This window comes from Pituophis catenifer, unplaced genomic scaffold, assembly GCF_029215685.1.
Source record: "Pituophis catenifer annectens isolate HBS135680 unplaced genomic scaffold, rPitCat1.0.hap2 SCAF_2, whole genome shotgun sequence".
Lineage (NCBI taxonomy): Eukaryota > Metazoa > Chordata > Lepidosauria > Squamata > Colubridae > Pituophis > Pituophis catenifer.
Genome location: NW_027256882.1, coordinates 119,417,171 through 119,489,259, shown reverse-complemented (window position 1 = coordinate 119,489,259; position 72,089 = coordinate 119,417,171). Strand labels below are relative to the sequence as shown.

The following is a 72,089-nucleotide window of genomic DNA, read 5'->3' as shown; positions in this document are numbered from 1 at the left end:
AGAAGTTGTGTACTGGAAGTTTTTAAGAAGAGATTAGATAACCATCTGTCTGAAGTGGTGTAGGGTTTCCTGCCTAAGCAGCGGGTTGGACTAGAAGACCTCCAAGGTCCCTTCCAACTCTGTTATTCTATTCTATTCTATTCTATTCTATTCTATTCTATTCTATTCTATTCTATTCTATTCTATTCTATTCTATTCTATTCTATTCTAATTAATAATGCTCATAATACAGTTGTCTTTGATGCAGAAAATAGCCTTAGCTATCAGGCCCAAGAAACATGAATGACACATGGAGTTACTTCTGAAAGTTCTTTATTGTTGTTTGCCTATTTTAACAGAAATCATGCCAAACTAAAGCAACTATCTGCATAACTATTAGACATATTATGTGAATTGTTCACATTAGCCCTCTTCCTGTCTGTCAAAGATTCCAAACCCTGCTGTCTCCTTGCTCTCTGGGTAAGACCCACTTGCCCCTGACCCTGAATGATGTTCCACCACACCAGCATTGTTTTTAATTAATGCTAGCAGACATTCATTATATTTGAGGCAAAAAGTAAACTTCTTTGGAAATATGAAGTCAGAAAAGCCTACCTGTGGCTAAATTACATCTTGAAGAGAGCCAGAGCAACAGAAAGTTCTCTTTATCTGTTAAACAGAAAAAATCATTTGACTAAAAGGCTAAATGACAGATAAACAGAGAAAGTATGAAGATTGTTCTCTTTATCTAGAAATAGAAAGTGGTCCAAACAACTCACAGATGGAAAAAGATAATGAACTTGCCAACAGCAGCAAACATTGCAAACCGATGGCATGCAACAGACCCTTTATTACCCACTACATTTTTATCAGCATTTGCATCCCTTTTTTTCTATTTCTTTTTCAATTTCTATATAAATTAATCTATGTTGCAATTATTCTTTATGCAGGTAACTATAAGTGCATTAAACAATCAAGATAACTTCATACGCTGTCATAATTTTAAACTGTTTTAATAGGGCTGCTGATTTTAATTTTATTTCATTGTGATTTGTATTGGAATTTGTCATTTTGTAAGCCGCCTTGAGTCCCCAGGGAGAAAGGCGGCATATAAATCGCAATAATAAATAAATAAATAAATAAATATCTCCTTGCTTAGTCCCTGCTGATTGCTGACCTATTAACTAGTTTCCATTCACTCTCATGATGATTTTATTTCCATTGTATAATTGCTTATAAATTTCAGCAACAAAGCTGCAACTCCACATTTTGTATAAAACATCCTGTAATTCAAGCCTATTCCCCTTATTATATGTCTTCTCTCTTTCTTTCTGCTAAGTCTTCTCTTTTTTCTCATCATCCCCACCCCCCCCAGGTTTTTCCTTGCTTGGAGGCAACAAATTATTTAAGCAGAGGTATGAACTGATTATTTCTACATGATCATAAATTGCCCACTATTGACTCAGTTGTTTAATCTAACATTGATTGATTAAACATCACTGGAATCTGCATTATAAATCTTCTTTTCTTCAGAGATATCCCTGATAAATTTAACTTCCATTTGATTCCCTATAGGAATACGTGATATGCCACACATCATTGTGTACCATTCTACATCACTACACTACATGGGTAGTGATTTCTCAGCCATGGAAGCAAAATTGCAACATTGCATAGTGTTATTTTCTGTCTTTATTGTGGTGGTAGTGGTGCTGCTCTCTAATTTTGCATTTGAATGGGAGGAAGTTGTAAAGTACGTCTATTGAGCTTTAACAAATATTGTTTAAGACTGCCCTAGCCCGAATCCATATTATTTTATCAGACAAGGGTTTTGTTTCAGTGCCAACATATTGTTTATGTTTCACTGTAAAATATGGTTTCCTCTTGTCCAATTTCCAGTGCACGTGACAGAATTATTGCAGAATTATTTTCTTTTCAGGCACCCTTATAACTTTTAATGATATTTGGGAAATTTCATCTTGAGAAAAAATTTCATTTTCTCTTCCTCTAAAGTCCATATTAAGTTCTTTCTCCTCTTCCTCCTCCTCCTCCTCCTCTACAAATCAACATGTAAAATTAACAACTCCCTTTCCAAAACTATCCCAGGTTTCCCCTCTTTTGTTTGCTTTGCTTTGCATGGTGTGCTGAATGCTTACTTCCTCAGAAGTCAGCACTATTTAATCATAGCCTTGATATTAAAAGCAGTTTCCCCTGTCAGAGCAGAAAGTGGGATGATAGAGATCTTCCACTATTATCATCTTTTACCCTTCCTTCGCTATCTTGTGAGAAACTATAAATCTTTCCAGACTTCCCATTGTCATAAAGTAAGACAATGTCATTCCCAGATGATATTCATTTCAGACATATCAATGTTGTGCATAATTGATTATAGATAGGAATTATTTTCAGGAACTATCCATTTTGATATGATAGGAACAAATTAATAATTTTCAGATTAAGGTTTACTCAATGGACTAGACCATAAAGGTTTACGTTAAAATGATTAACACCAAATCCTTTAATAATAGTTCTTTTTTCCTTGCTCTTTTCCTTTGTCTTCAGAAAAGGAAGCCTGAGAGCAAATATCTTGTCAACATCTGCCAGAGATTAGGGGGGAAGTGCCTCAGCTTCACAAGTTTGGATATTATCATTTCATATATGAATACATTTTATCTGCATAGATAAAATTGGAGCGCCAAACTAGAGTTGCAATTTGTATTGGTCTCATCTTGCAGATAGTTTTCAGTATGCCTCTGATTTGACTTGCAAAAATACCCAATTTATTGTATTTCAGAAATCATCTCATTTGGATCATGTCATTGCTTTTAACTACCATATGTAGTATCAGTCATGCAACCATACAATCATTGGAACTGGCCATTCAGAGCAAAAAAATTAGAGAACTTTTCTTTTTATAATGTGGTTAAGCATTTGGTTCTCTAGAATTGTTGGGAAAAAAATGTTTTATGTTCTTTTGTCCTGTGCTGTTTTTGGAGACATGCTGACTTTGGAAGATTTAATTTGTACTTGATTTTACTATTTGAGAAAATAACAAATTTCATTGAATCAGAGCGCTCTGTTTTAATTCATACTAAATCATAGTAGTGATACTTCTACTTTGCTGAATAGTACAAAACCCCCAAAATTATTTACTAATGAAATAAAAATAAAACAACAACTTTGTAGTTGATTTAAGATGAAACTTTCAATGAGAGTAGATTCAGAATTATTCAGTAGATTCAGTAGAGAATAGATTCAGGATTGAAATGGACCTTGGAGAACTTTTAGTCCAACTACCTTCTCAAGGAGGTCTTAGACCATTCCAAATAAATGGAATCTCTTCTTCAAAAGCTCCAGTAATGGTGCACCCACAACTTCTGGAGGCAAGCCATTCCACTGATTAATTGTTCTCACTGACAGGAATTTTTCCTTAGTTCTAGGTTGGATCTCTCCTTGATAAGTTTCCATCTGTTACTTCTTGTCTTAGCCTCAAGTGCTTTGGAAAATAGGTCGACCCCCATTCTTGTGAAATTTGAGATGTGTCCAATGTCAGAGAAATAACTGTCATGAAGACTTCCTCACAAGTCCCTGTCACGCTAGTCTTAATGCTCGGGTCTTCTTCCGAGTTAAGTAATTTCTGAGCTTTTAAGCCATTCATAATTTTAAAGGTTAAAACCAACCCTTTTAACTGAGCTCATAAAACAATTGACAAGTAGCACAGGGTTTTTAAACCAGTCATGATAAATTCCTGATGTCTAGCTGCCATATTCCAGAGTGTCTGAAGTTTTGGGCAAGTTCAGGGTTAGCACACATGAAGCACATGACACAGCAGACTATTGGAGTTATAATTAAGGTATTCCTTTCTATCCTTTCTACTGACAGTTGAGAAGTGCTTGAAGAGAGTTACCATCAAACCGTTGTTGCAGTTAGGATGCCTAACATAATGAATAGAAAAGGGCTTTTAAAGTAGCATATAAATGCAAAATGTCATCACTGTCATTCAGATCAGTTAACCATGCAAGGTAATTATTGACTTTTTGAAGCATTTTATGGATACAGCTTAATAAATAAATAAATAAATAAATAAATAAATAAATAAATAAATAAATAAATAAATAAATAAATAAATATATCCAGCTATCCTGTGAGCGAGTTTGTATTTGCCCCAGAATTCCTCCAGGACCATTTCATCAGAAAGGTGACTTTGAAAGGAAAAATGAAATCTCATCCACAATATAACATAAATATTATCTGGATGCTATGATTAGGAACATTTAACACAGCAGTCACACCAACAACTGTGACAGCCATGCTATGACAGAGTAGGCAGAATTACTCGGGGATTTATGTCATCATTTGGGCACTTGATCTACAATTAACTGCTTTGGCATTCATAAAGCACACATTGTATTATACTGGTGGGCATATCTATCCAGATGAAAAGCACACAGATTTCATATTAAAGAATAGTATTAATATTTTACCAAAGGATTGTAGGCCCTTTCTTTGCATTTTTATGCATTGACTAAATAATGAAGGTATGAGATAACAGGTCATATCCAATTTTTCTTGATGTTAAACTGCTTTGTGCTGGAATCAGTTATTATGCCAATCTGACAAGTTTACAAATGGTACTGTTATTAATGCATATTTCTTTACCTATTTATGCACTGCTTATGTTTTAAGTCAGGAACAAGTAACCAAGAAGCTCTCAGACTACATGCAATCCCTCAGCTGCATTTGTGTGGCCTTGCTTGCTTGCAGAAGAATTGCAATGCATTTCCATCATTAGTTGAAATGAGGAAAACTAGGATGCATGTTAGTTTTCAACTAACAAATAAGAAAAATGCAACCTCTGCCAAATATTTTGCTTCATTTATTCCACCCTTGCACCTGAGTTACCATTTGACATAATAACAAAGATATTTATTTATTTATTTATTTATTAGATTTATATTGCCGCCTATTCACCCATGGTGACTCAAGGCGGCTTACAGAATATAAAAAAAACCACATTTAAAAAACTAAAACTCATAAAAAATCAAATAAATTAATGTAATAAAATCATCCCTGACCCACACCTCCCACCCCAGCAACAGCCAATCAAACGAGCCATTTAATGGGCTCCATCCCACTCTGGGTTCCCTAGGCCCGCTGGCAGAACCAGGTCTTCAGTGCCTTCCAGAAGAGAATTAGGGTGGGGGCTGTTCTAATCTCTCAGGTAATGATGTTTCAGAGAGAGGGAGCCACCATGGAGAAGGCCTTTCTTCTGGGTCCCACCAGGTGTATCACCCTCGGGGATGGGACCTGCAGAATTCCCTGCCTCCCCACTCTAATGGGTCAGGTAAATGTGACCGGCAGGAGACGGTTCCTCAGATAACCTGGTCCCAAGCCATGAAGGGCTTTAAAGGTGACAACCAGCACCTTGAATTGCACCCAGAAGCAAATTGGCAGCCAATGCAACTCCCGCAGGAGAGATGATATATGTGCACACCGGGGTCTGCACAAAACCATGTGGGCCGCTGCATATTGCACCAACTGGAGCTTCCGGATGCTCTTCAAGGGCAGCCCCATGTAGAGCGCGTTGCAATAGTCAAGATGGGAAGTGACTAAGGCATGAATTTTTATTTATTTATTTTTTATTTATTTTATTGAATTTCTATACTGCCCTACTCCCGAAGGACTCAGGGCGGTGAACAGCCATGAAATAAAACACATACATATACAAAATTTAAAATAGAATAAAATGAATTAAATAAATTTGGCTGAATTGATACCCATAATTTAAAATACCCATATTTTAAAATACAGTAAAAATTTAAAATTTACACTTAAAAGGGAGAAGATTTAGGCGAGGCCGGCTTGATGAAATAAAAGAGTCTTCAGCTCGCGGCGGAAGGTGCGCAGATCCGGAATCCTCCGTATCTCTGGGGGGAGCTCATTCCAGATCGTCGGTGCCCCCACAGAGAAGGCTCTCCCCCTAGGTGCCAACAGCCGACATTGTTTGGCTGACGGCACCTGGAGGAGCCCCTCTCTGTGGGAGCGTACTGGTCAGTGGGAGGCTATTGATGGTAGTAGGCGGTCCCGTAAGTAACCAGGTCCTAAGCCATGGAACGCTTTAAAGGTGGCAACCAAAACCTTGAAGCGCACCCGGAAGACCACCGGGAGCCAGTGCAGCTCGCTCAGGAGAGGTGTTACATGGGAGCTCCACGCTGCTCCCATAACCACCCGTGCGGCCGCATTCTGTGGCAGTTGGAGCCTCCAGGTGCACCTCAAGGGGAGCCCCATGTAGAGAGCATTACAATAGTCCAGACGAGAGGTGACGAGGGCATGAGTGACTGTGCGTAACGAGTCCCAATCTAGAAAGGGACACAACTGGCGAATTAGGCGAACCTGATGAAAAATCCTCCCGGTCACGGCCGTCAAGTGCTCTTCTAAAGACAGCCGTGAATCCAGGAGGACGCCCAAGTTATGAGCCCTTTCCGTGGGGGCCAATGATTCACCCCCAATAGCCAGCGATGGCGCCAGCTGACTATATCGGGACGTCGGAAACCACAGCCACTTGATCTTGGATGGGTTGAGCCTGAGCCCGTTTCTCCCCATCCAGATCCGTACGGCCTCCAGGCACTGGGACATCACTTCAAGGGCATCGTTGGGGTGTTCCGGGTTGGAGATGTACAGCTGGTGTCATCAGCATACAGATGGTACTTCACCCCGAAACCACGGATGATCTCGCCCAGCAGCTTTACATAAATGTTGAACAAAAGGGGCGAGAGAATCGATCCCTGCAGCACCCCATATATAAGGGGCCTCGGGGTCGATCTCTGCCCCCCTGTCAACACAGACTGCGACAGGTCAGAGAGAAAGGAGGAGAACCACCGTAAAACGGTGCCTCCCACCCCCAACCCTTCCAGCTGGTGCAGCATGATACCATGGTTGATGGTATCAAAAGCCGCTGAGAGGTCTAACAGGACCAGGACAGAGAAACAACCCCTGTCCCGAGCCCTCCAGAGATCATCAACCAACGCGACCAATGCCGTTTCCGTGCTGTACCCAGGCCTGAAGCCCGACTGGAATGGATCTAGATACGACGCTTCATCCAGGTACTGGGGAAGCTGTCGCGCAACCACACTCTCAACAACCTTCGCAACGAAGCAAAGGTTGGAGACTAGATGATAATTAGCCAATACTGCCGGGTCCAGGGAAGGCTTCTTGAGGAGGGGCCTTACCACCGCCTCTTTCAGGGCAGCGGGGAAGACACCCTCACCCAGCGAAGCATTTATAATCCCCTGGAGCCAGCCTCACGTCACCTCCCGGGAAGCCAGCACTAACCAGGAGGGGCACGGGTCCAACGAACATGTGGTCGCGTTCAATCTACCCAGAATCCTGTCTACGTCATCTGGGGTCACAGGATCAAACTCATCCCAGATAACAGTCTCAAGACCTGCCTCCGTCACCCTCGCTGGATTTATCCAGTCAGAGTCCAGACCTGCCCGAATCTGAGTGATTTTGTCATGCAGATACTGAACAAAATCCTCGGCTCTTCCCTCCAAGGGGTCCTCCTGCGCTTCCTGGTGGAGCAGGGAGCGGGTCACCCTAAACAGGGTGGCCGGGCGATTATCTGATGACGCAATAAGAGCAGTAAAATGGGTACTTGCTGCTTTTATCACCACTAGGTAACTCCTAATATGAGATGAATGACTGGGAGTAGGGATTGCCGATCCAAGAAAGGGTGTAACTGGTGCACAACTCGCAGTTGCACAAAGGCCCTCCTAGCCACGACTGTCACCTGCTCTTTGAGCAGCAGTCATGAGTCCAGGAGAATCCCCAGATTATGCACAGGGTCTGTTTGGGGTAGTGCCACCACATCCAAGACTATAGATGGCAATTCTCCCTAAGCCAACGATCCCCAAACCCAGAGCCACTCAGTCTTGCCAGGGTTTAGTTTCAACCCATTGCTCCCCATCCAACGCCTAACAGCCTCCAGGCTTGACTCTCTTTGCTTCCATCTAGTGGTAAGCTGGAATTTTGAAAACCAGATATGGTATCCCTCAGGGGTGGGTTCTACTTACCTTTACTACCGGTTCGCAACGGGATCACATGCATGCTTCCTTCGCTTGCACACATGCCTTACTTCTGCGCATGCGCAGATTGCTGATGATGACATCCGGGGTGGTGGGCAGAGCCTCCCACTGGTTTTACTACCAGTTCTTGGTAGTAAACCGGTCCGAACCAGGGGCAACCCACACTGGTATCCCTACCTCACTTAAAAACATTTGTTGAAAGTAGGCAGCAAAGGAGCTGAAACTCCATTTCTATGAGCTTTGAGGTGGCTATCTCCCCTACATTTACTAGTTTTATGTCACTGATCTGAATACGTATCTGCTTTCTGGACAGTCTCTCTGTTGGAAGATGGGACTATTCCTTTGTATCATTGTAAATGACAATTTGCATTATTGCATGAACTGGTGCAGTGGTTCATTTGCCATCTATCCAAGGACTATCCCTATCCCCTCTTTTGTGGTTGGAGCATTGAGGTACCACCTGATTTCTTATGGCAAGCATATGTCAAAATCACAACTCAGCATCATGCTCTTACAAAGAATTATTGGAAGCCATCAAATGATGGGGTTATGTTATCATAAGAATTGACTAAAGGAGTGCTAAAATCACCATTTTCAGGATGATTTGGGAGTATTTGGAGGAGATGAGGAATTTTAATGGTAGGAATAATAGCAACGTGGAAGACTTTCTACTTTAAGGAAATCTTATCTAAGATTTCTCCAAAACAGAAATATTAAGTTATTGGGGCAATAAAAAGGGTTAAATCTTCCACTTCTATTTCCATTCTAACTTTGGGGGGAAAGACACATTTTTCTACAATTTGATCATTTTGATGCTTTATTATCATAATGTATTATGGAGAGAGGCTGCCAATTCCACCTAATAGGGACTCCATTTTCCCACAGAATATAACTCAACTGGTTCTTTGACTATATGAGACATTCTCTATGTAACAAATCTCAACCAAGGAAAATTGTGACAATTTGAGTTTATAGAACTCAATAAGAATTGTATTAACAAATTTTCTTGGAAACAAAAGGAAGAGAAACTAACTCCAGAAAAGAAATAGTGAGAAAAGTCTTATAGAGGTTTCACTCTATAGACCAGATTGGTTTCACTCTATAGACCAGATTGGTTTCACTCTATAGACTAGATTGATTTTCAATTTCACCCACTCCTGGCTTGGGCACTGGAGAAAAAGTGTTGTTTTGCAACTAAATATGTTAAGTTATAATTTTTGGTACGTACAAGAGTATTTATTCCTCAGTTGCAGAACTCCTGGTCGCTTTTCAATTAGACAAGGTCTCCCAAACAAATTACTTATAGCTAGGAATAAACATATTATAGTAGTAATCCTCTAATTCACATTCCTCCTACTGATTTTAGCTTCTAAAATAAACGGTTTCAAATTTGAAAGGTCTATTTGCTCTGCCCTCAGTGAAGTCCTTTGATACTGAATTTATTGCATGCTTGAAGATTCACAATTACCACAATATAGTTTCCTCCTCATTTCAATTATTTTCTGCAAATTTTTCATTTTTTTCCCCCTGCAAAGATCTCAGACTCTGCAGGGAGAAGGCCCACAAAGGAATACTTAATTTTCAGATGACACAGCTGGGAAGTTGTTCTACATCTTGGTGAGAAAAATTAAAGGCACAAGTATAGGATGGGGAAGGCTTGATTTGTCAGCAGTACTGCAGAAAGTAGTCTAGTTTGAGAGCTATAAGTTAATAGGAGATAGCTATGTACCTGTTAAAAACAAATGTGATTTTGGGAGGACAAGTCACTGCAGCCAACTCACGGTAACCAATTCACCCCAGGATGATTTGCCTTGGGACAATTCAATGCTGTGTTAATAATTTCATTCAGTTACTTTTATTATTGATGTCCATGTTTTCATCAAAAATTTATTGTAACTCTTGTATTTCTGGGTTGACTTTCTTGTTTTATTATTATTGGCCATGGTCTCTTGAGATTAATTTAATTTTTGTATTTGTTGGATTGTCCCACAATGAGTTGTCCTATGGCAAGTTGACCTGTAGCCAGTTGGCTGTGGTCAGTTGGCCGTGGCAAGTTGTCCCATTCCCTATTTTTGGATTCATTAATAGCTGACAGGAAACTGTTCTGCTATGTCTGAAACAAACTTCATTTACAACAGAGTACCTAGTAGTGGGTACCAGTTATAAATAGGGAATAATAAACCGTAACAAGTTTGTAGGAGATGTGCTAAGGCAGTGAAGGTCTTGAAATCAAGCACTTTGAGGAATGGTTAAAATATCTTTAGATTACAGATGAGATGACTGAAGAATGATACAATGGCTGTTTTAAAATTTTGTAAGGTTGTGTCACACACCCCAAAAAGAGTGGACTTAATTTCTATTGAATCAGGGGCATGACTAAAAACAATCAATTAAATTTACAAGAAAGTAGTTTTTGAGCTAGTTGTCATGAAGAACTTCCTGATTGCTTGCTCTATCAGTCAGTAGAATAGGAATTCTCCTTTGCTAATCTTCAAACAGAAGCTGCATGGTCATCTGTTAAGGATGATCTAGCGGATCCTGCCCTGGATAGGCCAATTACTTTTTTCTATATTCTCTCATGTCATTCTTGCCCATCCATTCATGCTACCTAGCAGATATTTTTTTCCCCATTGGATCTCATTCATTCACAATATTGAATACTATTTCTTCAAAACTCAACTGTGGTTCTTCCAATACCATAATGTAACTGCACTATCTATGACTCTTACTTTCATGTGGACTCACAATAATCTAGATAGCACCATATTTTATTCATTCTATTGAGAGAAACTACCTTGTAATATGTTTTAATAGAGGACTCATATTTTCTCTTTTTGCATACTCTGTATCTAATTGGCTTCATTTCCAACTGGTTTAAGTTGCCTTTTCTTCAGTATATTGACATTATCAAATAATAGTTTGTCCCACATTCAAAAACTCTTATTACTTTTGTATTATCCATTAATTCTAACAAGTCAGACTGTGTTGTTTCTTCTCAGGAATTTAACGGTAACAAAGTTGGAAGGGACCTAGGAGGTCATCTAGTCCAACCCTCTGCTCATGCAGGAGATCTGTACTAGGGATTCGAACCGCCGAACTGCCGACCTTTCTGATCGACAGGCTTAGCCACTGAGCCACCTAGTCAGGCACTGAGTCAGCTACTGAGCCACCTAGTCTCTTTCATCACAATCCGTGAAATCAATCATGCTTTTTTGATTCATTCCTTTTGACATATGTACACACATGACTAGATCCATGCTTAAACTACATATATAAAACAACCTTTTATTAAGAAGCTATTCACTGGTCACCATATGCCTTATTATTGTACTTCTGAATGGCCAATCACTTTCTCTTTTACTCTCTCATTTTATTGTCACACATACAGTATGTATACTCCCACCGACCCATAAATCCATGTCACTGTTTTCTAGACCCCACCCTTCCATGATTACCTTTATTTTCAATGGAGCTCAATTTTTCCTAAAAGCATCCATGGATTTTTCTTTATTACCATTCATTGGGAAATGGCATGAGTTATTTCCAAGCTACAGATTCATAATTTCATATATGTTCATATCAACCTATGCTGATTATGATGATTGGAATTACGATGCTAATTCATATTTTCTGACATAAATTTTAGCCATTTTGTTCATAGTTTAACTCACATCTGCCTAGATTTTTCAACTCACCCTGTTGCACAGTACTCGGGTCTCAAACCTGGGCTGTCGGCTTTCCAGCTGACCAGCCCAGCATCTTAACCACTGAGCCACTCCACCATCCCTTGTTGACAGTTGTCAGTATAAATACTGAACTCCTATGCTCATCATGGTTTGGATCAACTGAGGCCTTCCAATTTTAGTAAGATGGAGGAGGGGCAGATTAGATTACCAGCCTTGGTCATTGTCATCCCACAGTGAAGATTTCCATGCTAATAGTAAAGTTGGTACTAATCAATTTGAGTACATTTCGACCATCCCACTTCCAACACAACCAACATCCAGTTTTACTTCAAATATGCTCATGCCATTCTGTGCAATCTAGAAAATGTCTAGCAAACCAACATTATATTGCTCACACCTCACCATTTAGAGAGTATGTGGAGTGTACTGACACATAGCCAGGATGCTTCTATCTTTTATATATTTCTTTTTCTCATGCCTACTGTATTTCAGGGAAGAAATGAAATTGAATCCTTCTCAGTGATTTGGAAAATAAGATGATGGAATCCATTCTAAAGTATTATTCAGTCAAAATCTCTTAAATGTATTTGAACTTAAGGTCAAGGTGACATATGAAACTACCTTTAAAACACCCCTCTCCCTCTCTCTCTCTCCCTCCCTCCCTCCCTCCCTCCCTCTCTCTCTCTCTCTAACTCCCTCCCTTCCTCTGTATGTGTGTGCATTTATGTGGGTTAAGTTAAATCTGGGATACAGTGCTTTTTAGAAAATTGCATTTTGGCTGGACAGAGAGGAAATGAGGTTACATGCTTGCTTGACAGAGGCCACTTATAATTTGCCATTCACTATGTATACTAGTCATATGCTATTCAAATCTATACCATAATTTCAGGAGTCTTTAATACATTAGGATTGCACTCTAAGATTTTCAAGGGCGTTCAATGGAGAAGATTGCATTTTTTTACATACTAAAAAAGAGTTAAAATAAGCTGCCTTCTTATGCTCATATATTTTACTAATGAGAAGTATTGTCTTCTTATGCTCATACATTTTACTAACGAGAAGTATTGTGTCATTAATTCTCATGTACAATATTGAATTGGATCTAATAATACCTAATAACAAAGTTTCCTTTTAAAGAACTAGAACCCTGTAATCATTTTTCTACAGTAGTCGTTTGTTTGTTTAATTCAAAAGGCTCACTGAATTTAGAAGAATTTTATCTCAAGCAACCACATATGTTTGCAGTCCATATGGCTATTTTCTACATAAAACAAGTAAACCAATAAATTCTTTAATTCAAACAGCACAGAGCTCTGTATGATGAAAAATATGTTGACTGGAAAACTAGCTCTATGGGTTTCTTTTAAAATCAATCTAGTATGTAAAATATCATAACAAAACATGAAAAAGATAAAGGGAGTATTTAAAAGATTCCTGGCTTATCTATTGCCCCTAAAGATCAAAGTAAAAACTCTACCCATATCACTGTGGGTAATATCAAAACATTTGGGAACAACTAGTGAAAAATCTTTCCTTCCCTTATTCAAAAGACCTTCATCAAAAATCTCCCAAATTTCCAACTCCATCAAACTGAATGATTACAAAAAGAACTGAATATACAACTATAAGACCTTTTAAAATGACTATATCCTGATTGCCTTTAAAATACTGAGCACTTTCCTGGTCATCTCACTTCAGAATGTTCACCTAGAAAAAATACAGAAGAAAGCAAATATGACAAATATGAGATTTTTAATTTATGTTACCTTATGGAGAAACAGATTTCTTACAAGGGTAAGAAAAGGCATAATATAAAAATCATGTAGTATGAAAAATGTGGACAAAGGTAAGTTTTTATCTCCCAATATTAGAATTTGAATCATTCATCAAAGCTAATTGAGAGAAGATTCAGAGATAATAAAATAAATTGCTTCTTTATATAACATAGTGTTTAACAGTGGAATTAGATTTGATGATGGCTATCAACAGAAATGGCTTCAAAAGGAAACTAAATAAATTAATGGAGGATAGAGCTATCAGTGGTTCTTAATCATGATGACTTGTATATTTCCACCAAAATTAAAGGCAAATGGTACTTGGTACTGGAAGAGACTTTTGCCTTTACGTCCTACTTGGATATACTTGGTCAGCATTGAATGACAGAAATGGTCTTATTTAACAAGCTGCTTCTTCAAACAGCAGGAATATAAGTTATTCACTCCCATGACTTTCAATACATAGAAAAAAACACAACTGGCAAATCTATACCCAGAAGATGTTTCTTTAATGTCACCTCTGTTCTCTTGGTTTACATCTTGCAAGCCACTAGACTAGTCATAATGACCACTATATTGGGAGCTTTGACTTGGGCATGAGATTACTCCATGAGTTTCCTGTATTAATATTGTTGGAAGTGCAGGATTCTTTCCCAAGACCTCTATTTTGTTTTCTGTGGCATAAATTCCACATGCCAGTAGAAGGAGATACAGGGATGAACTCAACTGCTATTCTTTTTGTCTTTTATCCAAGTAGGCAACTATCTGTGGAATATATCTTCTTTTATTAAGGCATCTTCTAGGAGTTTAGAATGCCAATATTCAAGCACTTTAAATAACAGAAAAAAAGCTTCTGTAGATTGAGTAGGCTTTCCTCTATAACAATTGCCTGACATGCAGAGGTTTATAACAACTGCAAGGGAAATGGCATAGGCAGAATGTTGGTTTGTTCTTCCTTTCCTTAGGTGTAATTAACTTATGTGCAATGTTAAAGATTGGTTTTGAGAAAGAACAATAAAGAAAAAACCTGCACAGTTCTATATTTTACCACTACCCTCATCTCATGCTTCAGAGAAGACACTATATTTCTGCTGCTGTCACCCTCCCAAGATTAGGTATATGCTGATAGTTTGGAAATTGCTAAGTTAAAACCTAACAAAAAAGTCCATCCAAGAGGTTAACATCTTCAACTTTTTCATATGGATATAAATACTTTGATAAATTATTGAACAACAAAAATCTCAGCATCAGAAAAGGCTCTGAATATTTGCAGAATACAGGAGGTTTATTTAAAAAATGATGCAATTTTCTTTCCAGAGCGGGAGGGAATGACATTGACACATAGTATAGTGAGGAAGAATGAAGTGGAATTACTCCCCCAAATCTTTCAGAGCCTTAGTAAAGCCCCCAGTTTAAGTCTCTCCTTCTCTTCTTGGTGTATTGCTTTCTTATTCACATGACTTATTGCCAATTATTTTTATTTTCAGCTCAGGACAATTCTACCATCTCTTTCCCAATGCCCACACATTCCATAACAGACCACTGTATCTAAATCCAGTAAAACACTTTTTCTTAGAAATTTCCAATTATTAGCTTTTTGGAAGATTTGCATCCTATGCAAAAAAGCATTCACAAGTGGGCAGGTTTTTTCCCTCATTCTGTTCAGTAGGGTTAGGTGCTGCACGAAAAAAGCACCTCCTTCCCTTTTGGCTTTCCAGTACCATGGAGAGCACCATTGTTAATCAGCTGTTTTTTCCTTTGAGAAATGCACCCATTCATAAAAGGAGCAGTTGAATTCCACAGATGAGTAGTAAGGAAAAGGAGAAGGAAGGCAATATAGCTATAGGAAGGTATATGTATACTTAGAGAAAGTCTAGTATTTAAGGCCTAATAGTTTGTTATTGTCCAATTGATTGTCTTATTGTGCTGGGTACTGTGGAGAGTGAGAGATGCTTCCTTGAAAAGAAACAGCATTAAAAGGATGCTTAGCTGATAAGGGACTTTCATTCAAAGTGATATTAAAGGATAGTATTTTTTTTAAAAAAATGCTGCCTTTATTACTTATTCTCCTGCACCATTTGGCAAAGTAAGTGAACTGTTCATTCAGAAACAGAAGTGGCACACACACACACATCCCTGTCAAAATATACCCCCTTCCCAATAGAGCTTGCCTTTCTCCACAATATTGTAAAGATCACTTTAGAAAAATGTTACCTCCCAATTAAGAGTAACCAAAGACGTAGAGTGGCTTAAGCATTTTATGCCTTGAACAGATCTTTCTTGAAGCCCCAATTAAGCACCCAGTGCCTCTCTGGCTGTACAAGACCTTTCCAATGAAATCACACGCAAAACATACCAAATGGGTGCATGTAACGAGAGAAAGAGAGGGGGGGAGGGAGAGAGAGAAGGAGAGAGAGAGAGAGAGGGAGATCTTTAATCTCTTCCAGGTACCCTGTATATTTATAAACTGGGAGAATATTTGTCGAAGATTGAATAAGAAGGGAGGCAGAGTGAGGCGGATGAGTGGTGAGGGTGGTGTTTAGCGACGGTTATCATTATTCCGCACCAGTTTTCGGTCGCAACTCTCTGAAGATTGTAAGTGTAGTTTCTCTCCTCCATCTGGTCTCCCAAATATTTCCCTTCCTTTCTGCCACAGCAAGCACCACAACAGCAACAGCCATCGTGATGCAGAGTGTAGAAAGGATCTGAGCATGCAGCCAGAGAGAAAGAGATTAGGGCGAGAGCGTTGAAGTTAAATTGTGCTGCATATTTGGACAAAAAAAAAAATGGGCGGATTGGTCTCTAGATGAGAGCTTGGTACCACCTTCCTTTCTAAAATAAAATCTCTCTGGCATGAAGTCACAGCCTATTTCACATCCGGTTTACCCCGGGACGTACTACTACTGTCTTGGTAAAGTGCAAAGCTTTTTGTTGTAGAGCTGCGAGCCGAATCTCACGGAAAGGGAATCTGGGTGTTAAAAAAATCGAAGCGAGCAAAGCGACGGCGGCGGCGGCGGCGGCGGCGGCGGCAGAGTCCATGATGGCTAAGAGCTCGTGAATGACTGAGAAGAGCCGCGGAGACTCAGTGCTGTAAAGCGCCCTTTTCCCTCCTCGCCGCCCTGGCTTCTTGGCGGAGCCTCTCGGGCAGACTTTCCCGCTGCATCGGCGACGCCGTGCCCAGAGGGTCTCGAGGTGAGTATCGCTCTAGCATCTTTTTTTCAGGCTCCCTCCCTTCCCCTTCCCCTTCCCCTTTGCCAGCCCGCTCCCTTTTTCACAGGCGGAGCATTTATGGACGGATGGGGGCTCCTTACTGCTGCCTTCTTGCTTAGCAGGTACCTCGTCGGAATGCTGGACCCAGCTTTCTCCCCCTTACCTCCCCCATCCCCCGACCCCCGGTGAAAATCCGCAGCGGTGGATGGGCAATTGATCAGGCTCGGGGAAGGAGGAGGTGGGTTGGAAGGCGGGGGGCGGGGGACTAAAACGGAGGCGATGGAGACCCTAGGATTAAGAGGGATTATTTCAGACGTTTCCAACCAGAGCTGGATGGATTGGGGGCAATGGATGACTTTCTCAGGGAGAGGAGAACAAAGTTGCTATGCTGGCTGCAAATCCATAAATACCCCCCCTCCCCTTTTGACCAAGTCTCCATCTCTGGCTCTGAAGCAGGCAGAAATCACTTAAGGCAGAAATGCCTCTTGAATGATGGCTCCAGGTTTGAACGGATGTGCCCATAGTGGGGAAGAGATGGACTGGGATTTCCCTTTTGCTCTTTTATTTCAACTATTCCAAGATTAGGGTGGTAGAATGGAACGGCAGGAAAGGATCAGGAGTGGATTGGTTTGTTTGGTCGATTTGTTTGTTTGTGTGGTTTGTTTTCGCACTTGGTGATTTCCCACTTTCCCCTCTCATCTAACAGGCAACTATAGCAATGTATTTCCCTGCCCCCATTCCCATTAATTTTTTTAAGGATGGTGGTATGGGAGTAGAGTAAGACGAAAGCATCTTGCCATCTGCCAGTATCTCTGAAATGACTTGCTAGAGGAGGTTCAGTGCAAAAGTTCAGGCTGAAAAGAAGTGGAGCTTTCCTCATCTCTCCTAGAGATGCAACACTCTTCTTCTTCTTCTTCCAGGAGAAGCAGCATTGTGAACCTCCATCTATTACACTCCACCTGGACACCTGTCATCATTTTGTTTACCTTGCCCTGCCTTTTGCTTTAGGTTTTGGACATTTTATACAAGGACCATCCTATTAGGTTTTCTTCTTCTCTGCCTTTTTTTTTTTTTTTTGGTGATGGTGGTTATGTTGTCTGGCATTCTGTTTCTCTCTTAAACTGTAGTCAGCTTCAGGGCTGTCAGGAGGTTTGGGAGGAGGAGGGAGGAGGAGGAAGGACATATCTGGTAGAAACAGTGCAACCGAAGTGGATTTCAGCAGTAAGTATGGAGCAAGGAGCAAGCAGCTAAGCCTGGGTATAAACACGAGAATTACAATGGTCAGGCTGCCTTGCAAATTACCAGTTAAGTTTGCAAGGGGTGGTGGTGGGAAATATAGGGCAGGTTTGCTTTTAGAAAACATCTTTTAACTGAAAGTGGACTGGACTCAGTCATTAAGTGAAAAGGTGCCATATGGAATATTTTGCAACAGGATATTCTAAAAAGGAAGAGAGGGAGGAAGGAAGGAAGGAAGGAAGGAAGGAAGGAAGGAAGGAAGGAAGGAAGGAAGGAAGGAAGGAAAGGTTTGAAGGCAATGTGAATGCAATAATCTTCATCATTATTTCATATTTATTTCATATGCTTTGGGGATTAATGAAAATAATACTAGTCAAGGAAAGCACTAAAATTCTGTATCTTATACTCCTGTTCAGCTTTTTAAATGCATGCTGTTGTTCAACTAGCTTGCTAAATGGGTATATTGTTGGGTCTCTCTCCAGAAGAAAGTTCTGTCTTTTTCAGGACCTTCTACAGCTTTCAAGGGCTTTAGGAGAAGACCTTTCCTCTTCCCCCCCCCCCCCCCGATATAATCAAGCGGTGGGATCTGACTCATTAAAGCTAAAATAGGTTCTAAATTCTGTGTTATTGTAAAATAGATATACAAATTGTGAACTTAACAGTAATCCTTTTTTAGGGATGAAATGTATACATACATACATACATACATACATACATACATACATACATACATATATAGACATTTGGATTCCAATGCTCTTGAAAAAGAAAATAAAATGATTTAACCTTTGTCTATGAAACTAACTCAGGGATGACCCCACTTTCAAGAAAATGAAACACAAAGGTATACCTGGAAGGGACCTTTCCCTTTGAAAGTCATACCATTGTGAGATTGCTCCTTGCTTTTAAGGAAAACCATCACAAGTTCTTTTAAACCTGTTGTATTTTCCAATCATTTGTCAAAGGAAAGAATGCTTACTTCTGGTTTTCTATTGTTTTCAGCTTCCATAATCTACTAGCAAAATGATGTATCTCCTTTATGACCGCTTTTGGGCCTGGGTTCTTCTTATGAGCACCTTACCTGGAAAAAGGTGGGAAAAGAGTTTTGCTTTAAAAAGAAATATTTTGGGTTGTTTTTTTTTATCATTGCTTAAAAGCAAGGGTGGAAAAAGGTTTGATTCATACATACTGTTTTTTGGAGTGGGGAGGTTGATTCTGCTTGAATCCCACCTGAGCCAAAACATGAGGAAATTAAAATAAAACTAAAGTGTGATTGCAAAACATCTTAGTGGAATTGTGGTTGAGAAAGAGTTTAGCCAGGACTATTGAATCCAAATGATGAAGAGATTAATGCCTTCAATGGGGAATAGTCCTCTTTGCAGATAAAGTTTGCCAGCAGTTATGCTGCATATAGCATTTTACATAGGAATGTTTCTGCTCCTATGATCTTGTGCTTTCACTGAAGGAATGAGACCAGGCTGCCAGACTTTAAGATTGGCTTTTCTTCATGAAAGTAGACGTCAGTAAAGATATTGGGTTGAATATAATAATAATAATAATAATAATAATAATAATAATAATAATAATAATAATAATCTGGTTATTATATGTATGAATTGAACATTTCATATCAGCAGACAGTTTGCAAGATTAGGATGCAATCTACAAGCAGTAACTTCATTGGGAAGACTGTCACTAACATTAGTTGAATGAAATCCACTTCACCTTCCTGAACCTTCCCTGAATGGTAAATGGAAAGCCTTCTTATGCTGAAATCTATCTATATAGACTGCATTTCTGTTAGCAATGGAACTACTGAATGGAAAATACATATTTTCCTTTAAATTGCAAATACCAATATTGGTGCACTGGTAATATCCGTTGTTCAGGAGAGTAATTTAAGTTAACCTTATTTCAAATAATATACATTTGGAAAAAGAATCTGAGTGTCAGTTTTACCATGTAATTCAATTTTACCATGTTTTCTAAAAGAATAGAACATAAAAGGATACAATCCTTTATATAGCAGTTCAGTGATGAAAGATGAAAAAGCTGATCTCCTGAAGAGAAGAGAGAACAGAAGGGCTTCTGTTTCTTTTCTCAGTTTTTCCATACCACGTGCTGGCTTGCATGTTTCACCAGAACTATGATTTGCACCAGAAAATCAAGAAGCATTTCTCTGATTTTGAAAAATTGTATGAGGTGTTACTATTATAATGACCTGTAGATGGAGTCAGTGTACAGTGTTTTATTATACTTTTTTTTTTACTGTGAAACACAAACATGTTAAATGACATTTTTCTTCAAGTTGCTTAAACTCTACATTAAAAAACAATCACTTTTTAGATAACACATTTGCCTGATCTTGACTTCTAACCACTAACAAATCAATAATACAAAGGGAAAAAATTACAAGGATTGAATGACCACCAGTTTTGTTCAATGTATCTAAGAGATCCTTCCTTCCTTCCTTCCTTCCTTCCTTCCTTCCTTCCTTCCTTCCTTCCTTCCTTCCTTCCTTCCTTCCTTCCTTCCTTCCTTCTACAAAGCTAAGTAAAAGTGAAAAACCTGAGCAGTATTTCATATTGTATTATTTTTTGGATCAGGCTATTAATGTTAAAGTACTAAATACTAGCAAAACATGTGAATGCCCACATGAACACAGAAATATCGGAACATGAGCACTTTTTATTGTAAAATAAATGGATATATGAATATACTTGCATTTTTTTTTTTAGAAACTAATAGTAGCAGCTTTATTTATCTGGAACTTGATATTTATGATACATTTAAAATCCCATTCCTAACTTAATCACATCTCTAGTTTATTACTGGTATATCAGATTCACACTTGTCTTTTCAACATGCATATTTATCTGTAAAAAAATAGGCTTGCCCATGGAATTCAATGTTGTTGAAGGCCTTCACTGTTCATTGGAAATTCCAATTGGTTTTATTGAAATATTCAAGCTTTAAAATGAAATGTGTGGCTTTTGGAGTGGTATCCATGGTTAAACCCATCTTAAAATTCAATTTGACCTCCAAAAATCAGGCTGATTTTCAACAAATTGTGTTGGTATTGAAAATAATGGTAGCCTCAGAAGACAATCCAACTTGCTTTTAGATAGTGCAAAAGTATACTAAAATTTGATGCATAGACAAATGATTCCACCTCATGCATTAAAAAAAAGAGTGGGATTTCATTACATTTCGGTGAGAGTTTGTCTTCACTTTATTTGAATGAATCTCTGAGTGAAAATACAAGGGGATATTTTGTTTTACCAAATGGTTGTACAGTTGATAATAATAATAATCTGATTTTAATACAGAGTTTGGAATTGCCAAAGAACCTCAAACTGGGATGACGCTCTAATATGCAAGTTTATATTAAGGCCATTTTGAACCTTTAAAACTAATTTTTAATGTCTGTAATTTTATCCTCTTTTTGTTTTGTCTTTTTTAAAATCGGTCTCTTGGAATTTTTTTCGCTTAGGAAAAGAAAAAATAAATAAATACAGGGAATTGCAAGCTTGGTACCTTCTGCCAGTCTTAGCTATTAATGACACACTCATAGTTAGTTTTCTGAAGTGAAAATAACTTTCAAATGCTACCCACCCACCCGCCCACTAAAAAGACATAGTTGATAGATGATGCAATATGGAAGTGGGATTCCATCTTGAATGTATGAAAGCACTCATTTTTTTTAACCAAATAGTATAAGATAACTCATTGTGGTTCTCAATTTAAATTTAAAATAAATATAAAAGGTTATCTACTATCAAAAGAAGAAATATCCACTGGATTACCAATTTACACTTTGAACAGAAATGTAAGACATGGTCCCCTAGAGATGAAGTATTATTAATAAACAATCAATTAAATGTTATTGCTAATGATAGATAGACACCATTAGGCTAAAGGCATGTAAATTATTATAAAAATATGAACCAAATTTGCTTTTCTAATCTGGGATTTCACATTGTTCAAATTTATAGCGTATACAGTACACCCATGCACTGTATGCATATATATTATAAAACAATTCTATTCTCTATTATGATTACTGGTTAGGAACAGCTCACAGACTTCACAGAGTGAAGTTTAATTTTTAAGGTTACACAATTCATTGCTTAAAAGACATATTTCCTAGATTAACATTCGTGAAGCTCCATAGTTTGGAAGATATTTTTTTTCGCTAAACTATGTTTGTTAATCACATCACATCGGATATCCAAGGAAGGCTGATTCAGTAATAATGTATGTGACAAAATGATGAAGAAGGAAGCAGCTGGAGGTTCAAGGGCTATGTCCTGCTGAGTTTACACTGGCAAACATCATATTTTACAAATGGGATCTTCCCTGGTTAAAGGGCAGAGGAAGGACTCCAGGATTTGGCTCTGAGATAACTATGATAGATAATTAGGAGAAAACAGTGTAATTTACTGTAGAAAAGAAAATACAGGACAGTCTTAATAACAAGAACAATACAGATCTGAAGATGAGACCAAAATTTGGCTCGTGGCTATTACAAATTCATGGAAATTATTTGCTACAGGTATTTAAATGTTTTGCTACATACAGGCATGGGCCTACATATAGACATATGCAGTATATACTTTCAGGAATGTTAACTGCCAAATAATAGCACTATGGGAAAAGGAACAAGGATACAGATCCCTGGGCTATTGTTATAAAATCTGGGAAGAATGAGGAAAATATCCATGTTACTCAAAAATGGAATTTCCAATTCACCAGGAAACAAATTCGCTTTGCTTTCCTAAATCAATTCAAATATCAAAAAAGTCCAAAATAGTTAGATTAAAAAGAAAATGCATTGGACTAAACATAATAAAATCATTGCATTTTTTTTCCACAATAGGGATTGTAGACTTTACCAGTATATAAAAAAGGCTGATTATATGGAGCTATCTGTGCTCATAACGTTCAATGTATTTTTCTTGTAGGCAAGGATACTAAATTATTTTAGAATTGGGTAGGTAATGGGAAGATATTTTGTTATACTTGCAAAGCAGTCATTTATAAATCAGAAATACATAAAAGAGGGGCTGAACAATAAAACCCCCAGTGTAATTTATGTAGGTTTGACGTAAGGTTTTTAAAGAATATGAATACTTGAAAAGTGAAAGGAGAAGGAATTGTATAATACTCCCATAATCCAGGTCGATGGAAGAGCTTCCGAATCTACTGATCAGTAGAAGAATGATCGAGTAAGTTTCAGAAATATCATTGGACAAGTTTGTTGGTGGATTAATGACTTAAATTAATAGCATTAGTATCTTTATTTTAGGCATTAATCAGTATATAACATGGTGGCTTTGTTTTCAGCTACGGACAAACTTCCTTACAAGATGAAATTAAAGACAACACAACTATATTCACCCGAATTCTGGATCGCTTACTTGATGGTTATGATAACCGTCTAAGACCAGGATTGGGAGGTATGTATTGTTGCAATTTTTGAAAAATCTGCAAGAACAATGTTGTTTAACATGCTTTTAATGCATTTTAAGCCATTTTGTTTTATAGACTTATAAAATGGTAAAATTATTAAATTACTAAATGATGAAGATGGTTAAAGACACTGAGTGTGTTATCTGGAATGCCCAGTTTGAGACCTGAGCGCATGTGACAAGATGAGCTCCCATTACCTGCCCCAGCTCCTGCCCATCTAGCAGTTTGAAAGCATGAAAATGAGAGTAGATAAATAGGTGTCACTTAGGTGGGAAGGTAATAGCATTCTGGGTGCCTTGGTGTATAGTCATGCTGGCCACATGACCACAGAAGTGTCTTCAAACAGCACTACCTCCCTCAGTTAAGAAACAGAGATGAGCACTGCCCCTTAGAGTCAGACACAAATGGACAGGGGAAACATTTTACCTTTACCTTGAAAACATACCCGATTCTTTGATGCAAAGCTGAAGAAAGGGGTTTTCTAGGACCCCTTCTAATTCTGAATTGAAACATATTGGTTTTTCATTATTATTGCATTGAATCTGAAAATAATGTTTCAATCAAAACAAAACAAAACCAAAAAAGAAAGAAAATTGGGAGATCCATTACTTACATTCCATGGCACCAATCAAGTATTTCCCATTAAACTTGATTAAAAAAAAGAAGACATTTTCATATTAAAGTGTCTGACTGGCTGCTAGTCCTCCGGACAGATTGGTTTAAGCAGTATCAGTTCAATTCAAATGAATCTGAGGTAAAAAGCTCAAAAAGAAATAAAATAAGAATTTATTCAGTTCTGATTCTTACTAACAGTTCTTCAGTTTGTATGTGAAGTAGAATGCACTTACTCTCAAATATGTACTTTTTGGTATTGCCCAATTTAGTCCACAATTTTTTAAGCATTCTTAAAAATATGTATATTATGGAAGGGTATGATGCTTCGAAAGTTCTGTATGTACACATTCCTGAACATAAAGAGAAAGTAAAACTGTAATTTAGATCATGCATAAAAAATTGTATAGACATGCAATTAATGACAGTTAATGTCCCATATGGTTCTAGACATTACTATTAACATTTAATTTACATTTTCTATTGGAATTCTCCAGTACCCTCTAATATTTAGGGGTAGATTTTATTTTATTTTCCTGTTTTTAGCATGTGTGTGTTTAGGGTCAAGGATGGGATGGAAGCATGAGATTTTTGGTGGGCATGGCTGGAATAGTCAAGATTGTTACACTAAATATAATATATAATATAATTATAGTGCTGTTTGCAGTTTTGATTGTTCATTTATACAGCAACCAGAAATATGAATTTCAGCTGAAACTAATATTTCATGATCTCATTGACTTTCAAGGGAACAAGAAATCTAAGACTAGGAAAGCCCTATATGTGAAAATGGAGGAAATGGAGTACATAACTGAGATGTCTATCTGCTTCAGGAATTATAATTCTTGGGAAAAAATAGATTGCATCCAAAGGTCCTATAAGCATTGTCTATCCTGAAAAGTTTCTTTAAAAAAAAAAAGAATAATTGAAAATTCAGGAACAAAGTAGGAGGTGAAGGGCAACATCATAGTGCGAGATTTGAGGGCAAGCTTTTTCCTCTTCTTCCAATAAGAACTTTTACTAGATGATGGCCACTTACATAAACTAAAGAAACTGTTCTGTTCATACAGGAATAGTCTGGATGCAAACTGTATCTGTTTAAGGTATTGTTCATTAGTTTCTGCAACTGCTGTGCCAAGAGCAAAAAAAGTAATTTGTTTGTTTGTATAGCCCTCACTTCAGAGGCGCAGTATGGTCTGCCTAAATCCTGAAGCATCCACTAAGAATAAAAATAGTAAACAATGCTTTCAACTCTCACCTATGCATCCTTCATAGAAATTTAAAGATTTGACCAACTGCCGCATTTAATTGTAACCAAAAATCATTAAAGAGTTCTGTAGTTAACTAAATATTCAGTGCCTTTTTCACTTTCTGCAATCTATTTAGAATAAGTTATTTGATCATATTGTGTTTGGTTTAGTTAAGCAGTGTTGATCATTCATTCCACTGATGGGTGCTCTAGAAGGTAATGAATCTCTTGTATTTTGAATATACTTTTGAAAGTAAAATGTAAGATTACCAACAATTATTTCATTGACTTAAAGTAACAATATTTCTTCTGCCAATTTTCTTCTGAAATAACAATATTTCTATGGGATTAGTTCAAAAATAAATATTTCTCAGTTCCTAATTAATACAATGGTAGCTGCTACATGAGTCATTGAGAAAGGGCTACCGTGTTTTCCCGAAAATAAGACCGTCATGTATTTTGAACTCCAAAATAAGTGCTTGGCCTTATTTTCGGGAAGGTGTTATTATTTTGAGGTGCGTGGAGCAAGATGGGGTTCCTCTTGCCGTTTTACCTGATTTCCAGCTCTGCATTTAAATATTTTTGGGGATGTCTTATTTTTGGGGAAACAGGGTAATAGTATCATTTAGCGCAGTATAGAAATAAATGCAAATGCATCTCATTTAATAAGAGTAAAGAAATTTATGTAAATGTTGGGTCTCAGATTTCAGGATGGACATTTGATGCCATATGATTAAAAAGTTTCAGGGCTATTAAAGCTAAGATTTGGATAGCTCTGATGTAGGACTGAAAATCAAAGGGCCCAGATAGATATTGGTTCATGACTATACCTTGTGGACAACTGAATAAGCCCAAGGGCATCCTATTATAGCTGAGATGGTTTGGAATTCTTTGTACATTCTGGCTTCCATGCCTAAGATTTATTTCCTGTACATGGCTGAGATCAGAGTATCTAATTATAGTACAAATATTTGGTTCCTTATTCAAGGTTATCAGACATTAATTAGCACCCATTTATAACCCTTGCATCAGTACCTCCACCAATGGTGGCCATTTGTAGAAGTTTTGCTCACCTGGCATTTATATAAAATCTCTTTTTGCTACAGAAAGTCTATAAAAGATAAAATAGATGAGGAATCAAAGCAGAACCGCATAGACTGAAAAGAATAGGTGGCATGTAGGACATTTTCAGTCTCTTTGAATACACCATTGGTGCTTTACTGATGCTGCAAATTTATAAGAGCCTTAGAGGTACATTGTACATGTGTGATGATATGCTAAAGCAGTTTGATTTAGGCAGGAACCCCCTGTAGTTTTATTTTATTGTGTTTTCAAAATAATTCCTTATTATCCTTAGGATTTGAAAAAAAAAGTAATAATTTCAAATGAGAATACAGTAAGATAAGGGCACTTTCAATGTATATTTCTTTAATTATACCATCACTGCAGGTTACTTTTTTAATTTGATTTATATGCCACCCTTCTCCGAAGACTCAGGGCGGCTTACAATGTGCTCAGCAAACTTCTAATCAAACATGTAGCAACCTGAGAATAATCCATAGGAGGGGTGATATTTTCAGTTTTCCAGATGATCCTGACCACCAAAGCATAAACAAACAAAATATATACCTTTTAATTATGATCGCTGTATAACTAGGAATAAATGGCTCCTAGCAAGCCCACCTCCCTAACATAATAAAGAATAAGAGAATATATGTGTTTAGATCAAGTGTAGATTAGACCTTGATGGTAAACACTGATTGATCACATATACAGTACAGAAAGCCAAACAATTTCACAGACCTCAATTTAGAATTGTTTCAGAGAAAGCAGATATTTGAAAGAGCTGAGATTGGATCAAGTCATAGCTGAATAGCTATGTCTATGAGGGCAAGATTTGGCCTTTCCAAATCTGGCAAAAGATTCTGGCCAAGTTTCTGATGTCTTTAGCAGCTTTCTTAAATCAGTCACTGCATTGCAACTTTTTCTAAGAAGTTCTAAGAGATAAACAATTCCATCTCTTTTGGATCGATTGAGCTGTTTGAAATTGTGACATAAACGGCATCACTTCACAACTTTTGAAAAAGAGGCTTCACAAAGCATCTTAGCATGGGTGAAGCAGCCTCAAAACACTATCTTCTTTAAAGCACCCCTCCTCAGTGCTTTTAAAGCTGTTTCTGGCTGTCTGTACCTATGTGTGCATGTACCCTATGTAGAGTTTTTGGTTTCAATGATTATCTAAATGGAAGTGTTACCTTCCTGGATAGCATGAGAAACATAGCATGATATGTTGACTCTGTAAACCACTTACAGGGGGCTCTAAAGCACTATGAAGCAGTGTATGAGTCCAAGTGCTATGGCTATTGCTATGATCCATTTACTTTGTGGAATTGTCTACTTCTGTGTGTGCATATCAGGATAGATGATCAGAGCAGATTTGGCTGGCAGGTGTCTGTATATGAGAGAGATAGCCAGTGGAATTCTTTTGACCCTTAATCAAATTTAAATTCCTTTTTTTCATTTTCATCTTAAACTGCTTCAAAATTACATTGAAGATCAGTCTGGTAGTTAGAATCATGAATGAACAAATAGGTTGAAGGTTACTCTCTGGTACCTAGGAAACTGACGGTTTTGTAATGACTGTAGGGTTTTATTTTGGTTTTAGTTATACTAAAATATGCAGAATGCTGGAATAGATTAAAATGAAATCCTTTTATGTCTAATTTACATCTCATTAAACAAATATCCCAGATTAGAAAACTTAAATCAGTTTATAGACAATTGAAATAATATAAGTTGAATGATTGTATGGCTATTACTGAACAGAGTACAGTGACATTTACTGAAATTCAGTGTTACTGCTTATGATTAAAATGATTATTTCTCCTAAAATTCTATTCTTAAATTAAACACTTCAGTGCCATTCCTATTACTTGGTTTATATGTGACAAATGATTATTTCATCATTTACGCATAATTATTTTAAAAAAATCAAACTAGAATTAGGTAAAACACACAATAAAGAAAGAAACAAACAAAAAGATGGCTATTTAGACATCCAAAATTTGAAGTGCTACTTTGAGTGTTCTCAAATAAAATTATTAACTCAGATTAGTTAAAATCTTAACAAGTAGTTTTATTAGCAGGTTATCGGTATGTTAGGGCAATACCATTCTTCCCTTGATAAGGAAATTAATATTTTCCCAAATTCTAAACACAAAGTGGAAACAATTTCTGGTTCTTGATTCTTCCAGTGCCTCATTCCTCGCTCACCCAAAATGTAAACATGTGAATAAATATGATCAGATTAAGAACAGAGTAACAGGAATTGATAGAATAAGAGTCTTGATTATTGATATGAATTCTATGTCTTAATATATTTTTGTCAATCAATTTTATGAAAAAATACAATAAATTATTTTTAAAGGTAAGATTATTATTAAACTCACGATGCTCATATTATCAAAAGCATTAACAATATTTGAGAAAAATGTATACCACATTTATAATCCACCTTTTAAATATTCTACAGAAATTCGACAGAAATCCTCTTTCTGAAATTTTGAATAAAAGTATCAGCAGACTTGGGATTTCCATTTTAATCTGTTTTAACAAGCCATCTCTCATTAGAAATGTATCATACTGATTTATGTTTAACTGCATCCATTTATTTACACTTTTTGCTTAAAAAGTCAAGGAATTGGGAAAAATATATATTGGGCTTTGATAAATAATTCTGATGAAAACTTTCCTGAAAATTATAAAGTGGGGCAACATAAGAAATTAATTCAATGTATATTATAACCATTCAGATTTACTGTAGCAAAATATTAAAAAACTGAAAGGCATTTTGCTTAGACTGATGATATTTTGAAATGTCTGAAATAACATTGCCTATTTTTTAAAAAAAGAATTTTGAACAATACTTTAGGTAAGGAATCTATAAATGGTCTCCATTTTTTTAGTTAACAAAATACCTAAAAGATTATATCAATTTTATGAATGTTAATTTTTTATCCCTCTTTAGTAGTACAAATATGGTATATTTATTCTTAAATATTGTACTTAAAAACATGTAGTTTTCATTTTTTTATATAGCCCTATTGTCCATTTACCAACATACATTTTTTTAAAAAATGAATAAATTGGGTCAATAACTAATATTGAATCAAACATTATGTAACTTAAAATAATTGTTAAGATGATAAGGATATATTCTAAGGGATATATTTTATAAAGTGAAAGTCTATAATAGACAGAATGCAAAAGACTATTGGTTCAAGTAGTTTTGTCCCTGTTTACTATCAATATACGAACAAATTCAGATTCTTCAATTACCGCAGGAAGATTCATAGATATCACCAAAAGTTCCCCATATAATCAATTTGTAATATGAGTTCCTGATGTAGTATTTTGCAATATCTTAATTCAGGGACTGGTAATAAGGCACCTTCCAAGATAATGTTATTTTTACTATATTGTAGACAAATACGGAAGCCAAAGAACCTTCTTCTGCATTAGTCTAAAGAGTAAAATTCTATGTCTTATAATATGCTGTTTTAGTAATAGTCCAGTTACCCAAAAGATATGTCTGTATAATCCAATAAAAACATTAAGCATTCTAAAGTTCATTTATATGGCAGCTTTCCTATCTGGGTTGTATGCAACACTATGCTAATCAGCCCTCTGCTAATGAAATTCAATTTGTTCTTTCTTTTCCCTGTTCTATATTCCAACCCACTCTGGAGTGTCCCTCAAATTTCTGGAATATATTTGGGGTGTTTCTCAATTGGGAGATAAAAATGATGTAGATTGTTTCTATTTCTTCCATGGCAAGACATTTAGACTTAAATTCCGGGTGCGCTTCAAGGTGTTGGTGATCACCTTTAAAGCGCTCCATGGCTTAGGGCCAGGGTACTTACGGGACCGCCTTCTGCCACCAATAGCCTCCCACCGGCCGGTTCGCTCCCACAGAGAGGGCCTCCTCAGGGTGCCGTCGGCCAGACAATGCCGGCTGACGACCCCCAGGAGGAGAGCCTTCTCTGTGGTGGCACCTACCCTATGGAACAATCTATCCCCAGAGATACGAGTGATCTCCGACCTTCGGATTTTTCGTCGGGCCCTAAAAACTCATTTTTTCCAGTTAGCCGGTCTGTCTTGATTTTAGGGTTAGTTTTTAAAATTTTAATATTGATTTTAATTGACAAGTTTTAAATTATGGGCCAAATTATAAATTATTTTAACTTTATTTTTAAACTGTGATGTTTTGTATAGATGTTTTTATCTTGGCTGTTCACCGCCCTGAGTCCGAAAGGAGAAGGGCGGTATAGAAATTTGAATAAATAAATAAATAAATAAATAAATAAACTTTTCATGTGTAATATTCTATTCTATTGAAGGAGAGTAATATGTATTCAATCACAATAATGCGGGCAGACCTATTTCTACCTGAGCATTTTTTAAAATCATTTTTGCTTTTCAATTTATGCTTAGTGAAATGTTTTATGTAAACAACAACATTTTATAGATTGCTGATTCATGATGGGAACTTTGTTTGTGATATGGAAGAGGAGAGGAGTAGATGGCTGTGCAAAATAGATGAAAAGGAATTATTTAAAACAAACAAGCAGACATAGCAATACATGCCAATTGTTTTCTACAAGTTGTAAGGCTAACAGCTACATTGAAACATTGCAGCGATACAGATCGCTTGTGAGAAAAAAAACCCTTACATTTTTTGATTAAGCTGTGCTCCTATATACTTTTAATAAGAATTCTAGACTTTGATGCTCCCATCTTCGTTATCTCAGTCTTACACAAACTAGACATCATCCAAGCTTATAAATTTCAGTTCCTCAATTCTCAACTATGATTATGGTGGGTAGGGAATACTGGGAGCTATTGAGATCCATGTATTTGAAGAGAGCATAGCTTGGGCTAAATTGTGCTATCAATTAGACATGCTGCTTTAAATATTTTACATTTATTGATGACAGAAATCAATTTTTGTACCACATTTATTTAGCCAGCCCTGAAAGAAATTGTACATACTTATTTTATTCAAATGCAGGAGATCCACGATATATTAATACTTCATTTGGCTGCAACTCAAGGAGCTGCAGTCCCCCCCTGCCCTTCCCCCCCCACCCAGTTCTACTCCTGTCCTTTTTAAATCAGTGCCACTTTTTCAATTTTTATTACACTTATTATTACATTTTATGGTTATACCTGTGAAAACCTGGCTTTTTAAGAAAACCCTGGGAAAAGTTCTAGAAAACTGTGGCCTGAGTTTGAGGGTTGGATGTTTGGTCCTCGGTAGCCTTTTTTTCTTTTCTTCTTTCTCATTTTCTGTTGCTATCCTTTTGCATTCTTGTCTCATTTTATTATATTGCTGCAATTAACCTGTGTACTGTTTACAAAACATTGTAAATCCTGTTATGTTAAAACAGCATGTTAATATGATTACTGATGCCCAATCCAAGGGTCTTCTCAGCTCCTGCTTGAGGAACAACTGGCAGCTGTAGTCAAGAAAGCATTTGCACAACTTCAGCTATTGTGTGCTGGTTGTGACTGTTCTTGATCAGGAGGCTCTCCTTATGCCATTGCTGCTTTTGTCGCCTGATGGGTGGGTGATTGCAATGTGCTACCATTGGGCTACACTTGAAGATCATGTGGAAGCTATGGTTGATGCAGAATATGGCAAATAGATGTTTTTCAAGTTCAAGTTCTCAGTCTAAAGCTGGGCTAAAGTGATTGGCCTATTAAGGGAGAGCTAGAACCTGAGTCCCCAATTGCTAATCCAGCCTTAACCACTACTCCACATAAAAGCAGTCCAGATGTTCCAATGAATGGATCTTACAAATAGCTGTACAGTATGGCTGCTTATGTGCTTTGATGGTGATGTGTCCCCCATTACTAAGTTTTTCTCCTAAAGAATGTGTATGTACATGGCTAGGGGGAGTTCCATTTTTTTTAAAGACTTTCCCCCCTGAATTGAAATAATTGCAATTCAGAAGCAGCAGCTGTAGTTATTTAGGGTGAAATTAATTTTACCACAAGCTGTATTTAACCTTTAGATAGTTTTGTTTGGCAAAGCCAAAGATATATTCTACAGATGAAATGGAAGCTATATGAAGAAATTATCTGACATTTATGAGTGCTCTACATTACAAAGTTATATGTTTTAACATAAGTTATAATAGTTATGAAAATGAGCTACAATAGGCAGATAAACAGATTCATGTTGTCAACCTATTAAAAGCTGTTGCAAGTCCAAATTTCAAGTGGATGGTTCTATTGCATTGGCATTACTATAGAGAAAGATGCCCCAACATAATCTTTATTTAGTCAACTCTTGAGGTCGGATGTATTTCCTCCAAAAACTATAATATTTATAAAATTTGGAAACATTTATAAAATTTGGAACTGATTTTGCTATGGAGAGAGACTATTTTTGTTTACTTTAACTCCTAAGGTAACATCATAAATATATAATGATGGGAATCACAATACACTAGGCTATATTTTATGGACTTGAACTTACACATTAGGTTAAAGGTTTCTGGACCTCCCATATTTGTCCATCCCATTGCAATGTGAAGATGATGCAGAAGATGTACCATCAGAATATATGACCAAGCCAAGGAACAGATTTAGTTTGCTTAATCTATTTATGTGGGGAACCTTTGGAACTAAAGAAACTTATAGTAGAAAACTGATGTAGAAAAAAAAAAGTATTTCCAAAATGTCAAAGAGGAAAAGATCCAAGTGGCTTTCAGAACAACTTATCATGATAATCAGAGATACATGGAGAATGGAAGCCTTGGGCAAGAAGAAAGACATATAACAAATCAGTGCAGACTTTCCACATCAAGCAAGAAAAAACAAGAAAAGATAACACGATCAAGAATGTCACTAAACAGAGCACTCTAACAAGAAAGAAAGAAAAAACATGACTAATATTTTTAAGAAGTTCAGAAAAATCACCAAAAAAACTCTGCTAAGGTAGGAATGTTCAAGTGTAATTATAGAAGAAATGTAATAAAGGCAAGTTACATTAAAGGAAAATATAAAAAATAATGAGATGCTAGAATGACAGAAATGTTGGCACAGATAAGAATGTATACAGAGACCACATCCTATAGAACATTATTTATAACTATCAGTTGACAAGTTATAAAATAGGTAGCCACCAGATGCTGACAAAATATGGCCTTGTCACCTTCCAAATCGGCTACTGTAATTTACTGTATATGAACTGCCCCTGGAAATCACCCAGAAACTTCTGCTAGTGTAGAATGCAGATAATTCCTAATAGCCAATATTAGGGCAGCTGCATTCTACACTAGCAGAAGTTTCTGTGTGATTTCCAGGGGCAGTTCATATACAGTAAATTACAGTAGCTGATTTGGAAGGTGACGAGGCCATATTACAGCAGGAATACCCAATATTGTCATTTATTAGACATATTTTAGAAAACTGTATCAATAAATCATTTGTGCCCAGGAATAATTAAATGGCAAGTAATAGCTTATGAAGTCCTACAGAGTTTAGGACTGGATATCTGTGGGACTACTTACTGCAAGGAAAAAAAAAGTGATGTGTTGGCATAGAAATAATACTAAGAGTTTCCATGCCGCACAAGGTATTGCTGAGGGATCTTATAAGCATTCTCTGCCAGAGATTCTTGTAGAATCAGTTCCCTCCCCTCCAGAAATAACGAAATGAAATCACTGCAATGCAATCATGTACTCTGATCATTAATGTTTGAAAAAATAGTGAAAATGTGACTATTTAAGCAGTCACAGAGGGATTGAGATGGAACGAATATATGTGTTTAGGATATATGTGGCTGTTTCTGTTGTGGTGGTGCTCTTTAAATTATGATACTGATATATTAATACTAAATTTATTGAATACTGCTTTTCGCAGGTTAATGTGTTAGATTCATGTTTTGATTGAAATGATATAAAGGCATGTATTAAATAAACTGCCCACTGAAGTGTATAAAGTTGCTGGAGGAAAATCAATTAAAGTGGTTACAGCTTCATGTCAGCAAATATGGAACAAGACTGTGTTGAAAAGATCAGCATATACATTTATCTATATTAAAGAAGGTTGAAGGTTGATTAAAGAAAGGGCATATTCTTGAACCATTGCTTACAATCTCACAAAGAAGGTCAGTGCCATACCAGTTAAAAAGGTAGATGGACATACTAAAATAAAATGGGTAAGAAAGAGAATGATATACAGTATAATATAATATACTGAGTATAATATAAAGAGCTGAGGTGGCGCAATGGTTAGAGTGCAGTATTGCAGCTACTAGTTGCTAATAGTTAGTTCAGCAGATCAGCAGATCAAATCTCACCGGCTCAAGGTTGATTCAGCCTTCCATCCTTCCGAGGTGGGTAAAATGAGGACCCAAATTGTTGGGGGCAATATGCTATTTAATATACTGTCTTTGGTGTAAGCCGCCCAGAGTCCTCGGAGAGTGGGCGGCATAGAAATACGAATAATAAACAAATAATAAATAAATAAATAAATAAATAAATAAATAAATAAATAAATCAAGCAAAAGTATACATTTATCTGAAAATACCTTAAATTTAAATTAATACATCTACAGTAATACAATTCAAATGTGTTTGAAAGAATTGATCTTGTTGCTTCCCTAACAACATGATCTTTTACTCAAACTGATACTTAACGCAAGGGAAGCTAATAATTTTGAAATATTATTTTTTGTTGAGTAGGACATATTAAAATGTGTTGAAGGTTTTGAGATTGATGTTAAAGCTCATCCCAATATAGAAATCCTTAATTCTTCATTCTACTGTGTTCAGTTCCTGACTTAAACCTACATTTCCCATAGGTTTTTTTAAAATTAAATCTGAGATTTTGGTAATCATATAGCATCAGTTTACCATGAAAAAAAGGAATCAAAATGCCATTGCTTATAAATAATCTATGCTAGTGAAAGGAACCATTTGAAGTCCATTATATTTTGATTCTAATGCAATCCATCTGACTAAAAGTATTATAGACAAGATCCCAGGACATAAAATCTCCAGTAAGTGAAGTTGTTCATAATTTGGAGTTAATCAATAAATATGCAAAATGATGTAATTCAAGATCTGGAAAACAAAATCTTACCCATCCTCTTTAATAGAGTGTTGAAACAATGGATGGAAACTAATTAAGGAGACAAGCAACCTAGAACTAAGGAGAAATTTCTTATCAGTGAGAAGAATTAATCAGTGGAACAGTTGTCTTCAGAAGTTGCGGGTGCTTCATCACTGGAGGTTTTTAAGAAGAGACTGGATAGCCACTTGTGTGAAATGGTGTAGGTTCTCCTGCTTCAGTAGGTTGTTGGACTAGAAGACCTCCAAAGTCCCTTTCAACTTTGTTATTCTGCTATATCTGCATTTTTTCCAAAAGTATCTTTAAAATCTCCACAAAATATCACACATTGTATTAAAATTTTGAAAATAGTCTGCAGTTGTGGGTATAGGAATTCCATTGCAAATGTATAACATTCTAGGAAACACATTCATTTTAAGAGGGTTAACCTTGCCTAAAGGGTAAAATTTAAAGACTACTATCTATCAAGATGCAAAGAGGTTTCCTAATATATTTTGTTCACATTTAAATTAATTATCTGTGAAATAAAAACCCCAAGATAGTTAATATATTCATTGCAGATAAGGAACTTATAATTGCTTTATGAATTAACGAAGGGATTTTTACCTATTGGCAACAGTTCCAACTTTGACCAATTACAGAAAATTAATATCCTTTTTTACACATTTGAATGAGTTTAGGCTGAAAGAAATAACCTCAAATTTGGCCCAAGGTGACCCAAGTATTCTCTGGGGTCGAGTAGGGGCTTGAACCTGAATCTTACCAATATGTTATAATAACTTTTTAAACTTCTCTTTCAAAAAGTTGTTTGTTGATTTTTCAAAATGGCCAATTTTTCAAAATTGACAGGCAGCTGTCAATGGGTTGTTCTATGTATACTCTTCCTCTTTGAGCTGCCTTGGGTATGTGAAGCAGTATAGCAAAATATTATTGTCTTGTGCAGGCTGGTCTAGAAGATCTCAGAATCGCGAGGTAGCAAGCAGTACTACTGAAGTGGGGAAAGCATTTGTTTTTTGGAAACAAATGGAAACCCCACCCATTCTTCAATCATCTAAGTGCAGTTAACCTGCATGTGTTGGGGTTCATGTACACCTAAGCAAGAAATTCTGCTTTTCCAAAAATAATTTGTTGCACTGTTAAACATATTAAGAACAAAGTGTGTTGTACATTGTGGCTGAAATCAATGGAGCTACAATTAGGAGTTAAATTGAAGTATGACAAATATCTTTTCCACCAGAAGTTAAAAGCTATCCCAGTTGATTTATCCCAGGGAATATAAAATCTGCATTCAGAAAGGAAAGGAAGTGGGAACAAAGAAGAACAAGAGGAAAAGAGTTGGTTTCACTCATCTTGGATGTGCAAGAGAAGACAGAGAAGGAACCAATGCAGATAAAACCAGTGGGCAATGTGTGCCTTAACAAACAAACCATAAACAAAACCTCCCTGCCCTTAACCTCACTGTTATGACATTTTAGTCCAAGATTATAAATCAGAAATTAGAAAGTTCTAATGTTCTTCTACATATCCCTTTTGCATAATGTTATATAATAGGTAAAGAAAACTATTGGGAAAGCTTTGATTTTATTGCATTAAATTATATACCTTCTTCATGGAAGTTAACATATTCTGAACAAAGGTTATTCATGCTTTAGGAATAGCAAAAAGAATAATTGTTAGGAGATGGAAAAATAGTATAACTCCAGATGTAATGGATTTGATTTTCGAGATGTGTGACCTAGCAATTTTTGAGAAAAAATATATTTTCTGTCAATCAGAAAATGTCACATTATCTTTCCCTTTGGAAAAAAAATTATTGGACAGGCTGGGTGAAATCTTGAAATGTGTTTCATCTTTTGAAGATTTATAAATCAAGTGCACTTGGAATATATTTTAATTACAGGATTTTTTTGTCTTTGGGAATGTTTTATTAGTATTGGTTCCCCCCCCCTTTTTTTTTGAGTAGTGTGTTGTTAATTTTTATTTTTTTTAAATATTTGTTTGAAAATGAACTGCCTTATATAACTAATGAAATATATTTTTAAAAAAGAATAAAAAAGAAATCAGAAACTGAAAAAGAAGAACAGTTGGATTAAGAAAAAAGGTTTTTAAGGAAAGTGATAGATTTGGAGTTTGTTAAAAGAAGGAAATCCTTTTAGAAAATGAGGTTTTCTGAAATTGCAGAAAACCATTTCACCCTCATCACCAAAGAGAAGCTTAAGTTGATGATACATACTGGTATGTAGTTTCCAGGAAGCGAGTATTGTTGTAGCCAATGGAACTTCTATCTGAAGAAATTTATGGATGATCTGGCTATGAGATGGCCAGTTCCAACTCTATAATACCCATTTCATTTTAATCTACATTATTGGAAGGTTACAAAAAATAATAATATTTGAAATATGGCATGAAACCACTGGCTGCTGCTTCCATTTCTCCATGCCAGAGCACTTCTGGAGCTGCAGAAAGGTTGTAGTATTGAATCCAGCACAATAGCGAAATAACAAAAACATTAAACAATTTATTTTCAGCATCATGGTAGGATGGGATGGTTAGATAGGGATTCCAAATGCAAATACATAACTAGTCGGTATAGTCAGATTTCAGCTTCATTAAGAATGGGAAAAGACTGCAAGATTCAATCAGTAGCATTAGTTAATTTTTTATAACACCCTTTTCAACCATTACAGTTAGCTTACAGCAATTTTCATTCAAAGATCCTAGCAGATTGATTCCCTGTTACATTCCCATCTCCCCTTGACATGGGATAAGATCCAGCTCTATTTTGAAATAATTGGAAACTTTCCAACACCTTCAAAATGGTAAAATAATAATAATAATAATAATAATAATAATAATAATAATAATAATAATAATAATAATAATAGTAATAATAGCAAATTATCTGTCACTTTTCTTTTCCTAGGCTTTCATTATTTTCAGAATAGACCATAGTCATAGTGTTTTTCACTGGACCTAAGAAATTTTCTTTTATAACTTGAATAACAACACACTAGAAATAATGAGAACCTGTTTCATGTTTCATTTGAAGACTATGGTTATCCCTGTATCTTTTTAGCTAAATTCAGAAATCCCAGAGGTTTTTTTTCTTTAGTTAGGATTTTTTAAAATTATTATTTCAGTAAAAAGCATTGTAAATGGAGAATAATTTGAGACAGACAGTTGGAATCAAATGAAGCATTAGAAACTGTCTCCCTTCTGGTTCTCTGCTTCAATTCACCCTATCTGAAACATTTCCCCCTGAAAAGGAAAGTACCTATTGCTGGCTCAGTTTGTAGTCTAACCCAGCTTGCATTGAAATCATGCAGACTCTAAGTTCTGGTATTGATTGCCAGGTTAAGAAAAAATTCATTTTTTCCCAGGATGAATATATTTCTTGGTGGAAATCACCTTAGACTTGCAATAACAGGTTAGTTCTCATTGTGTCAGTCTTTAGAATTATATCACAACCTAATTAAGTTTTAAGAAACCCCTTCCTTCTTCTAATATCCTCATAGGGAGATTTGATTAGACCATACCAATTTTATTGGATGCTAATTAAGTGATTCTACCATCACAGTGCCTTTACAGCCATCATTCTTATGGCTGTTGGTCCTGGGAGCAATAAAGCAAAACAGAAACAGTATATTACAGTCACGGTTGGCAATGGTATATTGGCATTTTTCTTTAACGTTTAGACAGATGGATAAAATGGATATTGAAGCCTTTTACTATCTCAAGTTTTCCATTTATATAATAGCATACTGAATTATTGGTCCATTATTACGGCCTTCCTAACTAGATTGTAACTATGATATGTCTGCTTATTTTTTCTTTTCCAAGAGGGTTATGGGGAAAGGATTGTATGTTGTACCACTGACCTTTATTTTATAGGATATTCCTCTGAATCACTAAGTTGAGTTGTAAATTTGGAAGACTATACATGTAGCCCTTGCCTTACAACTATTCATCTAAGGACCATTTGAAGTTACAAGAGCAGTGAAAAAAGTGATTTATGATAGTTTTTCACACTTATGACTGTTGTAGCATCCCCATGGTTACTTGATCAAAATTCGGGGTGCTTGGCAACTGGCATACATTTATGACAGTAGTGCTATTCCGGGATCACATGATCACCATTTGTAACCTTTCCATCCCGTTTCTGAAAAATCAAAACCAACGGGGGAAAGCCAGATTCATTTAATGACCATGTGATTCACTCAACAACCGCAGTGTTTAACAACTGTGGTAAAATAAGGTCATCAAATGAAGTGCAACTCACTTAACAACTGCCTCACTTAGCAATGGAAATGTTGGGCTTAATTGTGATCATAGGACTATCTGTACAAAGCTTTGAGGGTTCCTTCTGAGAAGTTCTTTTGAAATAGAATTCCTTCTGAGAAGAAATGTATATAGTATGCAAAAGATCACATATAGTTTGCAGATGATTTTATGGATTTAAGCTTAACCGATTAAATATTGATGTGGATCGGGGTGAAATCCAGCAGGTTCTGACAGGTTCTGGAGAACCGGTAGTGGAAATTTTGAGCAGTTCGGAGAACCGGTAGCAGAAATTTTGAGTAGTTCAGAGAACTGGCAAGTACCATCTCTGGCCAGTCCCAGAGTGGGGTGGGAATGGAGATTTTGCAATATCCTTCCCTCAGGGGTGGGGAGGGAATGGAAATTTTGCAGTATCCTTCCCCTGCCACACCCACCAAGCCTTGCCAACAGAACCAGTAGTAAAAAAAATTGAATTTCACCACTGATGTGGATGAACTATGGACATCTAAAGCTGCATCAGATTCTTGGTCTCTCTAGTTCTGTGTGATGTACACATGCAGTTGCATAGTAACAGCTCTCCAGAGGCAGGGTTTTACAAGTCTTTCATAAGTCTAGATGGACAGCCCAGAGATTGCACATGTAAAGCATCTAATACAGAGTTATCACCTCCTTTTAGTATCTTTAATAAAAATAGATGTGTTTTCTGTGGGAACAAGAGAATATGTTGCTTGAATTTAAAGAAAGTTAATGATAGGCATTCACTGTCCCAATTTCCTGCTTCATCAGAGCGTGTAACTGCAGTGAAGACTGACATCTTTGTTACCAGCTTTGGTCCTGTTTCAGATCATGATATGGTAAGTAATGCTCTACTGCCTTCCGGTATGTTAAGAATTGTTTAGCCTTCAGGAACAGTGTGGAATTCTGAATGTAGCTATCACTGCTCGTGTCCAAAAACCTTTCTACATCTCCAGCAGTTTTACAGCCTTGCAACTGACAGTTTCGGAGTGCACTGAGGCATTCATCTTGAAGGCAATCCACAGTTTAATGATTCAATTCATTTGAAACATTTATAATATTTGGCTCATTCCATGGCCTAGGAGCAGCAAATGGAAGGGAAGGGATGGGCTGTTTGAAGCCTAAACCATCTTAGGAAAATAAAGATTGGGATAAATACTGTTTTCTTATGATTGTTCAGGCCAGTGATCAAAATAGCAATAAAATAATTTGGCATCGCTTCATCTCTCATTTGTTATATTTAAAAGATTGGTCTTCCACTTCTATCTTTTGATTCTAAAGAATTCTCTCCCCCCCTCCCCCCTGTAAACGTTTTGTAATTCTGAGGTCAGGCTTGACTACTCAGGTCTTTAAAAGCTTGGCAATAAATTGTGATGCATTAAAGCTCCAGCTTAGGACTGATTCTGAGGAATTTCATTATATATTATCTGCTGGAACAAAGCCACAAGGAAGGACATTGGAGCGCAAAGGAATTCTCCTACATTCTGGCTGCTGATGAACAAACATTATTATATAAGATTTGTTAGTAATAAAATAAATGAAAGGTTTAAGAAGCAATGTACTCAAACAATTAATAGAAAAAAATAACACCATTTGCCTACCAAAACTGATAGGGCAAGCTATTGGATATAAATGGAGCAAACCCCACACTCACTAGCACTGAGGATGTTACCTGGTCAGGTAATGAAACATCTGCAAACAATCAAGCTCAGAGGGCACCAAGGACTCCATAGTTCAATCCTAAACTATATATAATATATTCTCTTCTATGGCCCTATTTCGCAAAACTATAGCAGCTCTCCAATTTAAACTGGCATGTCTGTTGTAAATGTGCATTTCCTCAGTAATAAAATGCCTTATTTTTCATTGATGAAATTTTCTGTCCACTGTGACATTACCTTATGTACATCTTTCTGGGAATTTATTATGTTCCTTTAATTGCTGACAATCTTCTTGATTTAACTCCCTAGCTAAAGGATGATTTCAGGCAGATAGAGCATCCAGATCCTTTAGATCAGGGCTGTCAAACTCAAGGCCTGGGGGCCAGATCCAGCCCACAGGGTACTTAGATCTGGCCTGCAGGGCCGCCTTGGAAACAGAGGACTGGTCTGCAGTGCTTCTGCCAGCAAAAACGGAATTCAGAAGGGTCGCATGTGGGCCTCCCGAGCTCCATTTTCACTGCCAGAGGGTTGCTGGAGGCTATGGCAGCTGAAAACAGAGCTCAGGAACCCATTTTCACTGGCAGAGCACTCAGGCCACCACAGGTGCCTCCGATATGAGTGACATTGAGGTGGCCATGCCCACTCTGGCCACACCCACTCTAGCCATGCCCACCCTGGCCCCCAAGGTCAAACACAACCCTGCAGTGGATAGACAATGGCAAAAACTTTTGAAACGACTTGGGCCGAAACTATGCTTACTTTCGATATGTTTCTCAGCTGCCACTCTTGGGGAAAGAGGGGAGTCAGAAAGTATTGGAATGTGGTGCCTTAACCCCGCTAGAAAAAACATCGACTAGCATGAGAACCAAGGTCATGGCAAAGAACATCTGCTGAGATTGAGGGGAAAGCGGATACTGGGCTGATTGATTAATGTGACCTGGGACACTTGAAGGGGGTGGGAAGTTTTTCTTCTTTTAATTTCCCTAAAGCCTGAGAATTACTTAGAGCTAGCTTCACCTTTCTACGTGCCAATATAATGTAATCAATAAAAGGTCTTTTGAGCCTGCCTGAAGCCTCAGAGTCCTGATTTCATTGGGTTCATTACTTGGAACCATGACATATATATCTTTATTAATCTAAAGGATCTAAAGCAAGGGTGAAATGCTCCCGGTTCGGACTGGATCGCCCGAGCCGGTAGCAATGGCGGCAGGTGGTTCGGAGAACCGGTAGCAAAAATCCCTGTCCCCCCAGCTGAGCCGCACAATCATCAGAGGCTTTTTTTTTTTAATTTTTAAAAGCATTTTTTCTACAACCTCTTTGGCCGAAAAAATGCTTTTAAAAATAATTTTTAAAAAAGCCTCTGATGATTGCACGGCTCAGCTGGGATCGTCAGAGCCTTTTAAAAGCATTTTTCTACAACCTCTTCGGCATATTATTTTACTTTTACTTTTAAAAGTAAAAAAAAAAAAGTTGGCCACACCCACCCAGTCACATTACCCCCCCACCAAGCCACGCCTACAGAACCGGTAGTAACAAATTTTATATTTCACCACTGATCTAAAGGATCTGGATGTTCTATCTGCCTGTAATATTCCTTTAGCAATTTAGCAATTTGGGAATTAAACCCAAGACGTTTCTCAGCATATAAAGGAACATAACACACACACACACACACACACACACATTTCATGAAGAGTATTACATAATATATAATGTAAAGAAGACCCCAACTTTCTTACACAGCCTGATTTCAGGATGGACTCAAAGGAACAAGAAAAAGATAAGCTTTCTCAATAACAATATTGTTTTTTTCCCCCTACTTTGTAGTTATGCCATAAAATTTAATGCATTCTGCAATAACAATAAGCTGGGATTTAGGGTGTAATGACAGGATTTTACAGGAGAAATTGGAATTTTCAAGAGAATGTTTGTTTTCACAGATATGTAGCTAGAAATATGTTTGTTCCTTCTTTCTCAAGAGATGTCATTTGCAGAAAACTAGTTCTCAAATATTTTGAACTAAGAGCCAAACAACTCAGCTGTAGCAGAACTTTCTGGAAGTCATTAATAATCATTGTAAAATTATTCACTGTTGCACAGCAAACATTCTTCAGAAAAAGGACCTGGGAACTTTCAGGTGAATATATAATGTGAATTTCAGTAAGCAGATGCCCAGAAATCCTTCCTTGGTTGCCCATCTAATACCTCATTTGTAGTCCTGGTTTTAAGACCCTATTATAATGTTGCTATAAGGTTAGTCTATGCATAGTGCTCCCAATCAGCAGCAAGGTACTTCGATGGAGATGCTTTTAGTCTAAACTGCAGTACAGTCAGTGAACTCTGCTGACAGATATGTGATTAAATTACTTTCTGAATCTAAAATGGCTTGAGGAGAAAAGTGGGTATCACCCAAGCCTTAGCAGCAAATGGAGTGCTGCCATTTACATAAATGGCTGCACAAGCCACATTTTACAGTTCACATGACATAAGCAGCCCAGCCATCCTCTTCTCAAGTCAATTTGCATAGATATATGCTCTCAGAGAGAGACAGAGAGACGGGAAGAATTAGCTACTTGTCATACAGTAGGCAAGACCAAGGCTTTCAGTACGGTATTTTCACAGCTTGATGGGGAAACTTGGAAACTTGGATTTTTCCATCTTCATATACTGTATGGTGAGTTAATTAATGGGAAGTCCCTCTGAATTATTTGAAATGCTTCTACCCATTTTTCCCCCCACCTGAGCTAAGTTGTGTTTATACAAAACCTATCAACCAATTTGCATGCTATTTTATGATAATCTATGTCTGCATTTTTCTCTTCCATTTTTTTTCTCCCTAACAGAAGCAAGAAATAGCCAGAGAAACCATGCTATTTATTTATAATAATTAAATTTTAATCTATATATCAAATAAACAATTGAACTCTAAAAATTTACAAAATCAAGCCTTTTAACTGGAAATGAAAAATAAACTTCATGTTTAAAATTATATTTAATAGGATGAGCTTGCTTAGTTTTGCATTAGTTCTGAAATGTGAGTTTTAGTTTGGAGATGGTGTTTCTTGGTCATTTAGAATTTCTGCTGGTTCTTTATAGTGGCAATTTCAGAAAATCCTGAATTTGCTGCCAGCTGTCTGAGCACCACAGGGACATGTGCAGCCAGTGATCCAGCTTTGCATATGTAAGCCATCAGGCTGTGCTTCAACCCTTACCTTTATTTGTCCTGGACAAGCTGGCTGCTAAGGCTTGTGATGAAAGTCAAAAAATAAGAAAAAAAAAAAAGCTTCTTTCAACATGTAAAAAGAAAAAAAAAACAAGAAAATGTTTGTTCATTAATGGGTGAAAGTGGCAAGAAGGTAACAAGCAATAGGGAGAAAGTAGAACTGCTTAACTCGTTTTTTTCATCCGTCTCTACACAAAAGGAAAAAACAGTCCAACTTATCAAAAACAGTACTGTAAAAAACAGATTAGGAATACAAGTTAAAATACACAAGAAAATGGTAAGTGACCATCTGTCTACCTTAGATGAGTTCAAATAACCAGGACCAGATGGATTATACCCCAAGGTACTGAATAAACTGGCAGAGATGATCTCAGAACCACTGAACTATATCTTTCAAAGATCCTGGAGCACTGGGGAACTACCAAAAGACTGGAAAAGAGCTGATGTAGTTCTCATCTTCAAAAAAGGAAAAAGAAATAGATCCAGGAAACTAGAGCCCTATCAGCCTCACCTCAATACCTGGGAAGATTCTGGAAAAGATAATCAAGCAACAAATCAGTGAACACCTAGAGGAAACAAAGTCATAACCAAAAGCAAACATGGATTTGTCAAAAACAGATCATGCCAGACAAAATGTATTGCATTGTTTGACAAAGTGACAAAATTAATTGACCAGAGGAATGCTGTTGATATACTTTACTTGGACTGCAGTAAAGCATTTGATAAAGAAGACCACAACCTACTATTTGATAAGATAGAAAAATGTGGGTTACACAGCATCACCACCAGATGGTTTGGTAACTGGCTGACCAACCACACTCAACATGTAGTCCTCAATGGAACTTCATCTACATGAAGGGAAGTATACAGTGGGGTATCCCAAGGCTCTGTTTTAGGCCCAGTACTCTTCAACATCTTCATCAGTGTTTTGGATGAGGTGATAGATGGGGAGCTCAACAAATTTGATGGGGAGCTGGCAGGAATAGCCAACACTCCAGAAGATGGGCTTAAGATACAGAAGGATCTTGACAGACTTGAACATTAGGCTCTATCTATAAAATGAAATTCAATGGTAAAAAAAAGTAAGGTTCTATATCTAGCCAAGAAAAACCAAATGCACAGGTACAGTATAGATGGTACCTGGATCAAGACTAGTAACTGTGAGAGGGATCTTAGAGGTATAGTGGACAATAGTGTGCTGCAGCTCCCCAAAAAAGCCAATACAGTTCTAGGCCACAGTAACAGAGAGATAGAATCAAGATCACATGAAGTGTTAATACCATTTTATAATCTTGGAAAGACCACACTTGGAATACTGCATGCAGTTTTGGTTGCCACGATGGAAAAAAGATGTTGAGACTCTAGAAAGAGTACAGAGAAGAGCAACAAAGATGATTAGGGGACTGGAGGCTAAAACATATAAAGAATGGTTGGGTAAGTCTAGTTTAATGAAAAGGACTAGGGGAGACATAATAGCAATGTTCCAACATTTCAGGGGTTGCCACAAAGAAGAGAGAGTCAAGCTATTTTCCAAAGCACCTGAAGGCAGGACAAGAAGCAATGGATGGAAACTAATCAAGGAGAAAAGCAACCTAGAACCTAGAAATTTCCTGACAGTTAGAACAATTAATCAGTGGAACAACTTGCCTCCAGAAGTTGTGAATGCTCCAAAAAAGTTTTAAAGAAGAGATTGGATAACCATTTGTATGAAAGGTAGACTGGGAACATGTTTTGATCTTGCTTTAAGTGTGGAAGCCCTACCAGAATTTGTCCCAGACTATGCTCTCTGTGCAAAGGTGGAGACTATAAAATTCTGCTTTTTTGGGTGTCTTTTCTATTTCTTCTAACCGAATAACTCTTTCAAATAGAGCCAAGGTGGCACAGTGGTTAGAGTGCAGTTCTGCAGCTACTTCAGCTGACTGCTAGTTCAGCAGATCAGCGGATCAAATCTCACCGGCTCAAGGTTGACTCAGCCTTCCATCCTTCCGAGGTGGGTAAAATGAGGACCCAGATTGTTGGGGGCAATATGCTATTTAGTATACTGTCTTTGGTGTAAGCCGCCCAGAGTCCTTGGAGAGTGGGCGGCATAGAAATATGACTAATAATAATAATAATAATAATAAAAATAAAAATAAAAATAAAAATTTCTTCTTTCTTCTAAATGAAGAAGCCTCGTTCAAATGTGAATCTCCCCCATATTTGCTTATGATTCCCTGGAGTTGTGACCCAGAGCTTGAAAATTCTTAAAATAGGGTTGGCTTTGCAAGCTGTTGAAATAAAAAAAAAATATTTTATTGCAAAGTATAAGACATAATTGTGCTAACAAAAATTTGTTGGAGGTTTTAGGAATCCATTTTCTCCCCAGAAGAAAGGGCTAGCCTTATTCATACTTCTGTTCATCTGTTTTATGACTTTGACAAATGACAAAACACAGGTGTACAGTATGAACCTGTTAAAACTCAGTATTGTTCAGAAAGCCTTGTGCTCTTCAATGGGGCTATTCATAAATGAAGTATGTTCAAAGCTCACGATTCTCTAATTTTAGGAGTATACAATAGATGTATTTTTCCGACAAAGCTGGAAAGATGAAAGGCTGAAGTTCAAAGGACCAATGCAAGTACTCCGACTGAATAATTTAATGGCTAGCAAAATATGGACACCAGATACATTTTTCCACAATGGAAAGAAATCAGTCGCTCACAACATGACTATGCCTAACAAACTTTTGCGGATTACAGAAGATGGGACACTGCTTTACACAATGAGGTAAGAGACAGGGATGTGGTATTTTATTTATGAAAAAAAATATCCTACATATTTTTCAAGAAAAGTTTTTTATTTTTGTTTATAAATGTTCTTTTGCTTTAATGATTTATACATTTTCCCAAGATTTGCATTAGATAGTAAAATATGTACATCTTTAAAGGAATCAATAGAATGTAACTGTTTTAAGCAATTTTTCTTCTAATTTGTACTCATCTTTTCATTTTCTCTCTGAGCTTACTACATTTTTTGGGATAGAAGCCGCAACACCATATTTTATTTTAACAAATTTGGAGATCAGACTCCTATTACAATCCAATCTTATGGAGTGGTAGTTTGTGTAATGTAAACAATTATATATTATCAACCTATTATTTGCAAATGGAAAGTAGGGCTTTGTTTCACCATATTGTTTTCAAGGGGGAAAATGATATATTTTGTGCTCCTTTTATAATCAAGTAAAATACACATTGGATGGAACAAGGATAGGGGACATTTCCAGTTTTCTTGGCCAATAGTAATCCCTACTGTGGAATAGAATAAAGGAATATCTTGTGTAACTGTAAGACTCAGAAGTTAGATGAAGTTTGGTTTAAGAAGGTTAATATAATCGCTCTATAAAAATGGTGAAAAAAGTGGGACAATTGGAGACGCATAAAACAACCCTGGCATAAATCTATTTTAGCATATTATGCATCACAGAGAAACACTTTTGAATTACACATTGCAATTACCAGTTTTCATAAATGAGAGTTGATGTGGATATTGGAATAAGTGTTTGCTATTTAGGGCAAAAAGTAGCATAAACTTTGAGGTTTCTTTCAGTGAATTCTTGTATAGAACAAACAAATGGGCTTTTATACCAAGTGAACCAAATTTTCTGGTTAACCTTGCTGCACACAACCATTTGACACAGTTTGTTAACCAAATGCAGTAAAATAGATACCTTCTATTACCTGTCAGCATTCTGATGCTGTCATAAAAAGACGAGGCTTGACTTTTCACCTACTTATTTTCTCTGTAGATAATATCCCCTAGGAGATGGGATGGGAGGGGTGAACATTCCTGTGGGGTGAGGTCAGAAGCTGGGGAGACTGACTTGGAAGATGGCCAATGAGAAGATGAGAATTGAGGAACAGAAAGGGAAGGTTTTGGGGGTCAGAGGGTTAGTATCGGCTATGACGAAGTCGGGGCCAGATCTGTCATACTCAATAAATGGAATATTTCAGCAAAGATAAATTGTTTGGAAGTGCAATTTATTTGAGATGACATCAAAACCTGACATTACCATTTTCATCAAAGCCACATTATATTCTAAATCTGTTCTAATGCTTTTGGCCTGATTGCAGACTTACAGTGAGAGCAGAATGCCCAATGCATTTAGAAGACTTTCCCATGGATGCACACGCTTGTCCATTGAAATTTGGAAGCTGTAAGTTGACTTTGATGATTATTTTCCAGATTTTCTCTTTCTGTAGGCCATTGACCAGTTAGAACAGGGCCTTGGCTTACAGCTATGATACTTTCCAGTTATTGCAGCTTTTTGTAGATGTTTACATGGATAAACATAATACAATATTTAACGTGGACATGAAGAAATTTGAGGAGGACACTGTGATCCCTCAATTCTGCTTATCTGTGATTACATCTTATTAGAGAAAGCATATCTTTAGTGACTTTATTAATGCATACAGAAAATATAGGATTTACTTCCAAGATTGATTGATTGTCAATCTGTATGTTATCTCATTTTTTTTTCTGACTTTCTGAACTGCACATAAGAAATAAGAGATGAACAGGATATTTTAAACAGCAACAATGGGGGGGGGGAAGCATTTGTCCAAATTGACATGGCCAAGGATATTAAAGAAACTTTGGAAATTTGTTTTTTTTTTTAACCAACTAGATGCTTACACAAAATCTGAGGTAATATATGAATGGACCAGTGCACCTGCAAATTCTGTTGTTGTTGCTGAAGATGGCTCTCGGCTGAATCAATATGATCTCATGGGACAAACAGTGGATTCCGGAATTGTGCAATCCAGCACAGGTGGGTAAAAATCTAAGTGCTGCCACATGTCCATTGCTTGTACCACAGCACAGTTTTATCTCAAAAATATGATGTCTTAGATGAGTATGGCATTCTTTTAAAGGCCCATCTTCCTTTTTTTAAAAAAAAAGCAAACAATTCCTAATTTGCTCTTTAAATATCTGTATTCTATAAATTGTGTATGTCCCATTGAACGTATTTTATTTAAATATATCTTAGCTTTGCAGTGCCTCTGAAAAACAAAACAAACAATTGGCTGTACTCAGATAATGTTCTCACCAGGTTAAGATCTCATTAAATCCAGCAAAGAAACCGTAAGAATCTTCCACCTTTCCTCCAGGTTCATTACATTTTGCTCTGCTTGATATCCTCTACGAACAGTAAAGCTCAGCACATGTTGTTTATAGCTACACAGACACTGGATTTTTCAAGGCAATAAATTAGTTTATTTTCTCGTAACGCAAAAAAGGAAGAGTCTGAAAAGAAAAACACAGTGGAACTGTAATAGGCAAGATGTTGCTTAGACTGAATATTCAGCAATATAAACTTAATCAATGCCCTTTCTGTTCAAAAAACATAAGCTTCTTAAAGTACATGTCTTAACCCTTTGAAGGTACACAAATATATGTAGGCTTTGAGACTTTGACATGGTACGGACATGGATATGGAGCTTTGACACATGGTAATGTCTAGAATATAGATCAGTGATGGCTAACCTTTTCTGGACTGAGTGCCCAAAGCGTGTGTGTGAAACCCCAAAATGGAATGCATACGCAGGCCCTGTGCATATGCCCTGCTCCCACACATGCAAGTACGCGCCCCTGCCTTACCCCCCACGCATGCGAGGCAGAGATCCGAAGACCAGCTGGCCGGCAGGAGGTGCACGCGCACACGCAGCAGAACTGAACTGGGGAGACGGCTTGTGTGCCATCAGAGAGGGCACTGCGTGCCACCTCTGGCACGCGTGCCATAGGTTCACCATCACGGATATAGATCAATATGAATATTTAATAAATTGATCCTCGGAAACCTCTTCGATAATAACATAAATTTCAAAAATGTTACATTCTACAACACTTTTTTTGTTTCTATTCTAGCAAGGAATATTATTTACTATTTAGTAAAACTGTACAGCCACTATAGTAAACCCAAACCATCCCTACATGTATACAACACTTTCCTCCATCAGTCATGAAGAGGCAACAAAAAACTTCATAATTACATAGACCTGCAATCTACATCTTCAAAAAATTCCCTCAAAGAAACAGAAATTAAAAACTAGTTTACAGAATCACCCCCCAAAAGTAATCTTAATGGAAGATCCTTGTTAGCATTCCAGCCCTATCACAGCATTTTATACATATTGTCAAATATGAGGCGTGGGGGGGGGAGGGAAGGGAGGGAATTGCAAAGGTATCAAAACAAAATTAACATCATAGCCTAAAATATATTAATCATGGTTATTTATGGTTAATGACAAGTTCTGCATTAAGTTGGCACTGATTAGTAACAGAAAGCATTCAATAAAACCACTAGAAGCACTGTTATTAGAAAAGGAACAATTTCAATAATTACATTTAACACATGATTATGGTGTTGAATTGTAGTAGTGATAGTAGTGGTAATAATAGTACAAAATAAAGAAAAATGAAATTAAGTTGTAAAACAGGAAAGAAAAATGGGTAAAAGGAAGACTGTCTATAGACACTGACACTGAAATTGAAATTTAAGGTAGTGTAGTGGGTTTCAGAAAATCTAAGATTCTGATTTGATACCTTGGCTCTAGTTTAGTCGGTTTGCAGAATATGGCTGTTGCAAAGGCTTCCAATACTTTATAGATATTAGGGTTACAATTTGTTTATTTTGTGAATGGAATACAAACAAAAAATACAATAGTTTGTGTACTATAATTGTATTATTTATGGTTCTCTGATATATTGTTGAACTGAAGCAATTTGTAGAATTAAATCTCCAAATTTATTGAAAATTGTGTAAATACTTGGGTAGTTGATGTTTTATTAAGTCAGCTAACAAATTTTATGTAGTGAAAATGAAATTGTAAAGACAATCTGAATCAAATTTCTCAAAACATTTACAAAATAAAAACTAGAACACTTAACAGGATTTGCTGCACTCTGCAGTACAGACTGGACAAATACTATCCATCAAACATCATTGAAATGAATGAAAGCTGAACAGGAATACATTTGTTTAGATTTTCCCATTTCGCTGGTGAGACCTCTTTTGTGATGGCAGATTGGCAGTACAGTTTTTTGAAATCATGATAAAATGGCTATGCTGCACTTTCTTTGTTGTATGGATTTAGAAGTAAGGGTTCCTAAAGCAGGATATAGGAACCTGTTCATAGTTTGCTTACCTGAAGACCTCAAGGTGTCTATTTCAGAATGCTCTTACCTTAGACTGCTTCCATGAGTTGACAAAAATGTATGGATGGGGAATTGGATGTGATTAGGATTATGGCAATGATGATGTTATGGGCCTAGCTCGGTAACAAAAGGTCTACAAACAAATAATCAAGTTCAGAGAGTACCATGGACTCCTCTTTAGGATTATACTCAAGCATTATAAGCAAATGTTAGCAAATGATAACTTTCCAAGCCAGCAAATATCGAACAAAACTTAAAGTTCCAGCAGTATATTTGCCCAACATTGAAATAATTAACATTTTTGGAATGGGCCAAGGGAGATCCATTTCCAGGTTTTCCCTCAACATACAGTTCCCTAGATGATTTTGAGCAATGTATACATGTTAACCTAGTCTATTTCACAAGACTATGACTGTGGCAGGGGTAAAATCCAGTAGGTTCTGACAGGTTCTGGAGAACCGGTAGCGGAAATTTTGAGTAGTTTGGAAAACTGGCAAATACCACCTCTGCCTGGCCCCAGAGTGGAGTGGGAATGGAGATTTTGCAATATCCTTCCCCTGCCACACCCATCAAGCCACACCACGCCCACCAAACCATGCTCACAGAACCGGTAGTATGAAAATTTGGATTTTACCACTGGACTATGGGCATAAAAAGAGAGGAGATCATCATATTCCTTGCAATGTTCCCAAAGAAGGATAGGCTAAACAATCATCATCATCATCATCATCATCATCATCATCATCATCATCATCATCATCATTGTCAGCATCAAAAGAATGATGATGACATCATTCTACATGTTCATCCAAGACACCAGTGCCTGAATCTTGAATAGAACCAGATTGAAATTAGATTTTTTAAATCCCTAAGACTATTTCATATGTCAGTTCTAATTTTGAAAGGAGCCTTTTTATTTGATTTCAACCTTCTTGCTTCTTTTTTCAGCTAACATTTGTTTTGTTTTGCTTCTGTTTTGTCAGTGCTGAACGTAATGCCATATTACCAGTACCCTAAGGAATTTGATCTTTTCAAGATATTAAATTTTAAACTAATAGTCATAGAAGATAAAAATAAAAATGAGATGCTTGTTTAATTTCTTGAAAACACTCATATCACAAAAGCCATTAAATAGGGAACAGGCACCACCAATATTTGACTGAACACTTTCCCTTGATTTACAAAACAAACAAACAAAAACAAGAAATCTAAAAGTGGCACAATGAGGAGAAAGAGAATGGGATCAAAAGTAGCTGTAGATTAATTGCCTCATTAAATGAAGTCAGCCCATTCATCCTTCCTGCAGATTGTTCTATGCCAAGCTCTGTAAGCATTCAATTATGAAACCAATGCATTAGACAGTCTGATCATCATTAGGGCTGCAGAAAACCATTCAAAGAGGAGCTCTGCGAAGAAAGCAAGCTAATCATTTAAAGCCATTGCTTGAAGCATCAAAAAAATCATAGTCTGTTATAGGTCATCCCAACTACTTTATGGCCTTTTCTTGATTAAAAAAAAAGGGATGTTATTTGGACTGATATCGAAGAAATGCAACATCAATATGCATGCCCAGGAATTATGCTTCTACACTTCAAGCAGCCAAGTCATGTGATGGCTTAGTACAGGGGTCTGCAGCCTTAAACATTCAAAGAGACATTTGGACCTGTTTCCCACAGAAAAGAAAACACTGGGAGCCAAAAAACCCTTCCCAAGCCTAACTATTTCTTGAGCAACCACAAAACTAGCATATGTAGTTGAATTAAACATTCTGTTTTCTTCTGAAACTTTTCTTGGATTTATCCATGGTTGGCCTACCTGGGATTGAAAAGCTCAATAAATCGCGTGCCAGCAGGTGTCACACATTGGTGGTTGTGATGCATATTTTGAGTAACAGGGAGCCACAGCAGTGGGATGAAAGAGCCACATAACGGCTCCAGAGCCACAGGTTGACCCCTGGCTTAGTGCAATGTCCTCCTAAATTTTGTACAAGCCTAGTGATCATAAAAACATGATCTTAATTTTTGCATTCTTTCTGGGTATCAAAAGAGAGTCTTATTTTTATGTTACAGACCATCATACCACATTTATGTTTATGGCTTTCAGGCAGTGGTGGGATTCAAGTAATTTAAAGAGCCTTGATAGTACAGGGGTTTAGTGCACCCTGTTATTAACACAGCTGCCTGCAATTTCTGCTGGTTCGAATCTCTCCAAGGCTCAAGGTTGACTCAGCCTTCCATCCTTTCTAAGGTAGGTGAAATGAGGACCCAGTTTGTGGGGGCAATAAGCTGACTTTGTATAAAATATACAAAAGAATGAAGGCTATTGCTTAACGCATTGTAAGCCGCCCTGAGTCTCCGGAGAAGGGCGGCATATAAATCAAATTTAAAAAAAAAATTAAAAAAATTAACAATGGGTTCTCTGCCCTAATGATTTCTTCCAACAACCAGTTTGCCAAATTGCTCAGAAAGTTAACAACCGGTTCTCCCAAAGTGGTGCAAACTGGCTGAATCCCACCACTGCTTTCAGGCCTACATATAACAACAGGAACTTTGGTTGAATCTCCAGGTACTCCCAAAAATAGTTACCAGATTGACGTTTTAGGTGGAAGGAGAATAATCATGTGACCAGCATAACTCCTTAATTAGCTGCAAATGATATGAAATCCAAGTGTTGGGTTTCATCCACACATTTTCATAGTGCAGTCCTCAACATGTCATCCAAGGGCCAAGTAGTTCCTTTAATTCACAAGAGATTCACCATCCCTACTGCTACAAGGAAGATGAGCTGTGTTCATCTTGATGACTAGCAAGTAGACAAGGAAGCCATGATATGGACTGAAAAAAAAAAAAAAGAACAGATGGTTGGAGAAATATTCTTTACCTCTAAATGTCATAATTGGCAAATGCAGTGAGTATCAAACTGTACTATTGAAGTCAAATAAATCACATGAAGAAGAAAGGAGAGAAAATCCTGGATTTTCTCGCAAAATCCATTGAACTGAGGGAAAAGATTTATTTAACAATTATTAAGATTTATTTAACGATTATTATTTGCATTTATTAAATTTGCATTTATTAAATTTATTTGCCACCCATCTTGCTGCAGGCGACTATGTTATGCCTGCAACTAAGAATATTTTAGAATATGAGAGGGCAGGGGCTCTTTCTATTTTTGCAGAATACTAACTGCTTCCTTCTAAAAGACTAGAACATGGAATCATTCTTGCTGTTTTAGGTTAGTGTTTGTGGAAATAAATAATAATTTAATGCAACAAAGTACACTAATTTCTGAATTACTGTGTTTCTGATGGAAGACTTCCAAGGAGTTCTCCATCCCCTCTTCCTTATTTATATCCTATGAAATGTCACTGGTGTTTTTTTTTTCTTTCTTTTGCATACAGGGGAATACGTTGTGATGACCACCCATTTCCATTTAAAGAGAAAAATTGGGTACTTTGTCATTCAAACATACCTGCCATGCATAATGACAGTAATTCTATCCCAGGTATCTTTCTGGCTGAACAGAGAATCAGTTCCAGCAAGAACTGTGTTTGGTGAGTGTCTTGCATTACACAAATATGTTTGAATTGTTCAAAAGCATTAATGCATGTAACATTAATACTCTTTGATTAAAATATCACACTTAAGGTGTTCATGACAGCAGTACTTTGTCTCAGTGAGGCATTTTGTACCGCAAAAATGAGAGAATTTGTCTTGGTGAGGTGATGCGTTTGCTTCATCAGGGTGTTCGGACCTGCTGGGCAAGGCTTTCGAATGAAGGAAGAAATCTGTCTTACATTGCAATGGAGAAGTGGGTGGTGTGCATGTGTGTTTGTGTGTGTTGATGTGAGAAAGAGACGGAGGGAGGCAGAGGGAGAGGGAGAGGGAGAGGGAGAGAGAGAGAGAGAGAGAGAGAAAGAGAGAGACTTTTTGAAAGCAAGGCACTGATTGGAAGCTTTGTACAATATTAATAACACTAAAGCATAGTGTGATTGATTGGTTTGTTGTTTAACTATCTACTGCCATTATGCATTAGTGTTTTGTAGGAACAAAAAAAACAATGCATGGAATTAAATCAATAAACTGATTTAAAAATTCTGTTTAACATTCATTCATTTATTAGATTGATAATTTGAAATTCAGTTCAATTAACAAAAGTTTAGTGAGGCTTTTAAACCATTTTTATGGGTGTAGTGAGTGCTAAGCACATTTCCTTCATGAGTATATTTCATATCTGTAATATTGAGGCAGAGAGGTGAGCTTTAGGCAATGGGAGAATCTTTGAACTGGTCTTTCCTACTGGGTTTCTTCAGATAGTAATACTTTAAGTCAGTGATGGCTAACCTTTTTGGCACCGAGTGCCCAAAGTGCGCATGCGTGCACAAATGCACGTGCATAATGGACCCATAATGCAATGTGCACATGACTCTCATGTGCGCCCAACCACCCCACATGCACATGCGATCCCTGCGTCTCCCCCATGTGCCCCGCCCCCTTTCAGTAGAGAACTGAAAACCAGCTGACCAGTGGGAGGCATGCGTACATGCATGGCAGAGCTAAGCGAGGGACAGCTCACGTGCCCACAGAGATGGCTCTGTGTGCCCCCTGTGGCACACATGCCATAGGTTCGCCATCACGACACTAAGTTGTTTAGGGATTTAAAGGCCAACATGAACTCTTTAAAATGCCTGGTAGACAAATGGTGTCCAACCAGATTTTTAAAACAGCATATAATCCATATATTGGTAAACTAGCTGCTGTATTTTGCACCGTGAATAACCATCACTAATTCCAATCAGTCCAAGAAAAGCTGAAGTTGATATGTTAACTGAAGTTAAGTAAGTGCATTCCACATCTTATCCATCAACTGCAAACCTAGTGTCAGGTGATCAGGTAAAACATCCAAAAGTGCAAACCTGGGCTTTCTGGACAAACTCATTACCATTCAACGCAGGCTTTATTTCAGTCCCAAAGATTAACTTTCTTTTTACCAAAATTGCTTCTAGGCCTGTCTGGATTTAATTTTGGCTTGTCTGAATGATTCCTGGTAAAATCTGTGTGACAACTTCATTAGGGTACTCAACAAGTACCTAATTACAGGAATAGCTCATTTACATTTGAGAAAAGTCCCAGCCCAAATCTGAGTGTAACATGATCCTACCTATTGTTTGCATTGTTATCTTATCCATCACAACCCTTGGTTTCCTAAAAGTGTTACATATCAGCTTTGGGTGCCAAAATTCGCCCTTCACTAATTTGGAGTTCATTCAATTGTTATCTCCCTCAACTCTCCGTTTTGTTCTATTGGATTCGTTGGTCTTTCTATATGAACTTTTGTCCATTTTGGAGTTGGGGTAGAGATGATTTCCCCCACCTTTAAGTTACCCAACAAGAATGTTTCAAATATTTTATGTAAGCACCTGAAACTAGAGAGATGGAAAATAGAGTGTGATCAAATAGCTTACAATGATGAGAATGGTTGGATCCATCACAATTATATAACCAAATTAAAATAATTTAAAATTCTTTCTTTGAGTAGAATCGTAAAGTTGGGGGTAGTGGTAGTAGCAGTAGTAGTCTGACCATTTCAGAACAGAACTGATGGAAAATGGAAAAATCAGATTATTTTCTATAAATAATACATCTGAATATGGGTAATGCAAGATATTTTTGACTGCAGTACGTTTTGGCTAACAACTGACACTGTGAAAATATACTCTAGCAGATATTTAATACATGAGATGTCTGCAGTTGTCAAGGTAACTGGTGGGTAGTGATTTAAGGCAATGGTAGAAAGATGCAGACTTTTTACTCTTAGTAAAAGCTCAGTTGCTTAGTTAAAAGAAAACTATTCAACAGCAGGTGAGGAACAATGCTATAGAACATGCAAAATATATTGTCACAGTGGCATCTTTCCTCATTTCTAACTCAATCAATATTAATAACTAGCTTTTGAATCTGAGTTAAACAGTGGCAAAAACCAGCTGGAGAATTCAAGGTTTCTAGAAATGAGCTAGTGAACAGAAAATGTCTTCCATTTTTCTTTAAGATTATTATATCACAGCAAATCACACTGTAACTTTAATTTATCTCAAACAATTGGTTTTCTGTCAAACCAAACCCATCTAAGAGGCATAAACAAAATGACAGACCATCAGTGATAAATAAGTAGTAAAGTAAAACCTTGATACAGTCTCAAATTTTGAGTGCAGTATGATCAATTGTCACTGGTAGACTATCTTACCCTATCCGATTAATTGCCCAATTTCTCATTTCATTCACTTTTATTCCCCTCTGGGTGCAATTTTAATTCACCATTGATTTTCAGACAGAATGGAAAATATCAAGATCTGCAAAGAAAGTTCTTTGCAGATTAATCTAAAATGAGAAAAACAACTTCCTCTTCTGTTTGAGCCACAACTACCACAGTCTCTTGATATTCACTTTATTATCTAGGACTAGTGAGAGTCTGCCTCTACTCTAAATTCTGAATCTTCAAGTCTACACACTTTATAAATTGACAAATTATATAAAGAGCCATGGCCTCCTTGCCTTCTGTGTAATAGGAGAACAACAACAACAACAAAAAAGAGTTGCCCAAAGAATCATTAATATAGAAGCTGAAAATGACATAGCCACTCTTAGTAAGGCTGGTAGCCTGAAATGGCTGAGCAAATATAAACACACCTTCCAAATGGACAACTATTTAAATTTACAACTGCCAAAACATCTCAGGAGACATTTACCCAAGATTCGAACAGCTTGATACAATGGTTAGATTTGGGAGATTCCATTCTATCCCATACAATGAACATACATGTATTTGTGGAGCTGAAATGAAAAACTAGAATCTAGTGTGAACCCATATTCATTTGTAGACTACAACTTTCAATATCTATTGCTTTCTATCAGTGAATGGGATCTGAATTATCTCAATTTCCCCATTATAATATCCTTATTACAATAGCATTTTGGAATCAGAAAGATCTGTTTTACTATTGATTGAAATATTTTATTGAATTTAATGGATCCCAGGTTCCTTCTGACATAATCATTTAGTTACTTTTAGCAAGTTCAGGAAAACAAAGAGAGCAAGTTTGGTTAAGGTTGGTTAAGGCATCAGCCTGGAAACTAGAAAACTAGAAAGCGGATGAAATGTCACCGGCTCAAGGTTGACTCAACCTTCCATCCTTCCGAGGTGGGTAAAATGAGGACCCAAATTATTGGGGGCAATATGCTATTTAGTATACTGTCTTTGGTGTAAGCCGCCCAGAGTCCTTGGAGAGTGGGCGGCATAGAAATATGACTAATAATAATAATGATAATGATAATGATAATGATAATGATAATGATCATCATCATCATCATCATCATCATCATCATCATCATCATCATCATCATCCATTGGTACCACGCCTGCCAATCGTTTTCTTTTTGCCCTAAGAAGGAAGCATTGACAAACCACTTCTGAAAAAGCTTGTCAAGAAAGAGGCAGAGATCTGCCAGGATAAGAAAATTCTTTACCTTGAAGTGAAGGTAGCAACAAAATAGAAAAATGGGAAAAATTCTTATTTTGATGTTTTTTTTTCCAGGTGTGACAACTGTGCTAACAATGACCACCTTGAGCATTAGTGCACGGAATTCTCTTCCCAAGGTAGCTTATGCTACCGCTATGGATTGGTTCATAGCTGTATGCTATGCATTTGTCTTCTCAGCTCTGATCGAATTTGCCACAGTAAACTACTTTACAAAGAGAGGTTATGCATGGGATGGCAAGAGTGTGGTTCCCGAAAAGGTAATAAAACAGATCTCCATATGTTTTATTTGTATTTGAAATGGTTGCTTGTTGTTATTACTTCGTATGCTATGGACAACGTGTAGAGATGTTGCTTGGGCAAAAAGAGGCCAAAGCATTTTCTAAATCCAGAATGCTCCAAGAACATTCAGAAGCAGCTCAGATATCTCCTAATTCCCTGAACTGTAAGAACAAAGAGGTACGGCATAATCAGCTTTTCAAAATGCTGTTACTATAGCAATCTCAATAAAAGTAGTTTTAATCTTCCTATGGAGTTGATTTCATGGTCTCATGTACCAAGTGGGTTTCACAAGCACAAACCTGATAAACAAATTATTATACAACACATCATGGTTATATTAATAGTAACCTACTGAAAAAAAGTTCTCAGACTTGCAATCTGTTATATAAAAGTTTATTTAAAAGTAAATCTATTGAAGTTTCAAATCATTGGCTTAGATATTTGTCTGTACTGAACTACTTTCAACTATTTTCCCAATCACAAGGAAAGAAATATCAACGACTTTCGAAATAATCAAAAAGATAAAACTTCACTTTAGATATTCAGAAGCGAGGAATTTATTAATGCATTAGTTAATTAGATAATTAAAATCATATTTAAATCTATATGGATATTTCATTGCTTTGGGCTGTTGTCCAGGTCGCCACACATGCATGCTATTTACTCAGGGATTATCAGGCAACTGCTGATACATGTGAAAAAGCTATCACTCATCAGAATCCTCAAAAAGAATTTTCATACCACCCACTTATTATCATCTAAAAATAAGACTTTTCAATAGAGAAAATCGGGACATTCAGCAGCAAGTTGTTGAGTGATGATTCATCATGCCATAGGACATGAAGTGATGTATATGCATGTGTGATTCAGACTCTTGAGTTTGGAACAAAAAAAAAAAAGAACTGTAGAAAGCAGGGATTCTGAGAACACGGCCAAAAAAATTAAATAACCAAGCCTGGCTATTTTATATTTTACATATAACCTACAGCACAGGAGGTCTGATTTCCCTATCACATCCTCCTTAGAAGAAGGTGGCTTTGGGAGTGAGACTGTTCTTTGGCTTTTAAAAGGATCCCAACAGAAGTGTGAAGACATCTGTCAATCATTCACGGTAGTCCAAGTCAAGAAATAGGCACAAGCCTATTGTAGCAATATAGAATAACAGAATATTTAAAGCATCTCCAAATTTCTCTGTCCTTTCTGACGCTAAACAAAATCTAGGTAGGATCATTTGGGGTTTTTTTCCCTTATGTTTCCACTTTCTCAAGATGGAATCCCAGTCTCTTTCCCTCCCACCCCCCATGGATTGCTCATTCCTCCTCAATTTTTTACTCTACAGTACATTCCTTCACAGAGTTTGTCAGCACAGCCTGTGAATCTGACCCATCAGAAGTTAAACTTTGCAAAACAAAGTTTAACCTTGGCTATCCAGTCCTGTTTCTGCCAAGAAATTATGATCAAATTCAAGATCTGACCATAAATCAATTTTGCTCTACCAAAAAGAACACTCCAGTCCCCAGATCTATGAAAGAAGTGAAGGATATCTTGGACTCCCAGCTGTCCAACAATGACCTCAATGACATATTGCTTCGTTCATTGAAGTTCATTTATAAGAATTAAGATGAAGTGACAAAGTTTTAGGATCCTTTTGCCCTATGTAGGATTATAAGGATATTGGAATATTTTTTTAAAAAAAAATAATAATCAGAAGGAACTTGGAAAGCAGTGCTGCACAAAATCAAAGTATCTTAATCAATACTTAATCAATACTTAATCAAATTATCCTTGACCTTAAATAAATGATTTTTGGATCATGCTCTGCAAATGGGATTAACTGTGTTTATTTTGCTTATCAGATGAAAATAGGCTGCACCTTTTATCTAACAGACTTCTAAATGATTTATTGTATCCATGTATTATTTAACTTCAAAAATATCAGTGAAACATTTATTCTTGACATTTTACTCTACCTTTCTGTTTATTTCAAAAGAAATATAAAATGTATCAAATTAATAGAATTAAAATTAAAAAACCAAAATTAAAATCATCCATGAATATAGCTATCAATTAAAAGCTCCGTGAAAGAGATTTGTTTAGACTAGACTTTCCTAAATATCTATTGATGTTTAATATTTAATTTCCTCAGTTCCAGAGATAAATGTTAATACAGGGGGAAAAAACTACAAACCATCTGAAAAAAATACATCACTGGGGACTCCAAAAACAAATAAATAACTTTCGTGAGTACAGAATCGCTACCAAAGGTGTCCTCTGACAGGATCAACCATAATGCCAGAAGCAAAAAGATTTGTTGTGCAGAAAGTATGTGGGAGGGGGAAGTTGGAAAGGGCAAGGTATTTTTTTTTAAAGAAATTGTCTATGCTGCTTACAGTGTTAGGTTTTGTTTGCCCCTCCATGTATTGAAGATGTATTGTGCATCTCTCCCTCTCTCCCTCCCTCCTTCTCCCTCCCCCTCCCTCCCTCTTAAAATAAAATCAATATCTAACATGTTTGATGCTTTGTTTTTGTGCCAGTCAAGCTGTATTCTGGACAAGGGCCCTCCTGTCACATATTTGGCATGCCACTCCTAACTCTTTTTTTAAAATATAATTTTTATTAAAAGAAAATTTGGCATAACGTTGAAAAAGACCTATGGAAAAACAAAAAGAAAAGTAGAAATGTGAAATGTGAACGAATAAAAGCAAATGTGAGGTAACAACAAAAACAACAAAAAAGAAATATACGTAAAGAAATGATTTATAATCTTTGCAGTAGTTACAATCATAGTAATTACCATTTTCACTTTCCCAAAGAACATATCAAGATTCCTTTCTTCTCATAAACAAAACTTTTTAATCGATAAATCCTGAAATAATTAATTCATTTTTACCCATTCTCAGAAAAATGTCCATAAACATTTCCAATCTTTTAAAAAGCAATTGTTCTTCCTTCCTTTTTTTAATAAAACAAGGCAGTTTAGCCTTTTCTGCAAGCTCTGCCATTTTCATGATCCATTCCTCTATTATGGAACTTTCTTCATTCTTCCATCCTTATATCTATAATAGCCACATTATAGTTGGTTACATACAGAGGTGGGTTTCCAAAATTTTTACTACCGGTTCTGTGGGCAAGACTTGATCGGCGTGGCTTGGCTTGGTGGACGTGGCTTGGTGGGTATGGCAGGGGAAAGATATTGCAAAATCCCCATTTCCTCCTAATCAGCTGGGACTTGGGAGGCAGAGAATAGATGGGAGTGGGGCCAGTCAGAATTTTTACTACCGGTTCTCTGAACTACTCAAAATTTCCACTACTGGTTCTCCAGAACTGGTCAGAATCTGCCTCTGGTTACATAATATATATGCCACATCGTGTATGAACCTTTTCTAGCTGACTGTCCATATTCTGGTTTAATTTGATTATTAATTTTTAAAACTCACTGCATCAACCATTCACAATGGTCTTTTGATTGACAGCACAACTTTTCCATTCATATCACTTAGATTTAGAACTTATAGTAAAGTTCTGTATCTATGATATAGATATTGAACTTTTGAGACTCTTAGTCTTCGCTTCTTACTCCAAGATACTGATTCTAAGATTACATTAAAGGTAGCAAAATTTTTTGCTGCAGTCTTGGGATGTAAGAGCCGGGGGAAGGGATGGGCTGGACCCATTGACTGAGGTTAGCTTTATTGATAGCCAGCAGTCAAGTTAGCTGGTGGTTGTATAAAGTGCCGATGTGTGGATTTTTTGCAAATTGCAATATAGCATTTTCTACCTATGTACAATTTTAATTGACTATAATCCATATAGATTGGAGCTAAAAAGTTAAAATACATGAACTGTGAGTTTGACGGAGTGGTTTCCACCATTGATCTTGTTGCCGTATTGCACTTCAGTCTGGTCGTGTGCCAGCTATGTGCCTTGGATGTTTTGGTTTTTTGGTCTATGACCGCAATAAAGTATGATGATGATGATGATATTGAACTTTATCTATCTATGATAAACCAGAATGGGAATCATTTTGGCCAAATGAAATGTCTCTTTGGTGACAGCTGAACAAGCACTGGTTTCTCAACAGAAAATAGGGAATATGCCTGATTCTGTTTTCTCCTCGTCTATTTGGCAACATACAATATCAGGACAAAGAGGGGAAAAAGTCTGTTTATACCTGGCTATCTGAAGGACATCTGAGCTGAACCAAGTATTCACATTCTAGATTGGTAATACTTTTAAATGGGTGAAATGTTGTGTCATTTAAAATCTGTGTTCTTTATTCCTAGCCAAAGAAAGTGAAGGATCCTCTCATTATGAAAAACAACTCGTTCACAGCACCAGCACCCGCAACCAGCTTTACCCCAAATATTGCAAGAGACCCTGGACTAGCTACCATTGCTAAAAGCGCAACAATAGAGCCCAAAGAAGTGAAAGCTGAATCAAAGCCACCTGAACCCAAGAAAACTTTTAACAGTGTCAGCAAAATTGATCGACTATCAAGAATAGCGTTTCCACTGCTCTTTGGGATTTTTAATTTAGTGTACTGGGCTACCTACTTAAATAGAGAGCTCCAGCTTAAGGACAAAAACCCTCCACACTAGCCCCATCATCCATAAGAGTTGTCCATCTGTTTTGCACTGGGAATTGCTTTTTGGTTCTAAACACACAGCAGTTCTCATTTGCTTCATTGCCTCTGTCTTAAAGAAATTGAGATGTCCTTATTTTATAAAGCAAAAGTATATTATATATAGACATATATATAATAGAAAAGATATTAATTCTGTATTCTAGGGCTGTAATAATGTGATGTAGACACCAGATTCTGAACCGTGACTTTGAACAAGGGAGGGAAATATAAAATAAATCCAAATCAATTGTTGATAGCTTACCGCTGGATGTTCCCAGAAGGGATGTTGTACATGTCAGAGCAGAAATATTTTTATGCAAAATGATAGAAGGTAAAACTGTCTTTATATATGTTCATGTTGCACATAAGGTATTCTAGTTTCCATTTTTGGAGTGCTGCTTATTTGAATTCTTTTATAGGATATGCATCTATCCAAAGTGCTGGATTCCAGAAAATATAGTATTTTTCTTAGATTTCCTATTTGCTGAATTTCCCAACCACCAATTTTAAAGCAAATTAATGTTCATATTTACATACAAAACAGTCTATTTCCTAATGGTAGATCTTCTCACAGAATAGCACATCGATTCGTATAATGAATGCTTTAATATGCTCTCTCACTTCAGTCTTATTTTAAACATCAGATGGTCACTTGACTTGATAATATCAACCAATGGCACATTCAGTGCAGATCTAAATCTCTTCATTTCTGTTAGATAAAAAACAATACAGGGTCAATTCTTCTTTTGTGCTTCTCTATTTGAATTAAGGCTTTTGTTTGTTTGGTTGTTTGCTTTTGAAGGAAAACAATATTTAACAATCTCTGGAGGGTACATTGAATGTATTATTTTATCAAGTGGTACATGAGGCTTGCAGTCCAAAGCACCCTAACCTGAGAATTATCCAGGGGCTTGGGGGCCATATCTTCAAGTCAATAAGTAGAGAGATTGCACTGGAAAGTTTTAGGTTGCAACACATGGCAAAAAGTAAGACAAAATGTATTATTTCAACAACAATGTGTAAATATACTACATGAGACTGTACATTTTTTTTTACTTTTTTATGTTCATATTATGCCATGTGGGGGTTAGTTCTCTGAACTCTTAATAGGTTGCATTTTTAAAAGAAACATTTAGAACCTGCACTTCTTTTTTTTTTTAAGAACAGTCAGTGGCATTTGAAAGAAAAGGGAGGAAAAAAAAAGACAAGGAAGAGAGCTTGGAATAGGATATATTCCATTTGTAAAGCGATTATCTGTACAATAGCTTGCAATTTGAAACTTATCATCTAGTTATACTATTAGGCTAATGACTGGTATGCTCAGGTAATGCGTGAATACAAAAATATGGAATTATATTTGGTAGGAAAATGGTAAAATATTTAAGACAAATGTCATCTGTATATTATTGCTATATTTGCTGAAACATAACTGTTAACAATAAGTGATGTAATATATGTAGCATTAAATACAGAAAAAAACATAAACAAACGAATGTACAGGAAAATACATTTTATTGAGTAAAACTTATTACATTTCATTTTTACTGTAGCAATATATTTGTAGGAACAATATGTAAGGGCTTTAAATACAAAATGTCCATTTTTCAAGTTATTAGTATTCCCAAAATAATTCTACCCAGTTTTATTTCTGCTGAAAAATTATTTTAAAGAGGGGGAAAAAATCAAATTACCAAGATGAACATTTTTTAAAAAATTGAGTGGAAGCATGGATTTGGGGAGGTGTTAATATAAGGGTTCAGAATTCATAACACATGGTAGTGAATGCATATTAAAAAAATAACAAAGTTGTATGGACCTTCAGTCAAAATAGCTAACACAATTGTGAGATTGATATCTATATATGTTACAGGCAATGTTTTATATACTATTTCTCAGTCAATCAAAAAGTTGCTGCACAGTTAGTATCTACAAATGAAATCGTTTACTTTTTCTTTAGAAAAGGTGACTTTAAAAACAAAATAAAACCCTAACGCTTCATTGTCTACCATTTAGTCCTGTCTAAACTTGATGAGCTAATCTGACTGAAGCTTACTAAAGAGGATGTGTTATCTTCTGGTATTATGTGTAGATATATGTATAGAAAAACAATCAAAATAAAATATGAATTTCACTTCAGTATTTGTTTATCTTGTTATTTTGGCGTTTAATCTAGTGTGTTCATAAAGGGCATTTGACCTTCAGAGTTATCCATTTGGCTCCTTTCAGCCCGCACTTGGCACATTAGAGATGAATATTACTTAACTAGTCTGCTTTTTTTTTTTAATTTTGCTATGCAATGATGCATTATTTCATCTCTTAGTTTGTTAGTCTCTGTGAACAGTATCCTGTATAAATCTGATTGCACAGTTATCAAAGACAAGGTACTCTCTGTGTAGCTTTTTTACAATGCTTTGCTAAACCATGTAATAATAGTAAGTCTTCCTTGAAAATAATGATACACTCTTATAGAGGTCAGTTTCTGTTTACTCCTGGAATAATTTAAAACAAGATGACATTGAATGTTTATTGCACTTCAGTGCAGCAATGTGGCAATAAGACCTAAATCTATAACAGAGATTGTTTATGGCAGATGCATGTAATGCTTTACAGAGTTTAGCAAAATCTCATTATTTTATGTTGAACTGTAATTCTATTATACTAATAAAGTTTAAAACAAAAACTATGAGTAACACAAGTGAATGTTTTACTTGGTTTATTTATGTTTATAAATGACCATGCAGGCCAATGTCCCTTTTGCTCTGCTACCAACGAAAGACTAAATGATTTAGATTATATGTCAGAGAAAATTTGACAAGAGATGTAAAAAAGAAAAAGAAAAAACAGCTCCTGCTGTTTGTACATATTGTTTGAAGCATTATTCTATTTTCTTTTTTTTTTTTGTACAAAGTAGTCCTTGTTTGATGTGTTTCCTTTGATTTATGAATGACCCATGCTTTATGGCTTGAGATGGACCATTAAATGCACAGTAAACCCAAGAAGAGCACAACCCAAATGAAAGCATAAAGCACTGACGAGAGTTCCTTCAGATGCTTTGATTCCAGCCTTTCAAATCCAATCCAATAACAGTGAATGACTTGAAGACATTTTCTTATCTACTACATATAATTCTCGTAAGGTCTAATAAAAATAAAAGATGAAGCAGATATGGAAGGCTTATCATAAATATAATAATCAATCATTTTATATTTCATCTTTTTCTCTCACATGGAACTCTTCTACAATAGTAACTGACAATGTACTTTTTCTGGTCCTTTTTATCAAACTATATATGTAGTTAATCCAAAAAGTCGCACCGAACTATGAACCTACAAACTATGTATCTGTCTGGATGAAATTCAAATCATAATGAAATAAGCTACAACTTTGATCCAATCGTAGAGTAGTTAACTGATATATTTACACTTTAAAGGTGTACTTTTAAAAGAACTACACTTCCAAGGTCCATCAAAATGATACTAATTTGATTTCTAGTTTTTTTCTTTTTCTTAATATATAAACTTTACTAAAAGTTGTAAAGAGAACATAAAAATTAACTAATACAGAATAAACAGAATAAAGAAAGAGAAAGGAAAGGAAAAACTAAACATGCATAAAGAAAAGATAAAAGCTTCTGATTTTATTTGCAGTAAATTACAAAGTTAAGTCTTTATATTCACAAAAAGCTCACTTTCTTCTATTATTCAATTTTTTGATCAACAAAACCATTAGCCATAAAAGCTGTTTCATGCAAAAAGAAAAAAAAAGAGAGAGAGACGGGGGGGGGGTCTATAAGGGGTTTCTAGTCAATCATCTTTTTTTCTAACCCAACAAATCAGCTTAGCTGATGAGATGCCATCATCTCACTAACCATTCCTCTATTGTTGAACTTTTCCACTTCTGAATATAGAACAATTTCTCCATAGTTGTCATATATAAAAACAAATTTCCATGGCTTTTTTTTCTAGCTCTTCATTAATCCCAAAATAAAAGCCTCTGGCTGCAGTTGTACGTAGTCATCAAACTCTTCTCGACTAGTTTATTTATTTGTATATAGGGTTTTTTTGGATTTTTTTTTTTTTACAGATCCACACTACATCATAAAATGCATCTCACCGCTTTTTATTATTTTTCAAAGCAGCTATCTTGACATTTATAGAAAAAATCACCCCAGTTTTTCCAACCGCACACCTGTTTCCCTTCTTTCCAGCTGTGCAGCCATCATTGCTTCTTCCCTAATGCCCATTGATTTTAAATAATCCTCAAAACTGCTTAAAAACCTAAAATATGACTGTGGAAAGCTACATTTTTGTCACTGCCAAATATCAAATTAATTCAATAAAAGAGAATGGCATAAGAGTTCTTAAGATTTCCTGCGGAGATTAGAAATATTACCCTATCATTGTCTTGGTACATCCAATTACAAATGAGAATTCTTTCATTCAAATGAAATGGTCAAACTTAAAGCTTATAAAAGATGTCAGAGCCTGGGTTTTCATCTCATTGCAGAGAGATAGTCAAACTAAAACATCACTGATGTTGATAATCTCATTTGATTGAACTGCTGTGGGAGTTTTGAAATATCAGACTAGATTTTGTATTCACAACATAGCTATTGATTACAGACTTTTAACAAAAAGGTGCATTCTCTTTACTTCTTTTCCTTTTATAATATTGTCTAGTATGCATGAGACACTGCTGATTATTGAACACCCTATAAAAACCAATGTGCATTCTAAGCTTAACCATCAAGTGGAACTATGATCCAGTATTATACAAACCAAACAAACATAGATTTTGCTTTGTTCTTTGACCAAATATATAAAATAGTTTTGTGCCAAGAATAAAAAAAAATTCAGCAGAACTGAATATATATTAGAGATATACAAGAAATTCATTTAAACAGTTTTTCCTACTTCATCAGTTGTGGTCTTGGCCAAAAATATTAGCTTATGACATGGGTACTTCCTGAATGTGAGTATACCAATGAAGATATCCTTTCATCATGAAAAAGAAACTAACAAAATAACAGGGTATGTTGGTGTGCTCTCTCCAGCCAAAGTCTCAAAATTGGATGACTGATATTCTGGCTGGGTCTCAAAGGGAGGCTTAGATACTGCCAAGAAAACCCATCCAAAATGCATCATCCAGACTCCTGGATATATCCTGATATGGAAATTAATAGGAAAAGTGAAGAGTTATTTATTTATTTATTTTTAAAACCCTTTGTGTAGTGCTCACCTGAGAATGAACCGCTTATGCTTAGGTCCTTCTGTCCCTCTTGTCAGATGACCAGCCTGCCTGACATCAACATACCTTGTGAAATTTTTGGGGCTTTAATTAAGATAATACTCCTCTCTAGCCAGAGGTGATAAATCAAGAGACTGCAGCTGTATCAGGAATGCAGCCGTTTCTAAGCACCACCTCTGGATTAGGATTGTCACTTCTCTTATGGCCACAGCATTTTTTTTATTGTTATTTTTTTTTTTGCCTCAGAACAACACTGTCTCTGCCTTTGCAGGTGCCCAGATATCTCCCCCTTCTCAGTGCATTTTCCCCCTGCCTTTTTCCAGTCCCTCTTCCAGGTCTCTTCCTTTTTCTCCTCTCAAAACAACAACAACAATACATGAGCAAATAATAGATACAAACTCAAGGTAAACCACTCCAAACTCGATTGCATAAAATATGACTCTGTGATTACTTCCTCAAACCCCCAAAACTTTAACCTTAAACTGTCTACTGTTGGCCTCACCCCATTCCTAAGAGGTCTGTAAGGGGCGTGCATAAGAGCACCAGCGTGCCTACCGTCCCTGTTCTAATATGCCTTTTTACTTACTCTTTTCATGTATTCAAATTATGTTTATACTTTTACCTGCTATCTTATATATGCTGACAAAATAAATAAATAAACAAGCAAACAAACAAACAAACACTCTCTCTCCTTCTCCCCCCCCTTCCCTCAGATTCATTCTTGCATTCATTGGTGTGTCTCTTTCTGACTTTTTTTAAAAAAAGAAATACTGCTAACAGGTTTGCCTTGTCGCTCTTCAACTTTTCTGAGTTGCCAATGAGCCATTATGAATGAAGCCTTTTGTTTCTTTTTTTCCTAAACAAGTTCTTCAGATGAGAACTGCATCCTTTCCTTTGGAATGATGTAAATTAATTGTAAACAATTAATCGTGAAATTAACATGCTTGGTAATTTCTAGGCAATGAATTTAGAAGGAAAGGCAACTAGCATTTCTTTTTGTCTGGTCAAGTTTAGCTGCTCATACTGATTTAAGTATCTTTTATTTGGTAGACATAGTTTAACCCTCTTCAAACTCTGGTTGTTTGTTGCATGATACTTTGATACTGTGCAGCTTTGTTCATATAAATCTGAAAGTTTGTTTTCAAACATTGTAAATCTCATAAATGCATAATTATGAAGACACTCATTACTAAAAAAACAATGACCCTCGAGTATCCTATGGAACATCCTATTCTCTTGCTTCTGTGGGTCCTGCCTTGTGCATCAAAAAGGCAATTTCCTGAAGATTAAGGACCATTTTCATCTTCAGGGACTAAAGGGGGAGTTGTAGTCCTTCCATCTTTTGTAGGAGCTGAAATTTTCCTGATCCAATTATCTGCTTTCTTTTCTAATCTTTCCTTTAACTGTTCAGAAAACTTAAGTCATTTTCTCTCCGTTTGTCCTGCACTGACTGGAACCATAATTCTGTTGCAGGTTGAAGTGTTCCCTTTATTTATTTATTTTGTCCAGGCATCCAACCTGGGCAAAAATAAATAATTAAAATAAAACATTTTGTTTTTAATTGTTGAAGCATATCCTTATTCTTTTCCACATCCCCTCCCTTCCTCTTGTCCATCATATTTTTTTAAAAAATTGCTTTATTGTTCAATTGGTGTCCATGTACAGTGCCAGGAGCCATCAGTAGCAACTGCTGTCACATTTACTGTCTTTGCCTTTATATAATAGAGAACTTGGGCTCCAAAATCCACAACCTACAGAAGGGATGCTCGGCAAGGGTGACAGTTCTTGGTACCAAATTGTAGCTGGAAGGGCATCAATGGTGGTTGTGCTTTTTCAAGAGGCAACTGAACTTTCTGGGTTTTTTTTTTTTGTTGAAGATGTTTCGCTTCTCATCCAAGAAGCTTCTTGGGTTTGAGGTCTTGAAAAAGCACATTTGGGACAACCATGACCTGGATGACTGAGAATACCACTATAGACATTCATCAATGGTGGTAATACCAAGCAATGGAAGTCAGAAGTAAATGGGGTTATATTGAAACTATTTGGGAGGATATGACTAAATGACTATGATGCTGTCTGTCTCAACATTTGCCAGCAAGCCTCTCTGACAAAGCATAAAGGTAAAGGTAAAGGTTCCCCTCACACATATGTGCTAGTCATTCCCGACTCTAGGGGGTGGTGCTTACTCTGTTTCAAAGCCGAAGAGCCAGCACTGTCCGAAGATATTTCTGTGGTCATGTGGCTGGCATGACTAAACACCAAAGGCTCACACAACGCTGGCAAAGCATGAATTAATGCAAATTAGGATCCAGGATGAAGGAACTTCTTCAATTATTTCATTATCAGTTTTTCCTGTACCCAATCTGCTGAATGGGACTGGAAACTTCAGAGTCTGTATCTGTAGTTATACCATGGAAAATTGGCAATGGGCCTTTGGAGAGATGCATGAGGAACTCAGGCCTTGAAATAAACAGAAAGAAATCAGCAAATGAAATGCTTGGGAAAGGAATGGACTTGGATGTTATTAACATCATCCACGGTGAATCTGATTAATAATAGCATGAAAAAGAAGAAGCCAG

At 36.5% G+C, this 72,089-nt stretch overlaps 1 protein-coding gene across 1 annotated transcript; it reads left to right on the top strand.

Annotated features, from left to right (window-relative positions):
- Nucleotides 1–18,985: 18,985 nt before the first annotated feature.
- LOC139310101 (gamma-aminobutyric acid receptor subunit alpha-1) lies at nt 18,986–64,356 on the top strand. Its single transcript, XM_070934259.1, has 9 exons — nt 18,986–19,061; nt 23,317–23,429; nt 40,511–40,578; nt 47,169–47,389; nt 48,736–48,818; nt 49,293–49,436; nt 55,224–55,376; nt 59,415–59,617; nt 63,923–64,356. Exons 1-9 carry the CDS (start codon nt 18,994–18,996, stop codon nt 64,235–64,237), a joined length of 1,368 nt encoding a protein of 455 aa, XP_070790360.1. The 5' UTR covers nt 18,986–18,993; the 3' UTR covers nt 64,238–64,356.
- The last annotated feature ends 7,733 nt before the right edge of the window (nt 64,357–72,089 follow it).

Bases quoted from the DNA above. Each gene is read 5' to 3' on its own strand.
- LOC139310101 (XM_070934259.1), top strand. From the start codon at position 18,994: ATGATGTATCTCCTTTATGACCGCTTTTGGGCCTGGGTTCTTCTTATG. The intron at 48,819-49,292 runs GTAAGTTGACTT...TTAACCAACTAG, and splicing joins TCCATTGAAATTTGGAAGCT to ATGCTTACACAAAATCTGAG. The intron at 59,618-63,922 runs GTAATAAAACAG...CTTTATTCCTAG, and splicing joins AGAGTGTGGTTCCCGAAAAG to CCAAAGAAAGTGAAGGATCC.